Genomic DNA, 60,948 nt, shown 5'->3' with positions numbered 1-60,948 from the left:
ATAGCTCATAACTCAGCCATGCATCCTTAAGTGATCCTGTGTTTTTCAATCGCCCTCTTAACGGGGGAATATAAAAATATTATTATTTTAAATTGCAAAGTTTAAATTCCTTTTGAGAAGAATTTTAGGTTAAGAAACATGCTACCTCTCCAAATCCAGAAACTGAACTGTTTGGAGAAGACACCATGAAGATGCCTCCAGACCACAAGCTGTATGAGAAGGTCAAGAATGAACTCTGGGTGTGGTTGATTGAACATTTATTTGTATGTATACTTTCATGCCAAAGAGGACTGATCCCTAACTAGCTTTTTGTCAATGAATCTAGCAATTATTAGTTTTGTTCTTTTTTCCCTCTTATCCTCAAATTATTGTAATGTTTAAGTTGATTATGTTTTCATGATCTTTTTTGGGGGAAACTCCCCAATAACGATCATATGGGAATGTAAAAATGGAAATTTGAACCCTGGACTTCAATTCCCAGAAGTCCTTGGTAGCTCCCAGAATTCCCTATAATCCCACCTGAATTCCCACCTGGGCTGAGAACAGAAATTGTATTTAAGCTGACTCTTCGCCTACTTTGGGTCTCTCTATTTCCGCTTCTAAGCACATACAGCTCTCTACCTAGCCGGCAAGATGTAGGTTGCATGTGCTTTCTTATTTTGTATTTTCTTTATTTCTTAATATTTAATAAACCTCTAAAAATATAATACTTTTAGTAGAGAAACTAATTTTAACTGTTACATTGGAAATACTCAAATCCTACAAATCAGAGTGTGCTTTATTATTTATTGATTATTGTCTTAAGAAAGTAATGGTTAAAATGTCAATAATCCAAATTAAATGTAAGTGCCATGCATACATTCCCCTCCCCCCCCCAAGCCAATTGTTAAGCATTCTCTAGCACATCACACCTAAATGCACCAGCGTGTAGGTAATGGGAACAGAAAAGGAAAGGGAATAAAGAATATAGGAGATGTTTCAAAGGAAAAAATAATTAGAACTTGGTGACAAAATATAGGGATAGAGGAGATAGGAGCCATATACATAATGATTACTAAGAAAATATTTGTTGAATCAATGAAGATGAAAGATGACATCAAGGTTTTGGGTCTTTTGAGCCAGGAGATGAAAGGCAAAGGAGCTATTGGGCTAAGCACTCTGAAAATATTTGAGAAGGGAGAGATAATGACAATAGGAGGTCTTAGGGGATGCTCCAGGTATGCACCTGAAATGAGCCAAGATGGAAGAAAAGCCAAGATACATCCAAATGAGATGAGAAGGAGTGCATTCTAGGCATGAAGGATGGCATATATGTTACATGGCACATTGGTAAGAAATAGAATGATAGGGAACAGTTATTAATTCTGTTTACTTAGAACACAGAGTTTGTGAAGGGGTAAGAGTAAGGAACTGGGGCACAGTGTGACTAGCTATGATACAATAGTTATAGATGCCTTTATTTTGTTATTGACATTATGTTTATTATACTAGATGTTTATTTCTTGATTTTATAATTTTAATTATATGGATGAATTGTTTTAGAACTTTTGTTTGGGAATATATTTTCTATTCATATTTTTTTTGTCTGTTTTCCCAAGAAATTTTTTCAAAGTGGTTTGATGTCTTTTTTTTCCAAGAAATTTTTAACAGTAAACAATGTGACCCCATCCTCTTCTTGACAGACTTCTTTTAAAACAAGTTTAAAGTGGCCCGACTTAGATTCCTTCTCACAAGCCAGAAAACATTTCTGGTACAATGAAGACTCAAACTGCATCTTCTCATGGCCTTTAACCTTTTTTTGGTAGAATATGAGATCACTCACATCAGAATCAATACAAGGTGGAAAAGTACCTTTCTATGGAGAAAGAAAGAAAAAAAAAGTTACATACTACTAGGCCCCAGATAGCCCGAGTCTATATAATTTATATAGAAACACAATACTGGTTCAAAGCTAAGGCAGGATGTCTACTGTAGAGAAAAACCGTTTCTGGACATGGAAATTCTGATCTAAGAGGTCCCCTTACCAATTTATTCTTCAAATAGTTGCCAAATGGATACTCTTCAAGAATAGACGCTACCACAACATTTCCCTCCTCAAAAGATTTCAGTGATTTCTCTTCCTCTAAATGCAAATTTCTCTGGCTTTTAAAACCCTTTACAATTTGGATTCAGTCTGTCTTTCCAGACCTATTTCACAGTAATCTCCTTCATATACTTGATGTTCTAGCTAAACTGGCTGGTTTGCTGTTTCCTATTTGTGACATTCTCTCTCCTGTCTCCATGCCTTTGTATAGGATTTCCCCCTCTCCTGGGAAATACTCCCTCTGAATCTCCATTGAATCTCTGGCTTCCTTTGAAACTCAGCTCAAGGCTAGAGGAAACATTTCTCCTCATCCTAGTTGCTAGAGCTCTTCCCTAGGGAAATTACATTTGTATCACTCTCCCTTTCCTGTGTATGCATGTGTGTTGTTTCCTTATTAGAATGTAAGCTGCTCGAGGAGAGGGAGCATTTCATGTTTGTCTTTTAATCTGTAGCCCTAAGTACAGTGCCTAGCATTTGGCTGTGCTTACTCAATGTTTATTGAATGAATGGACTTCTTTCCAACTCACGTTCAAGTCTACATCTCTTCTGTCCTGCATGGGATGCCTTTGAAAGTCCCTAGTCTCCAACTCTACCTTGATTTACGCTGAGAACATTCTCAAAGCTAGCTAAATTCACCTCTTCTCTGGCTCCCAGCTGAATCCACATCAGCCTTTGGGACAGAGTGCCTAGGCTAAGCTTACACATGGCAATGTCAGTCCCTCTCAGAAGCAGCTGGGTGACCTTGGAGGTATTCCTTCACTATTTTTCCCCTGCCTCCATCTTTATGACATGGCATCTTAGCTAGAAGCAAATATAATTGCCAGTATACAGCAGAATACAAGAGATATCTTTCATTCTCTGTCCATTTGTTTGAAAGCCCCAGGAAGTTTGGAAAGGAATGTTGTTAAGAGTAGTCTATAATTACAATTTACTGTTGTTTGGTTAGGGGACAGGAGAAGTAGGGAGAATAACAGAAAATTATTTAGGCTTAATTCCAAGATATATTATATGATTGTTTATGGCAGATTTCTCTTGCTAACTATAGCTTCCTTAACTTAACATTAAAATGAATAAATGCATGCCAACTAAAACCTAGGAAGATTACTTAGAAGAAGTTTGGTGGCAATAAGATACTTTGGAGGTTTATGTGCTATTATGGATAACTGACAAAGTAGATCATTCCCTTAGGAAGATAATAAGAGATGTACTGGTAAATGTTTTAACAACCAGCTCTCAACATAAAATGTACAGACTAAAGATTTAAAAATAACTCCCATTATGAATATTTTCTCCATTACTGTGCTGTCAAGAATACATCACAAATACATCAAGTTGTAATTTGTAGCATTTGCTGATTTATAAAGTGTAAATGCACACATTCAGAATTTAACAATTGGTTCTCATGAACTGGTTCAAGTTGGCTCCAGTGCACCCCTGGAAATAATTAAGACTTGACCATATACAGAACAGACTTCCTTCCTGGAAAAGCCATATTTCAGCCTTAGAGCAACATGGTAGTTCAGTATGTGCTTCGAACATGACATATAGCAAAGGTATCATGCATACACCAGACTACATTGATGTCCGCAACACTCCTAAATGCTTCTTGAACCAGCTTAAAATGTAACTGGGAAATATTTAACAAAATACATAAAAATAGAAATATAATATAGATAATGTTAATATGTAATTTCTTTCTTTGTTTCTGTCTTTTTCTTTCTTGTTTGTTTGTTTGTTTCTTCCTTCCTTTCTGTCTCCCTTCCTCCCTTCCTCCCTCCCTCCCTTCCTCCCTCCCTCCCTTCCTCTCTCTCTCTCTCTCTCTCTCTCTCTCTCTCTCTCTCTCTCTCTTTCTTTCTTTCTTTCTTTCTTTCTTTCTTTCTTTCTTTCTTTCTTTCTTTCTTTCTTTCTTTCTTTCTTTCTTTCTTTCTTTCTTTCTTTCTTTCTTTCTTTCTTTCTTTCTTTCTTTCTTTCTTTCTTTCTTTCTTTCTTTCTTTCTTTCTTTCTTCTCTTACCTTCCATCCTGGAATCAATGCTGTGTATTGGTTCCAAGGGAGAAGAGTGATAAGGGCTAGGCAATGGGGGTCAAGTGACTTGCCCAGGGTCACACAGCTGGGAAGTGTCTGAGGCTAGATTTGAATCTAGGACCGCCCATCTCTAGGCCTGACTCTCAATCCACTGAACTACCCAGCTGCCCCCAATATGTAATTTTCTAAATCAATATGCAGGTCATAGGAATCTTTATGTATGATTTAGTGGTCCTATTTCTGTTTGATACTAATACCACCGAAATACAATACTTTAGATGCAGCCACAATGGGCTTGTTAGGCATAGTGACCTCTTGTTTTATAGAGGAAGAAACTGAGAGCAAGAGAAATCAAATGACTTGCCCAAGGTCACATAGGGAGTAAGTAGTAGAGTTGGGAGTTAATTCCAGGTTTACTGACTCAAAATTCAATTCTCTTCCCTCCATACTACGCTAACTCTCCACCAAAGTGTGCTGGAGCCAGCTCTAACCAGCTATACTATTTGTGAAATTATCAGTGTGAGCAATTACATCTTGGAAATCAGCAAATTCTACAAATCTGGACTCAATTTATTGTTCTGCTAATTGTCTAAAGTTTAAAAAATAATGCATAAAATATTAATAATGCATATTAAATCTAAAAGTATGTGTGCATATGCTTTTTCCCCCCCAGAGAGTCTGGTTATTAAACATTTATCCACATACCTTTGTATTGCTCTAAAAGTATTGCCTGAGCTCATCAAAAGTGCAGCATTCAGGGAATAAAGTCATCACCAGATTGGAGGCCTGATGACGGTAGTATAAATATAATAATAACACTATGAATAATAACTGGCATTTATATTGCACTTTAAGGTTTACATAGTGCTTTACATCCATCCATCATCTTATTTAAGTCTCATGACACCTTTGTTCTTCACTATCATGGCTCTCTGCCTCCTATTATTCCTTTTATTGGTAGTGGTTTTTGACTCTTTTTAGTCTTAAAATGTTTTTTTTTATTTAATTAATTAATTTAGAATATTTCCCCATGGTTCCATGATTCATGTTCTTTCTCTCCCTTTCTCCCACTCCCCCCTCCCATATTCCATTGGGTTTTACATGTGTCATTGATCAAGACCTATTTCCATATTATTAATATTTGCATTAGGGTGATCAATTAGAGTCTATATCCCTGATCATATCCCCATCAACCTGTGTGATCTGGGTTTGGACTCTTAAACCAACTTATTTGTTAATTATTTCTAACAACAACACACAGATAAAACAAGTATAAGAGGTTCAGTCTTACCTGAAATTTAAGAGCTTTGCCCTGGCAGGACAGAATATAAGTCTCATTTTTGTTCCTCACCATGATAGCTACTGCATAACCTCTGGGGGTGCTCTCTTTATAAGTTTGTATCACAAATTTAGTTTGGGGTGCATTTCCTGAGGACAAATATCCATAAATTATAATCACAATTAGAAGAATTTGTTTTTAATTACATACTTAAGGGAAATTTTTACAAAGACCCTTTACCAATCTTATACTATGTTTTTCCAGTAACCAGTATTCTGTAAGTAGTTGTGCTTTGCTATATACCTGCAGTAACTACTTCTGTGAAAGATAGCCCCCAACTTGAGGAATCTTCAGTTGGCTCAAGGCTTCAGTTCCAAACCCAGAGCTACTCTTCAGGGCTCAGTGTTACTTAGTTCTGGAGTCCTGAGGGACAAACTAGGCATAACTTGGGAGCAGTCATTACATCCATCCCCTCTCCCTGATAGTCCCAGGTTTGGGATCTGATGAGTGGAAAACATAGGAAGCTTACTTCATTTAATAAGGCAAATTAAGTTCTGGTTAAAAGTAAAACCATCTGAAATGTTGCTATACTTCTCTTTGATTTTGTTTTGCAGTCAATGTAGAAAATATCATGAGAAGGCACACCTGGGAAAATCCTACTGTAGTGTGCACTGTCCTTGGTGCTAGCCTTTTTTTCTGCAGCAGCTGCATGGTGGATTAGTTCTTTGTACCATATTTCTTCTATATGATACCCAAAGAAGTTATCAGGCATGCAGAAATAGTGCCAATGTATGGCACAGAAAAATATGACCCCATTCACATAATGATGGGCCTCTATATGGATGCTCTAAATATCTTCATTTGAGTAGCCACTAAGCTAGCAACTGGGAGCAACAAGAAGAAATGAACTGATTTGTTCTGAACCATCTAAAACTCATCAAATACTCTTGCTCATGTTCTCAGTGTGTATACTTATTAGGTTATTCTTGAACAAGCAGCTCTGGTTGAAGTCAGAAAGAGCCATAATCATGGTTACAATATTCTTCAAGTTCTACCTTTCTTTATTTTTATTTTTTATTAAAAACCCTTACCTTCTGTCTTGGAGTCAATACTGTGAATTGGCTCCAAGGCAGAAGAGTGGTAAGGGCTAGGCAATGGGGGTCAAGTGACTTGCCCAGGGTCACACAACTGGGAAGTGTTTGAGGCCACATTTGAACCTAGAACCTCCCATCTCTAGGCCTAGCTCTCCATTCACTGAACCACCCAGCTGCTCCCTAGTTCTACCTTTCTTGAGAATAAATTTAGCACTTCTCTTGCAAACAAGCACATGGTCTTTCCAGTTTTCATGTTTGAGTAATTGTTCATGGAAAAGTATCAAATTTGCAGCATTACCACTTTATTTCAACATTCTGTTGGTTTTACATTTAAAATTGTTAGGTAAAAACTACCATATTTTTTACTTGTTTTAGAGTGTTATTTATTTATTTGTTTGTTTTAAGCCTTTACCTTCTGTCTTAGAATCAATACTCTGTAATGGTTCCAAGGCAAAAGAATGATAAGGGCTAGGCAATGGGGATTGAGTGACTTGTCCAGGGTCTCATAGCTAGGAAGTATCTGAGGTCAGATTTGAACTCAGGACCTCCTGTTTCTAGGCCTGGCTCTCAATTCACTAAGCCAACTATCTGTCTCCTATAATATTATTTAATAAAGATTTTTTTTGCCATCCCAAAAAGGAGTCAAGTGTGTATAAGAAGACCTAGGTCTGATACAGAGTTAGAGATTCAGCTAGAAGAGTGTTAAGAGATTACCACTTGCTAAATGGCAATGTATTTATCAGATCTAGTTATTGGTGAACAGCTGTCTTTAATACAATTAGCACCCATATGATATTTTCAGGTGAAACATCTACCCCAAAACAGCAAAGTGCCAATTGTGATAGTAGCTTTAGAATATCAATATAATACTCCAAATCAAGTATAAGGAAGGTACTTAAGCAGTCTATCCAGTCTCAATGTTAACCTCTGCTAAGTATCCCTATTATTTTGCATCATCTAGAACTAATTTTCCAATACTTATTTTCCTTTAAATTTTAAACTTCAAAAGTATCAAATAAGTTGCCTATTCCAACCTTGCTATAGTAAATGTATTGATTCAAATAGATATGTCTTTTTCAATGTAGGTCAACAAATGTAACATGTTAGTTTCTTTTAATCACTAACTTATTCCTCAGACTCTTTGTCTTAAAAAAAAAATAACCTGTTTGTCATTTAGGATGTGGAGATCAATGTTATTTCATCACTCTCCACTAAATTCTAAAGTTAGAGGCCAAATTAATTCTGTCTTCATAAAATATTGTATTAATGTTAATTCAAAAGTGAAATGTGTTATAAATAGCATTATAAAGTCTCAACATGGCAAAAAGAGGGCTTAATAATAGCAATTTTTTGAGAGTTCCCAGCTAAACTCTATAATAGGTAGGTAAGGACTAAGTGAGGCATATCAGATTTTGACATGAAGACTCAGCAGTTTGCTCTAGCCAGTGAAACTTGACCACAACCAAAACATGAATTTCTGGAGAAGTTTGTTAGCATTACATGTGACTTATACTTTTAGAGAGAAAAGCTTAAATAGTGAAATAGAGCAGGAAGAACCAAGGCAGTCATTTTACTAGAGTTAATCAGAAAAATAATACCTTCAATCTCTACTTGGGTCATGGTCTCAAACACAGCTGTGTCCTCACTTGTCATCATGAGAACTTGGTGCTTCTGGTTTCTTAAGACTGAATCTTTGGAGTCTTCACACTTAGTGAACACATCTGATTCCAGGTCATCTACAACATTCAGTGAATAATAATTCATCAAAAAATGTGAGCTTTTCCTAATGAAAAGTTAACAGCCTCTCATAACAGAATCATCAGTGATGATGCCTCCCATTGCTTTTAAATGCCCTAAACAAGAGATCTAAAGATACAGAAAGGAACACAATCTTTAAGAAATGCCAAGGGCTATGACATAAATATAACAGGAGAAAATTGTCTTATAGATTGTGATTTATCCAAGGTAGAGTAGGGAGTGTGAGCTAAAGGGAAGTAGGACACTGTCTCTGAAACATGATGAGACACTTCAAATCAGCTGGATTAAAGCACTACTCATTGAGCTGGGCATGCACTCTGGCTTCTTTCTATGAGGAATTGTCCTCTTGCTGGAAGTCCAAGGGAGAAGAATCAATGGACCCATCCTAAACAAGAAGACAGAAGCTATTTTTTTCTTATATGCCATAGAGTAGATGGATGATTCCATCTGACTCAGTTGCCAATCATCTTTGATACAACCAATATTGCTTGGTAACCAATTGATAACCAATCAGGAATTGCTTCATCATTCCAAAAAAAAGGGCTGGCATACATTTTATAGAAATGGATCAAAGCTTTTGCCTTATGCTATGAGAGGTAACCCAGTGCCAGAAATTGGAGGGTTTCCCTGATCACCCATGTCAAATTATTTTAAGAAAGAGGAATCTGAAAAATCAGTGTTTAGTTGAGAGTTGGGGTATCTTCTTTCATATGCCATAGATATCCATATTCTTTGGTGTCCTGCCCCAGTTCTCAAAAGCAGTCCTACTATTCCTTGCTCCATTTTCTTGTGTTCTCCAGTAGGAATAAGCACTGCTTAATAGCATACATTCTTGTTACATGGTGCTTTTTTTTTAAGTTGCAGAATTTCTAAAGCATCAGAGGACTGTTAAGTCTTCTCTCTTTGGTAGCATGCTCCTTTTCACTTTATAGGAGAAATACTAAACCCAAAGAGCCTACACTCATATTGGAAAGAATGTTGACTTCCCAAACCAAATCTTAACTATTCCAGTCTCTTTCCATGCTTTCCATGCAACTCCCAGTAGATGCGATCCAAAGCAAAGAAACAATCATACTTTACCATCATCTTCCGCTTAGGGAAAAAGAAAGAGAGAAGTGAGAGAGAGTGAGAGAGAGAGAGAGAGAGAGAGAGAGAGAGAGAGAGAGAGAGAGAGAGAGAGAGAGAGAGAAACATATCATTACATTTTGCTTCAAAGGAAAAAAACATTTTGACTTTCAGCTGGAATTTACTTAGTCTGTTCATTTCATATCTTCTTCTTTCCCTCATTGTCCATTTCCAGTTACCACCCTGACTATTTCAGCTTGAGTATGAAATGTAGATAGCTCCAAATATCATACCAAATGAAATATTTTGGAGTTGGCATCTTAAAAAACTGAGAGCTTAAAATTTAAAAATAGGTTTTGTAAATTAAAAAGCTCAGATTTCTCAAAGCCACATGGCAAATCAATAAAATAATTGTGTTTATTCTTAAGGTAAAGACATTTTTGTTGGGCACAGGGAATTAAAGGTTTCCTATAAAGCTTGTCATAAAAAATTATACTTATAAGAACATCTCTTCACAAATACATGTATTGTTCCCTTCACTGAAATTACAAAAATAAAAACATAAGGGATTCATGCTATATGTTACAATCTTGCTTTAAAGAAAAACATTCTGAAAACGTAAGAAATATGGGGTTCTACAGGTCTGTCATTTTACCCAGCTTAGATGCTATTTTCTCTAAGAAGCCTTCCCCAAATTTCCTCCTACCTTTCACCAACCTGCTAGAAGTGATCTCTCCAACCTCTGAATTTCACTAGCCCTTTGTAGATTTCTTACTATTCAGATGATAAGTTTTTATCTTAATTACTTTTGCACTTACCTTATCTTTCCTTTGGGGTTTAAGCTCCTTAACGGAAATGACTGTAGCTTATTTAAATAACTTGGACAGTGCATTTTATATTGTTTTTCACTTGATTCAGTCATATCTGACTTCCTAACCCCATTTGGGGTTTTCTTGTCAAAGATTCTTAAGTGTTTTACCTTTTCCTTTTTCAATTCATTTTACTGGAAACTGAGGCAAATAGTAATTTGTCAAAGGTCATACAGCTAGTAAGTGTCTGAGGTCAGATTTGAACTCAGAAAGATGAGTCTTCCTGATTCCAAACCCAAAGCTCTATCAACTGCACTCCCTAGTTGTCCATTTCACACTGTAGGTAGTCAGTAAATGTTTGGAATGAATGGAACTTCACATCATATATTCTTATACTATCTATATTAGGGCAAATCCAAAGGATCAACTTTTTTTTTTAATTAAAAAAATTAAAAAATTTTTTTTATTAAAACCCTTACCTTCTGTCGTGGAGTCAATATTGTGTACTGGCTCCAAGGCAGAAGAGTGGTAAGGGCTGGGCAATGGGGGTCAAGTGACTTGCCCAGGGTCACATAGCTGGGAAGTGTTTGAGGCCACATTTGAACCCCAGACCTCCCATCTCTAGGCCTGGCTCTCAACCCACTGAGCTACCCAGCTACCCCCAACTTTTTTTTTTTTAATGGAGTAAACATTCCCAAATATTAGAATGAAAGTCAAAGAGAAAATGAAATTTACTAACTGGGACACCTCACTGCAGCTTTTTTTGAATGAGCACATGTTGAACCTTATACTATAGATTTCCATTTTTTTTAAAAACTCTTACCTCCTGTCTTAGAATTGATACTAAGTATTAGTTCCAAGGCAGAAGAGTGGTAAGGGCTAAACAATTGGGATTAAGTGACTTGCCCAGGGTCACACAGCTAGGAAGTATCTGGGGCCACATTTGAATACAGGACCTCCCTTCTCTGGGCCTGACTCTCAATCTCCTGAGCCATCTAGTTGTCCCTGTAGAGTTACCTTTGAAATAAAGTGTGCCCTCTCGAAGCTCCACTGCTATAAGGTTGATAGCATTGTCATCTCGATCACAGTGTCTTTCAAGAGCCATTTTTCTATTTACTGAAAGTATAGAACAGATTGTTGATGCAGAAGAATTTAGGAAAATTGAAAGGAAGAAAGAAAACAAGCAATTGGGCCTTTGAGAAGAGATTACAAAGAACCGGGATCTTTTTAAAATTATTATTCCGAGAAGAGAGTGGAGATTAATATTAGACCTTATCAGTCATTTTTTTTTTTATTTGGACCAGAACAATGATTTCATTTTCATGGAGAATTCCTGGTGAAGAATCCTACAGCCAATGTAGATCTGCATCTTATAGTGTTAAGGGACTTGCCTACAATCATACTGCTGCGTGTCAGGACTGGGCCCTGAATCGAGGTCTTTCTGACTTTGAGGCCAACTTTCTCTCTAATATGCCATGAAGCTTCTCAATGATAACTAGCCATTGCTACCCTAAAAAGCTTGTTGTTCAGCCGTTTCAGTTCTATCTGACTCTTTGTGACCCCATTTGGTGTTTTCTTGGCAAGGAAACTGGAGTGGTTTGCTGTTTCCCGTCATTTCCAGTTCATTTTACAGATGAGGAAAGTGAGATAAACAGGGTCACCCAGCTAGTAAGTATCTGAGGTTGGGTTTGCTTTTAGGTCTTCCTGACTCCAGCCCCAGACTCAAAGGATGTGGTTCAAATCCCAGTTCCATCTGTGTGTCCTTGGACAAGCTAATTAGCCTCTCTAGGCCTGGTTCTTCAGCTATATGATGAGAGGCTTAGAATTCAGGTTAGATCTAAGGTTACATTTAATTCCATATCAAACTTATTTCTGAATCCAAGTGTAAGGCTTTCTATTTATTTCTGTTAAATTTGTGAAATGTATGCTATAATTGGGAAATTAGCCTTAATGTGTGTGTGCGTGTGTATACAGAAAAAAAAATTTTTTCAAGGTTTTTTTGGTGGGAATATAGACAGTGGTATTCTAGAAAATATCTCAACAACAGGCTATCTGAGGAAAAATGTACTCATGATACACTTTAAAATTTAATCTGTATTATTTTTCCCCATTATTGTCTATAATTAAAAACAAAAAACAAATCAAGCCCTGATTTGTAGTTTGTAGTCTCCTGAAGTGTAAATGCTCACAATGAAATTTTAACAACCATTGGGTTAAAACTGTGCCAGAACTTGGATATAGGCCAAGAGAGTAAGAAATACTACCTAAATTTCACCCAGGTCCTTCATGTCATGAGTAAATCTCTGACACAAGTGTGGTAGTTTGGTCATATTTCAATATGGCCTTCGTGCCTCATTTACTAACATGGAAGATGGACTTGCACTGTAGTGAGGGCATGACTCATTGTCTATTATGAAAATTAATATATTCTCAAAGGATATGGATCTAAAGAGAGTTGTAAGCAGTAGAATTTAGCTCCTTAAGGGGAGGAACTCTTTCATTTTTTACTTTTTAATCTGTGGCATTTAGCATAGTGCCCAAGACATTATATTCAAACATGTTTGCTGTTGCTGGCACACTTAAAAGAAATATGATTTGTAGGCAATTACAACATTAGTAAAAATGGAAACCTACTCCATAATACTGACACAAAAACTACATTTTGCTAAGACTTTTATTATCAAATTTATGGCCATAAAACAGTGTTGAGTGTCCAAAAAGGTTAATAGCATTTTCCTCTGAAGTTAAATTTTTTTTAACCTTATTTGGAGGCCAGTATTAATTAGTATAAGAAATCACATTTACATGTAGGGTATGTATATGAGAGATGTTTTGGGGAAAAAACCCAAGATTTAGCTAAATCTTTTATAACTCACAGTTGATATTATCCTCTATATTCCCCTCCTTTGTTCCAAGCTCTGATGAAGTGGCCCTTTGACTTACCAAGGCCAACTTTTCTACAGTATCCTTGGTTCTATCATACCCTTCCATTTACTTTGGCGATTGCCTCACCGTTGTTCCTCTTCTTCTTCCCAAGCTTCAATGCTCCCTTTTTTACTGGCTCTATCACTGCTACCCTTAAACATTTTGGAATCTCTTCTGTCAAAAACGTCCTTGCCCACATCACTTGCCCCTACCATCCCTTCTACTTATCTTCCTTATTACTCTCTTCCTGTGTACTGCCAAACTCCTAGGAAAAACTCTTTTCACATTTCTTCTATTTTATCTCCTCTTAAATACTTACCAAATCTTGCTCCCTCTTTAGTTGACACCATCCCCTTCAAAGCTAACAATGATCTGTTAATTGCCTTTTCTCAAACATCCTTCTTGATCTCTTTGCAGCACTTGACACTATTGACCACTGTCTCCTCCTGGATACGCTTTCCTTTCTGAATTTTCTTGCTATTATTCTTAGTTATTTTCTTGTTTTTCTGATTCTTTCTTATTCTCCTTTGCTGAAACATCTAAGGTATACCTCACTCTAAATATGGATGGATCCTAAAGTTCAGTACTGTGTCTTCTCTTCTCATCTTTTTTTTTTTGTATGTGTATGTGTGAATTCTTTGACACCTCTGGGATTACTTATCATCTCTATATGCATAACTTCCAAATCAATGTATCCATCCATAGTTTCTCCCTTGAGTTCTAGTCATGAATAACAAATTGTCTGCTGGACATTTTAAATTGGGCGATCCATAGGTAGCTTAAATTCAACATGCCTAAAACAGAACTCATCATCTTTCTCCCTTTCCCATTTCTATCTCAAGTACCACCCACCTACCAGTCACACAGGTTCACAACCTTAGAGTCTTCCTAGATTACTCACTCTTCCTTGCCCCTTGGTAGTGAGCCCCTTTTGACATCTCAAATTTGGTGTCCCATGGACATATCAAACTCCATATATCCTCCTGCAGAATGTCAGCTTGTTGTAGTCAGAGACTGCTTCAGTTTTGTTTTTGTACCTCAGCATGTAATACAGTTTGGCACAAAGAAGGTAATTTAGAAAGGCTTGTTGAGTGAAGGAGTTTACAATTTTGTCTTCAGGATATAAAAGAGAGGTGAGGTAAAGAGGACTCAGGTTAGGAGGAACTCATATTAGCCTATCACTAGAGGGTGAAGTAGAATTTCTTTCTTAATATATTTTACTCTTCAGTCCCAAAATATTTTCCTTAATGATAATTGAAATTCCATTTTTCTTCTGTGCTAACAATTGCCCTATCGTGTCCCCTTTAAAATACAAATGTTCCTATCTGGAATAACAAATGAAATAAATGAAGTCCCATATATTTGCCTTTCATACATTGTCTCTGGTACATTAAATCAAATATGTTTTGCTAAGGGGGCAGCTGTGTAGCTCAGTGGATTGAGAGCCAGGCCTAGAGATGGGAGGTCCTGGGTTCAAATTTGACCTCAGACACTTCCCAGCTGTGAGACCTTGGGCAAGTCACTTGACCCCCATTGCCCAGTCCTTAATACTCTTCTGCCTTGGAACCAATACCTAGTATTGATTCTAAGGTGGAAGGTAAGGTTTAAAAAAACCAAAAACAAATATGTTTTGCTAAAATCAGTTTGTCAGAGATTTTTCTTAGAAAGGATTAACAAGTTTAAGAAAATTGGCAGTCTGGGAGGGAAAGAATATGGGGGCTAATAAAGGAGACAGGCATTAAGGCTGTCTCATAATTTTCCCTAAAGTTGTTCAGCTTTTTTTTTTTTTTAAAGCTTTTACCTTCTGTCCTAGTATCAATTCTAGGATAGAAAAGTGGTAGGGGGTGGGCAGTTGAGGTTAAGTGATTTGCCCAGCTTGGAAGTATCTAAGGGAATATTCAAACCCAATTCTAGGCCTGGTGCTCTATCTACTGTACTACCTAGCCACTTGGGTTGCTTAACTTCCTGTCAGAAGCAGTTTATTCACCTTATCACTTTAGTTTTGTTACTCAATACCTGAGGTAAAGTAGAAAAATTGTGTCCACTAGCATTTTCTTGGTCCTATTTGATTTTATTACCATCAACAAAGATAATTTATTAAGCAACTTTGTGGGCAAAGCACTGTGTTGGATGCTGGGTGAGATACCAGTTAAGACATTTCCTCTGACCTCATGAACTTTAAATTCTTTAAACTGATTAGCAAGTATAGCTCTTGTGAAGGAGTCAAACTCAGTTCATTTATTTACAAATTATTTTTAATTTAAATTTTAAATTTTTATTTAAATCTATTTAAATTTATTATTACTATTAAATTTATTTAAATCTATTTAAAAATCTAATCATCATCTCTGTTACCAGGACTATTGCAATAGCCTCCCAACTGGTCTAGTGTCTCTCTCCTCTCCTGTCCATCTTCTACTCTGTGCCAAAATGATTTTCCTAACCTAAAAGTCTGATCCTGTCACCCCAACTCAATAAACTCCACAGCCTCCTTATTACTTATATGGCCCATAACAAAGTTCTCTTTCCAGTGTTTAAAAGTCTTCATACCCTGAACCCTTCCTACTTTTCTAGTCTTACAGTTTCCTGCCTTCCATGAACTGCATGATTGAGCCACATTGCCCTACTTGTTCTTGGGACACCACACTCTGTCTCCTGCCTCCAGGTCTTTTCATTGGCTGTTTCTCATGGCTGAGATGCTCTGCCTCCTCCCTTAGGCCACTTGGTTTCCCTGACTTCCTTCAAAACTCAGCTCGCAGCCCATCTTCTGTGTGGCTTCCTAATGCCTCTAGCAGCTGGTGCTTTCTTTCTCTGTGAGATTACCACTCACCCATTTTGCAAATATCATTTAAGTACCCATTTATGTATCCATTAGAATATGCTTTTTTAAGAGCAAGGATTTTAAAAAAACAACCTTTTTCTTTGTATCTTTAACACTTAGTTAAGTGTCTGGCACAGCATAAATTTGTGATAAATGCTTGTTGCCTGATGAATAAATCATCAGGGAAGTCATTGGCTGTAATTCAGAGGTAGGAATATAAGAATATTAATCATTTAAAATGCAAGAGGAAGGGGAAATCCCTCATTCAATGTAAAACATCTGAAGGAAACTTAAGATGCAGGAAAAGAAAAACCCTGTTATTCATTGAATCAAATCAGCATTCTTAGACCTGAATGGATAGAAAGAATAACTATGATCTTCACTGCCCAAATCTTTGTGGAATCTTCTTTAACAGTCATAAAAGCTCAAAATCAGTCAAGCACACTGTCCTTTTTAAATTGGCTAGAAAATACTACTACTACTACTGGCTAATAGTTATGAAGCTCTTTAAGGCTGGCATTTATATAGCACTTACTATATGCCAGGCACTATGCTAAGTGCTTTACAACGATCATTTCATTTGATCTTCATAACAACCCTGGGAACTAGGTGCTATTATCTCCAATTTACAGATGAGGAAACTGAGGCAAAGGTTAAGTGATTTGTCCAGGATCACACAGCTAGTATCTGAATCTGGATTTGAACTCAGGTTTTCCTGACTGGAGGACCAACACTCTATCCACTACAACCCTTAACCTGGCCCAAGTGATCTAATTTGAACCCCACAACCATCCTATGAGAGAGGGATGTGCTATTATTATTCCCCTTTACAGAAGGAGAGAGAAGTCAAGTGACTTGGCCAGGGTCACAGCAGGGGTAATAAGTGTCTTACAACAGCAAAGAACTCAGACTTCCTGACTCCAGTTCTTGAGCTCTAACCAATATTCCATCTATGTAGCTGTAGGAATAGCACTGGCTGCACGATCAAAACCACAAGGTGAGAGTATATAAAACAGGTTTTGGTAGTTATTCTAATGTCACTGGGCTGGAGAAGTCTTGCTTCTTATGGGCTAAGTCTGTTGTAAGCTGTCCGGAGACCTCTAAGGACTTCAATGGCATTTTCCTTGTAAAGGGATGTAAGACAAACCTAGAACCAGAATCTGCTGCCTCCTATTTCTGCTCCATGAAAGCTTGCACTTATTTCTACCCCCGTAAAAACGTTATAGTTCTGACTGACAGGAGAAAAGGTTAATAATGACTGTCAATAAAGTGGATCTCTTTAATACAGGCGTTCTCAGTTGTATGTCCATGCAGACATACGTTTCAGCCCTAGGGAGTCTCCGAGTCAGAGTGGGATTTCCTGGGTAGATCCAAGGTGAGTTGGGTAAGTCAAGGAGGGTAAGAAAGAGGAACTTAGCGAAGACAAGAGAGTCTGCAAGCCCCGTCCCGGTTCAGGCTGCTCTGGCTGCTCAGGCTGCTCAAGCAAGTAAGTAGCAGGCTTGGAGGAAGCTTTTCCTGTTCTAGGACCTAGGAGACAGCTCCCGGCGCAGGCCAGGGAAACCCATCCCACCGAAATCCCCACAGAAAGAAGTGGCTCCTACCTTCCTCCCGACCGGCCGGCTCTCAAATGCAGTCTTAAAAAACTAGCCTTTTCCTAAAATTCCGAAATTGGAGGGCGGGGAGGAGAGAGAAGGGGGAGGAGAATAAAGTGTTAAGGAAATGACTGACTCATCATAACCTCCTTAACTAGTCCAATCCTTTTCAGAGTTCAGTTAGAGTAAACTCTGAGGAGATGGAAATATCTATTGAATTTCTCTTTGTGCCGAACCACCATTTTAAAGATGTCTTGGGCAAGAAGTTTCTTCCCCTCAAATCTCACACATTCCTAGAAATTCATCTTTATACAGATCAGAATTAACTCATGAGTTCGTTGGTTCATTCATTCCAGAAAGATTTTTAAGTTATTATTTTTTTTGATCAGTAGGTACAACAGGTTTTTGTTTAATTTGCTGGAATTTCCTACACATTTTCAGATATCCCTATTGAGCCAGCTACATTGGGTTGGAACTTAAAAACAAATACAGTTATCCCTTCCATATGGGTGTTAGAAGCATAACATTTCTCGATCTGGAAAATCCATGTACATTTTTTTGCCTCTCTGTTCTAGGGAAATCTGAATTTTTTTCTTTTCCTTTTATGGGGTGTTTACAGTACCTTATTATGGATTTTGGATTAAGTATGCATTTCTAAGTTTCTAAACTTTTTCTGTGTCATCTGTTGGCCTTCCCAGATTGTCTGTGGCTGCTGCAAAACTCCCCCCAAATTCCTATTTAATTTAAATTTAATTTATTTAATTAATTCTAATTTAGGTCCTGATGTGAAACTATCTTAAGGTTCTTAAGCAGCAATGCTAAAGAATAAGTACACAGTCTGTAATGGAGCAATAAGCATATAAGCACTAAAAATTTCCTTATTTTTTAAAGTAGTAACTTTCATCTTTTAACCTCTCTGTAGCTCTCCAATGTTGCTTTTCAGATATCTTGACCGGTATGCCCAGTAGATATCTTAAATTCAACATGACTATTATCAAACTCATTTTTCCCCAACTCCCCACTGCCTCTTCTCATTTTCCAAACCTAGATGTCATCTTTGATTCCTCACTATCTCTTTCCCCTGCCATATATACAATCTGCTGCCAAAACCTGATTTCTCCTTAGCAACATAAGGAGATCTCAAATCCACTTTCTTCTTTCATCTAATGACTCATGTCTGAACAACTGCAATAGCTTGTTGGTGGGTCTTTCTGCCTCAAGTCTCTCCACACTTCATTCAGCCACAGACCAAAATGATTTTCCTGAAGTGCAGGCCAGAAGTGTCATCTCCCTCCTCCTTCACTCTACTCCAGTCTTTGTCTGTTGCCTATAGGATTAAATACCAAATCTTCTGTTTGGTGTTCAAAGTCCTTCATAACCTAGCTCCTTCCTTTCTACCTTTCCAGGCTTTATACTTTCTTACACTTAAACTACCTACCCAGTGTAGTTTTTTTTATCAGTGCTTCTAGCCTCTTTGATCATCTTCCATGAGCAAGATACTCCTTCCTTCAGCTTTGGGCATTTTCTCTGGTTGTCTTCCATTCTGGAATGCTTCCTCTCCTTATCTTCCATTTTTGACTTCCCTTGAACAACTAAAATTCCACCTTCTACAGGAAGCCTTTTTCCAAGCTTTCTTAATTCTAGTGTCTTCTCTCAATTATTTCCTATTTATCCTGTAAGTAGCTTGTTTATACATATTGTTTACTTGTCTCCCCCATTAAATTATGAGCTCCTTGAGGGCAGATACTGTCTTTTGCTTCTTTTGATAGACTGGCTTTCCCCTCATTATTCAACCTATTCTAAAGAGATTGAAGAAAAATCAACATTTTTTTACCCCTCTCATTTTTGTTCCTTGGCCATTGACTTGATTAATGTAGTGATATCTTACATTTAATATATAGCACTTTTCTTGAGACTCTGTGAGGTAGTTAGTACAAATATTGTTGGTCAAGGAGGTTGTGATGTCCAAGATAATATGGCTAGTAAGTGGTAGTCAGGACTAGAAGTACAATATTCTAACTTAAAGCCAGGGCAGTATCTGCTATACCCTATTGGCTTCTTATAGCACAAAGAATTCTTTCAGTGAGAAATCTTTTAGAATAGGCTTAATTTTCACTATATACCTATTTGTTTAGGGCGATACAGATGTCACACTCTGAAACTCAGATTATTGTAATCGATGTCTAGCATTTTATATGGTGCTGTGGAAAAAAAATAAGTGAGATCTGGAACAGACGCCTGGGGTTTGAATTCCTAACTCTACTACTTGGTGGTTGTTTTTTAGGTTTCTGACTGGTCTTTGAATTCCTTCACACAAAAGAAAAGCTTAATACAAAAGGCACAAAAAACTTAAAAATAGGACACACTGAAGTACTTATAACCACTTTTAAACACGTCACATTAAAGAAACTTAATACTATCTGTATGGAATGAAATTGTATATTATCCCCCATCAACCCCAGAATTCCACTCCACACACTAAGTATGAAGCAGTTTTGGGAACTGCTAACCAGGCATTTTACATTTTTCCTCTTAGTTCCTCACTGTTTCCTTCAGTCTTTATTTTCTGTCAAGTCAGGGCTTCTTTCAGAGCCCTGGGGAAGTTCCAACTCAGCTACTGGGGGGGGGGGGGGGGTGTTAAATCAACAAACTTTCAAGTGCCTGCTGGGTGTGAGAAACTATAAAGAATTTAAAATAATTGGATCATCTCTGTCCTAAAGGAACTAACATTCTATCCGTGGGATAGATGTGTGAAGAAAAGTATTGTTGAAGAAAAAACATATTAATACTGTATTCTGTGATTTAGACCCAAGTCTGTCAGAAAGAATTTTATTTAATTTATAAAAGGGAAATGTCCAAAAAAAGATTATTTTGTTGTGTCTGACTGACTCTTCATGACCCTATTTGGGGTTTTCCTAGCACAAACACTAACAGTAGTTTGCCTTTTCTTTCTCCGGCTTTACAGATATGGAACTGAGGCCACTAGGGTTGTGACTTGGGCAGGGTTGCCACGGTTAGAAGCGTCAGAGGTCGAAATTGAACCCAGGTCTTCCTGATTCCTGGGCCAGTACGTTATAAACCGTGTTACCTAGCAGTCCTAGTAAACTAGGGATGCAAAATATAAAAGAACTACTTCGTGGGAAGAGGGTGTGGTTAGAAAGTAGAGTTAGGGCGGAGTTAGTGAGCGCTTTTCAGTCACGTGGACACGCTTGATGCTACGTAGAAGCGCGTTGGGCGCCCTCGGGCGGTGACCGTTAGGAACGCGACACATCCCGACTCCCAGCGATCAGCCACCACGGTGACGTAACGCAAGCGTTTGCACACGGCTCGCCGTCCTTCCTGGGCCCGCCCTGCCTCGTGCCAGAGCGCGGGCAGGAGCTGACTGAAGGAAGAGGTCCGGAGAGCACGAGACACACTGGAGGCCAAAGTGGGCGTGGGTGTCGGGGGAGGGAGGGTCGCCACTGAAGAGAGGGGGCTGAGGTCGCTTTGATGGGGTTGAGGGTGAAGGAGAAAAGGAGGAGCGTATGGTTTGTGGTAATTTAAAATGTGGTGGTAGCCCAAGTCTCCGGGCACCCAACTGAGATTTGGGGAAAGGAGGTGCGGGGTGGGGGAGGGGCCGTACTAGGTAGGGGGTAGGGAGAGTGAGAGTGAGAGAAGGACCCGGACTAGGTAAGGGCGGGGGAGCGGGGCAGAGGCGGGAGTGGGAGGGGCTACGGTGGAGGGAGACTGGGGGAAGGGTTTAAAGGGAGGGTTTGGGATAGGAAATAGATTAAGACGAGTTTCTGGTCTCGAATCTAGTTTAAGTTAGGTAAATGTTAGTTGTTTAGTCTCTTTTCAGTTGTCTCTGACTTTTATTGACACCTTTTGGGGTTTTCTTGGTAAAGGTACCAGAGTGGTTTCATATTTCCTCCTTCAGCGCATTTTACAGATGAGGAAACTGAGGCAAACAGGTTTAAGTGACTTGCCCTGGATCACACAGAGTTGAGATCAATGGCCTGCTGTGTTGGTCGGTCACAGTAGTTGAAAAAGAGGATTTAAACCATTTTATTCATGCTCAGCCCAGTGCCCTCTCCTTTTATAAATTAATTTTTATTAATTGCTTGTCAACATACAAGCAATTAAACATATAAAATGATAAAAAAAAAAAAAAACTTTGCTCCAAAATCCTAGGGAGAACCAAAAGAATTCCCAAGCCACATTGAAAAGATTGGTTTGGTTATGTTTTTCCTTAAAACCTGTCTGAAGCTCTACCACTTTTGGGATCTGTTTTCCTATGTTTCCCCCCCTTTTAAAAACTGTGTTTTATATGTGGTTCTGATTCAGCTATTTTCATCCCATCCCATCTCTATAGATGATACAATCATACATCTTTTAAAAAGTTCATTTTCCCCTTTTTTGATGGCAGTGATCTTTTTACTGCACCACTTTTCCTACTGAGGAAGGGAAGAGAGAGCAAATATGGGAAATGAGAGAAGACATGGGCTGTTTAGAGAAAGAAAAATAAACCCCAACATTGTTGAACTTAGACCCAGTGACTTTGTTTCCTTCACCCCCATTTTATTTATTTTAAAATTTTTGTTTAAAATTTTTTTCCATGTTTTCATGATTCATTTTCTTTCCCTCCTTTCTTCCTTCCCCCCTCCCAGAGTCGACAAGCAATTACACTGAATTGTACAAAGGTTACCTATTTCCATATTATTCATTTTTGCTATAAAGTGATTTTTTAAAGCCTAACCCCCAAATCACATACCCATAATATATGTGATAAGTGATGTCATATTTTTCTTTTGCATTTCTACTCCCATAGTTCTTTCTCTTAATGTGGTTAGCATTTTTTCCCATAAGTCCTTCAGGAGTATCCTAGCTTGTTTCATTGCTACTAGTAGCAAAGTCCATTACATTGGATTGTTAAACAATGTTTTACTTTCTGTTCATTTCACTCTGCAGTTCATTGAGGTTCTCCAAGTTCGTATAGAAATCCTCCAGACCATCATTCCTTGCAGCACAATAGTATTCAATCATGGTCATATACCACAATTTGTTCAACCATTCCCCAGCTGAGGGACAACTCTTCATTTTCCAGTTTTTTTGCCTCCACAAAGAGCATGGCTATGAATATTTTTGTACAAGTATTTTCCCTTATCTCTTTGGGGTACAAACCTAGTAGTGGTATTGCTGGATCAAAGGATATGCATTCTTTTAAAACTCTTTGCAGCATAATTCCAAATTGCCTTCCAGTGACTTTATTTCCTGACACAAAATGTCTTGATTATCCCAAAGGCAAATATCATTTGAATCTTAGTTTCCCTTCCAGGGTAGCTGCTGCTTAATTTTTAAAAAATTTCAGAACAATGAAACAAGTAATGTTCAAAGGAATAAACAATAAATGAGTGCTATACTGAATGTGTTAACATCTGTTTTTTGTATTTGTATGTTATGTATTTGTATGTTATGTATTTATTTTTATATTTAAGAATATTTGATATAACTAACAATTTAGCCTAATTTATTTAAGAATAGAGAAACTCAACAAATTTTGAGATTCGTTGTCTCAGATTTGAGATGTGCTATATTACTGCAGGTAGGGTCTGGAATCTAGGAATATGAACTCTTGTTATTTATTTCTTATGTGACCTTGGGCAAATCATTTCATCTCTGTACCTCAGTTTTCTCATTGGTTAAATATGGGAACTGGATTAATTGTTCTTTAAGGCTCCTTTGGGCTCTAAAGCTAAGGTCCTGTGATCTCCCAATAAGTTGGTACCTAAACTGAGGGCATTGTTATCTGTAAATAAATTACCAAAAGAAATAAATTAATTCTCTGTATGCAGATAAGTCTCCAGAATTATAGGAGAAAAGTAGTTTTTATTTTAAAAAAAGCAAATTCTGTGAAGGTAGTTGTGGAAATAGAATTGGGTTAGAAAGTTAAGGAGACTTGTTTTTTCATTTTAGCTGTGTCACTGTGCTAACTTTTCAGTCTTGACCAGATCTTTTAACTTCAGTTTCTTCATCTAAAATTGAGGAGGTTGGAGTAGATCATCCCTAAGAGTCTTTTCAAGATTTTATGATTCTTGGAAGATAGGAGATTTGTATGAGCCACTATTGAATGAAGACAAAAAATATTTTTTAAACATCAGGATTGTGACTACAGATTTCTTACAAGAATATTTTAGTACCATGCATGTGCCTAGTCCTTTGTTTGCTATAGATTTTTTTTTAAACCCTCACTTTTCTGTCTTAGTAACAACTCTACAGACTGACTGCCAGGCAGAGTTAAGTGACTTGCCCTAGGTCACAGTGCTAGGAAGTATCTAAAGTCTGATTTGAATCCAGGGCTTCCTGACTCTGTCTACTGTGCCACCTAGCTGCCTCTGCTGTATTTTTTATAAAGTGTACAAACCATTTTTGTGAATGAATTGAAACTAGTGCATCACAGACTCTGGAAAATCTTTCTATTTTCAGATGTTTTTCAGTAAGGACCTTCATATATCAAGGACCTGTGCTTTGATTTAATGTACAGCTGAATTAGACATTACTTTTGACTTTGCAGAAATTGTGTAAAAGATACCATGGCAAGTCACCTTGTGAAATCTGCAGAAAATAAAAGTTGTAAGCGACCAAGAGAGATGGAGGTGAGTTGGGAAACCATTTTTCACATTATATTTACTTAGATTTCTTCTTGTAAAGAAGTTTAAATCGATAGTTAGATTTAAATAACTTTTTATTCTCAAACCAAGCACCCGTGGGGATTTTTTTTTTAACCATTAGAGTACTGGACTTGGAAGTTAGGAAGACCTTAGTTCAAATCCTGTCCCAGACACTAGTAGTGTTACCCTTTGCAATCTACTTAGCCACATTTCTGAACCATAGTTTCTTCATCTGTAAAATGAGGATGTTGAAACTTGTGGCCTCTAAGATTCTTTTCAGTTCTAAATTTATGTTCCCACAAACACTACAATTTCTTATGTAAATTTAGTTGTTTTCTAAGCACCAGTATGAACCTAAGCCACAGTTCAGTTCTTGTGTTAGAACAGGGATGTTATCTATGTGGGAACTCCTTGAATCTATAACCCATCCAATATTAATATTAATTAATATTAAGGTTGTCCAATCTAATGTTCCTTATTCTTGTAACATTTCTTGCCTACATCTTTTTCCACTCACATTTATTGTGATATTCTTTATGCCATTTCCTGTGCACAGATCATTGCTGGTATTTTGAAAAAGCCTACTTAAGACCAAAACATACTCCTTCATCACCCTTTGTAGTTATCTGTAGTTTTGATTATTATATTTCCATTTTCAGTTGTAAACTGTTGCAAAACATTATGGGAAAATGATGTGAAAAATTTAGCTTTTTGTGGCAGGGAGCAACTTAGCATCTTTGAAAGCATGGTTCAGTTTAGCAAATGCAGTCCAACCGTTATTCTTTCACTTTTTTGATGCTGGGCCTGTTGGTAATTTCTTTCCCAGATATGTACTGATGGCCAGTCAATCACATCATAGTTTCATTAATAGGCTTTTCTCATTTGTTTTTATTTTATTTTGTTAAGTTGAATACTTATTTTTAAACAATTATGGTTTTTTAGGCTTTGCAATATTTTGAGGTTTGATATGATCAGCAATTTCATCTGGAAACAATGAAGATATTATCTTAATGACATTTGTGATTAGACACAGAATAGAATCAGTGTCTGAAGACCTTTTTGAATATGAGCTCTGGGACATTAACTTACTTGGATAATAATTTTAAACTAAGCAGACATGTTGATAATATTAGTATCAGGTGTTTTTGAGAATAATTTTTGGGAAACTTTTTGCCATTGTAAAAAAAAATTGTAGAATATCTATTACAGTAGTGTTTACAAATGATGGTTGGCATCATTGACAGTGTCAAATTGTCAATTGTCAAGTTGGTATCAAAGACAATGTTGTGTAACTAATCAAAACTTCTATTTACTTGAGAAGTACATAAAGCCATAATTGCCAGATACCAAAAACTAAACAAAGATGAATATGTCGAGCAAAATTCTCCTGTTATCTAAACTTTTCCTTGGTTTTAATTAGGGAGTTTTCATGATACTAAAATAAGGGGAGAGGGTTACATTAAGCTTTAATCTACCAAACCTGATAGAATAGTACTGTATTCCAGAAAAAAATTGCTATCTTCTATTATTTTCCTATAGCTTTTTAATTTGTATGGAGAGTAGTTATAGGAATCTTAATCTATATCCCTATTTCCTCTGTTACTTTTAATAGAATGAAACTTCAGTGAACTCACAGCTATCTTCTCTTGAAAAACCAGATTTTGTCTTTTCTGAAAATGCTGTGCCATCATTTTACAAAGCTGAAGTCCTGGAGAAAGTTTTAAATGGTGATGTACAAATACATATATTTCTCAAAAAATAGAATGAAAGAGCAATTCATTTCATAATAACAATGTCATTTCAAAATTCTACCTTTTTAATTAGCAGATATGAGCAAGGAGATTAATCTACTGTTGACTAAATATGCACAGATTTTAAGGCAAGTATATGTATTATATCTTAAATTCATAGAGTAGAAAAGCCTTGTCTTAGAATGCATATTGATTTAATAGCTAAGTTGATGTCTTACTTTGGAAAATTAATAGCAAAGACTTAGGCATATCAGTTAAAAATTTATTACTTAAAGAAGATTTTTGAGATTTTAGGTTCACCACAGCTTTTCTTTGTGGGGAAGTTAGTGATGTTCAGGCTGTTTGTCTTGTTTTTAGGGGATGGGTGGATTGTGGAGGGAGACACATTCTTTTCAGCTAGTGAATTGTTACCTATACCTTTTTTCCTTAGTGTCCTGACTAGCCTTGGAGGGCACAGGTTTGAATTGTGGGAGCAACCAGATGAAAACCACAATGTAGTAGTTAGCTTGGGTTTCCAATGTTGGGAAGTGAGGATCTCATAAAGATCCTCCTAAATGGCTTCTGTAGGGGAACCTTCCAGCATCATTGACTCAGTCTAAATTGAGACTTCCACAGGCTTAGGATGGTCCTTTTTGTGCAAACCAGTGTAATCTGAAGTCATCTAGGTCTAGGCAATTGCTAGATAAGGGAATTAATATGTTCAAGTCACTCCTTGTTGTCCCTAGGGTAAATTTCTTAATTTAGCATTTAAAGTTCTTTATAATCTGGCTCCAGCTATTTCACATTACTCCCCTTCTTACGCTATATATTTTTGTCATATTGGCCTACTTATTGTTTCCAGAACTTGATGTTCCATCAACCCCTCCCCCCCATCTCTAGGTTTTTACAGACATTTCTGTATGCCTGAAAATACACTTCTTCCTCACCTCCATTTCTTAACCTTTCTTCAAGATTCTACTTCGAAAGTGCTTTATATGCAAAACTGTTCTTAATAACCATGGTTGTTAGTGTTCACTCCCTTCTCAAATTATTATAGAGTTAACTTTTTAATGTTTTGTATACCTTTAGAATGTAACATTTTCAAAGGCAGGTATTTTTTTTTTGTCTTTGTATCTTCAGTGGGAAATGCAATGGATAGAGATAGTCTTATAGTCAGTAATTTCTGAATTGCTGGGGTTTTGTGACCCTTGGCAAGCCACTTAACCTTTCTTTTGCCTCAGTTTCCTCATCTGTAAAATGGGAATAATAATAAAACTACTTCAGAGGATTGTTTTAAGAATCAAATAAGTTAATAATATATAAAAACTCAGATTCAACTTTTATGAAAACCTTTAAGTACTACATAATAGTAATAACTGTTATTAGTACTACATAGTAAATGCTTAATAAATGCCTGTTGATTGATAAGGCAGGCTGTCAGCATCAATATAGCTACAGGGGATTCTGTATGGAAAATGTTGTTTTTTTTTTCAGGGGAAACTGTCCTTATCAACCAGTAGATGAGCTCTTTGAATCCTCCCTAGGTGTCCAAATTTTTACTGATTGCAGGAAGCCTCATTCATTCTGATGCCTGTTCTTTGTTTCCAGTTAATCCTATATATAGCTGTTTATACATAGTTAATTGGATGTTTTCTCTCCTGTTAGATTGTGAACTCAAGAGCAAGGACTCTTAACTCTATCCTCAGGGTTTAGCACAGTGTGTCTGGCACATAGTATGCTTATTGATTGACTAGAGACTGTAGCATTCAGCCTGGTCCATTCACAGACTTAGAATTAGATCTGGAAGTAGGTCTGATTATACTGAGTATACTGTAGAAATGGTAGTGGTTTACCAAAGAAATGCTGAGACTGTCCAGCTAATGATGATAAAGATCTCATAGGATGCTCTTGGGGGTATTGGATAAAGTGTAAGGAGAATATGCCTATTGGAATTTATATAGTGTATATTTTTTATGAAACCCCAACATGTACTTTTAAGTATTATATTTTTGCATATGATCTCTATATTTCATCTATTGTATGCAGTAATAATTAAGGGATAGAGACCTGGCCTGTTAATCAAGAAGACCAGGGTTCAAGTCCTTTGACAAATATTAACTGTGGGATCCTGACCAAATCACTGAACTGCTGAGTTACCCAGGCAACCCTCTAAGACTACAAATTGCCAAAGAGTTGCTGATTTGAATGATATGTCCTACAGGAATGGCCCAGAACATTCTCTTTTACCATATATTCTGTTATATGTTTGGTCTACTGCATGCAACACTAATTGAATGTTATATACTCTGTATCTGCATGTGATCCCCATGCATTTGGGATAATTGCCTGAGATTATCTGAATTAATGGATGTTTTATGATAATGAGAGGCAGTATGGTACAGTAGATTTGGAACTAGAGGATTTGCATTTGAATCTCAACTCTGCTACTATTTAACCTTGGGCAAATTTCCTAACCTGTTTGGACTATAGAATTATTACCTGTAAAGTGAGTTAATTGGAACAGATGAGCTGAGTTCTCTTCCCACTCTAAATCTGTGATCCTTGTGTACCTATATTTATAAGTAAGCATTCAGAGTGATTTGCAGAGACCAAATTTTTCACATTTTAGGGACAGTGACTAAATTTCAATTGTCTTTTTCTCAAACCTCATCTTCTTATTCTATCTGTAGCATTTAACACTGGTGACCACCCTTCTCCTTCTGGATAGTCTTCCCATTCAGAGTTTTCATGATTTAAGTCTCTTTAAACTATCCAATCTACCCTACTATTTCTGTTCAAATTCCTTTGCTGAATCATCATTCATGTCACATCCTAGAGCCATGTTGGCAAAGATGTGGCATGTGTGCCCCAGTGTGCTGGAGGGTATGCTCCCCTCCCCCCCCACTGTGCCCGAGGACATTTTTTACATGCTCTGCCCCTCTGTCCAGCAGCCTATGCTACCATTTCCTCCCTCCACTGTCTGCGGTAATGTAGGAGGCTTACAGGTGACTTGAAGGTACAGTTTGGGCACACAATCTCTAAAATGTTCATCAGTGCTGTCCTAGAAGATGTATCTCAATACTTTTTCCTGGACCTCTTTTTTCTTTATATACTTTCTTGTTTGGAGACCTCATTAGCTCCCATGGTTTAAGTTAATCTCTACACAGATGACTCCTGGCTCTATATGCATTCTTGGTGCTCTCCTGAATTCCAGCCTTACATTGCCTGCTACTTATTGGGATATCCTGAGTGATATCTTATAGGCATTAAAAAAAACCCTTCCAGTACCTTTTTTTTCTGTCTTAAAATTGTAGGAGTAAAAATGAATTAATACTCCTAGTATTTAAAAGTATAGGATTTTAATAATCAAAAGAGAAGGAAAAGAAAAAGGGTCTTTTAGTCAAGTGAGCCTCTATAGCAGCGGTTCTCAACCTGTGGTTTGTAGCAATGAGAATACATAATGCATATCAGGTACTTACATTCCGAATCATAACTGTAGCAAAATTACAGCTTTGAAGTGGCCACCAAAATACTTTTTTGGTTTGGGGTCACCGCAACATAAGGAACTGAATTGCAGGGTCACGGCATTAGAAAGGTTGAGAACCACTGCTCTATAGCAAAGAGAGCCAGAGACTCACACCTGTAGCACTTTACCAAAAGCTCCCAAAAAGAGCCCTGCAGCTGGGTCTCAGCCAAATTGATCTCCCAAGCCTCCCTACATAAAATGAGTAACTTAAAAGGATGCTGGGAATGTATCTCAGGTGTGTTTTCCACCTGCACATCACCCTGCTGTGATCCTTTGCGAGACCAGTCTCCCCAATGGTTCATTTTAAACATAATTAACTAAGGTACATACAATTTTACACAGGGAAAATAGAACAACTTGGGCATGAGGAAACAAAAAAAGAGAGTCATGAACAAAATCAATTAGGGGGCAATCCCCTTTGATATAACAAAGTATATATAAACAAATGTATTCAATCCCCCAAAGTTCAATTCTGTACATTCGGTTTTCTTCAGGAACTCCTAGAGCAGCATGTGGTTTCCGTGGCATCTTCTGCAAAGGAGTTCAGTCTCTGGATTCCAGGAGGCAGCAAATTTCTTTTCTTTTTTTTTTAAATAATATTTTATTTGATCATTTCTAAACATTATTCATTAAAGACAAAGATAATTTTCTTTTCCTCCCCACCACCCCCATAGCTGACCGTGATTCCACTGGGATCACATGTGTTCTTGATTCGAACCCATTGTCATGTTGTTAGTATTTGCATTAGAGTGTTCGTTTAGAGTCTCTCCTTTGACATGTCCCCTCAACCCCTGTAGTCAAGCAGTTGCTTTTCCTCGGTGTTTCTACTCCCACAGTTTGTCCTCTGCTTATGAATAGTGTTTTTTCTCCTAGATCCCTGCAGATTGTTCAGGGACATTACACCGCTACTAATGGAGAAGTCCATTACGTTCGATTATACCACAGTGTATTAATCTTTGTGTACAATGTTCTCCTGGTTCTGCTCCTCTCGCTCTGCATCCTTCCTGGAGGTCATTCCAGTCTCCATGGAATTCCTCCACTTTATTATTCCTTTTTGCACAATAGTATTCCATCACCAACATATACCACAATTTGTTCAGCCATTCCCCAATTGAAGGGCATCCCCTCGTTTTCCAATTTTTGGCCACCACAAAGAGTGCAGCTATGAAAATTTTTGTTCAAGTCTTTTTGTCCATTATCTCTTTGGGGTACAAACCCAGCAGTGCTATGGCTGGATCAAAGGGCAGACAGTCTTTTATCTCCCTTTGGGCATAGTTCCAAATTGCCCTCCAGAATGATTGGATTAATTCACAACTCCACCAGCAATGCATTAATGTCCCAATTTTGCTACATCCCCTCCAGCATTCATTACTTTCCTTTGCTATCATGTTAGCCAATCTGCTAGGTGTGAGGTGATACCTCAGAGTTGTTTTGATTTGCATCTCTCTGATTATAAGAGATTTAGAACACTTCTTCATGTGCTTATTAATAGTTTTGATTAACTGAAAATTGTCTATTCATGTCCCTTGCCCATTTATCAATTGGAGAATGGCTTGGATTTTTGTACAATTGATTTAGCTCTTTATAAATTTGAGTAATTAAACCTTTGTCAGAAGTTTCTATGAAGATTTTTCCCCAATTTGTTTTTTCCCTTCTGATTTTAGTTACATTGGTTTTGTTTGTACAAAAGCTTTTTAATTTGATGTAGTCGAAATTATTTATTTTACATTTTGTGACTCTTTCTATGTCTTAGTTTTAAAGTCTTTCCCCTCTCAAAGGTCTGACATGAATACTATTCTGTGTTTACCCAATTTACTTATGGTTTCCTTCTTTATGTTTAAGTCATTCACCCATTTTGAATTTATCATGGTGTAGGGTGTGAGGTGTTGATCAATTCCTAATCTCTCCCACACTGTCTTCCAATTTTCCCAGCAGTTTTTATCGAATAGTGGATTTTTGTCCCAAAAGCTGGGATCTTTGAGTTTATCGTATACTGTCTTGCTGAGGTCTCTTGCCCCCAGTCTATTCCACTGATCCTCCTTTCTGTCTCTTATCCAGTACCAAATTGTTTTGATGACTGCTGCTTTGTAATATAGTTTAAGGTCTGGGACTGCAAGGCCCCCATCATTTGTGTTTTTTTTTTTCATTATTTCCCTGGATATCCTTGATCTTTTCTTATTCCAAATGAACTTTGTTATGGTTTTTTCTAAATCAGTAAAGAAATATTTTGGGAGTACCATGGGTATGGCACTAAATAGATAAATAAGTTTGGGTAGGATGGTCATTTTTATTATATTGGCTCATCCTATCCATGAGCAGTTAATGCTTTTCCAATTGCTCAAGTCTAGTTTTAGTTGTGTGGAGAGTGTTTTGTAGTTGTGTTCATATAGTTCCTGTGTTTGTCTCGGGAGATAGATTCCTAGGTATTTTATTTTATCTAAGGTGATTTTGAATGGGATTTCTCTTTCTAGTTTTTGCTGCTGAGCTATGTTGGAGATATATAGAAATGCTGATGACTTATGTGGGTTTATTTTGTATCCTGCAACTTTGCTAAAGTTGTTGATTATTTCAATTAGCTTTTTGGATGAATCTCTTGGATTCTTTAAGTAGACCATCATGTCATCTGAAAAGAGTGATAACTTGGTCTCCTCCTTGCCTATTTTGATGCCTTCAATTTCTTTTTCTTCTCTAATTGCTACTGCTAGTGTTTCTAGTACAATGACAAATAGTAGAGGTGATAATGGGCATCCTTGTTTCACTCCTGATCTTATTGGGAATGCATCTAATTTATCCCCATTGCAGATGATATTAGCTGATGGTTTTAGATATATACTGTTTATTATTTTTAGGAACGACCATTCTATTCCTATGCTTTATAGTGTTTTTAATAGGAATGGGTGTTGTATTTTATCAAAGGCTTTTTCTGCGTCTATTGAGATAATCATGTGATTCTTGTTGGTTTGCTTGTTGATGTGGTTAATTATGTGGATGGTTTTCCTAATATTGAACCAGCCCTACATCCCTGGTATAAATCCTACTTGATCATGGTGGATGACCCTTCTGATCACTTGCTGGAGTCTTTTTGCTAGTATCCTATTTAAGATTTTGGCATCTATATTCATTAGGGAGATTGGTCTATAGTTTTCTTTCTCTGTTTTTGACCTGCCTGGTTTTGGATTGAGTACCATGTTTGTGTCATAAAAGGAGTTTGGTAGAACTCCCTCTTTGCTTATTATGTCAAATAGTTTGTATAGTATTGGGATTAACTGTTCTCTGAATGTTTGATAGAATTCACTGGTAAATCCATCGGGCCCTGGGGATTTTTTCTTAGGAAGTTCTTTGATGGCCTGTTGGATTTCATTTTCTGATATGGGATTATTTAAGAATTCTATTTCTTCTTCTGTTAGTCTAGGCAGTTTGTATTTTTGTATATATTCATCCATATCACCTAAATTGGTGTATTTATTGCTATATAATTGGGCAAAGTAATTTTTAATGATTTCCTTAATTTCCTCTTCATTGGAGGTGATGTCCCCCTTTTCGTCTTTGATGCTGTTAATTTGCTTTTCTTCTTTCCTTTTTTTAATTAGATTGACCAGTACTATGTCTATTTTGTTTGTTTTTTCAAAGTACCAGCTTCTTGTCTTATTTATTAAATCAATAGTTCTATCACTTTCAATTTTATTAATTTCTCCCTTAATTTTTAGGATTTCTAGTTTGGTTTTATGCTGGGGGATTTTAACTTGATCGCTTTCAAGTTTTTTTATTTGCATTTCCAATTGATTGATCTCTGCTCTCCCTAGTTTGTTAATATATGCACTCAGGGATATGAATTTACCTCTGATTACCGCTTTGGCTGCATCCCAAAAGGTTTGAAAGGATGTCTCGCCATTGTCATTTGCTTCGGTGAAATTATTAATTGTTTCTATGATTTCTTCTCTAAACGATTTTGGAGTATCATATTGTTTAATTTCCAATTAGTTTTTGATTTGGTTTTCCATGTACCATTACTGATCATTATTTTTAATGCCTTGTGATCTGAAAAGGCTGCATTTATTATTTCTGCTTTTCTGCATTTGTGTGCCATGTTTCTGTGACCTAGTGTATGGTCAATTTTTGTGAATGTGCCATGTGGTGCTGAGAAGAAGGTGTATTCCTTTTTATCCCTATTTATTTTTCTCCATATGTCTATTAATTCTAATTTTTCTAAGATTTCATTCACTTCTTTTACCTCTTTCTTATTTATTTTTTGATTTGATTTATCTAAATTTGATAATGGTTGGTTTAAGTCTCCCACTAATATGGTTTTACTGTCTATTTCTTCCTTCAATTCTCCTAGTTTCTCCATTAAAAATTTGGGTGCTATATTATTTGGTGCATACATGTTGATTAGTGATATTTCCTCATTATCTAAAGTCCCTTTTAACAAAATATAATTACCTTCCCTATCCCTTTTGATCAGGTCTATTTTTGCTTTGGCTTTATCAGATATCATGATTGCAACTCCTGCCTTCTTTCTGTCAGTTGAGGCCCAGAAGGTCTTACTCCATCCTTTAATTCTGACCTTGTTGGGTGTCTACCCGCCTCATGTGTGTTTCTTGAAGACAACATATGGTAGCGTTTTGGATTCTAATCCATTCTGCTATTTGTCTATGTTTTATGGGTAAGTTCATCCCATTCATGTTCAAAGTTATGACTGTCACTGGTGGACTCCCTGGCATTTTGATATCCTTCCCTAATTCTAAGCTTTCTTCTTCAGCTCTACCTTTTAGTCCAGTGATTTACTTTAAATCAGTCCCTCTTGTCCCCTCCCTTGATATGTTTCCCTTTCTAGTCCCTCTCTTTTTGTTCCCTCCCCCTCCCCCCTTCTTCCCTCCCTTTTTTGTGTTCCCTCCCCCCTCCCCCTTTGGTTTTTCCCTTCTCCCTTCCCTTGTTGGGTAAGATAGAATTCACGATCCCAATGGATCTGGATGTACTTCCCTCTCAGAGTTGATTTCCCTGAGAGAGTTTTAAGTAAAAACTCTCTTCCTCTCCTTCTTATAGGAGTTTTCTTCCCCTCCCCTTCCCGTGTGAATCTTTGTGTGAGAACGATTATTCTATTTGGTCTTTCTTTACCCCCTATTTATACATTACATTTTCCCCACATGTTAGTATACATAGATTGATATAAATGTAGTCCTTATAGAAGAGAGTTTGGGTAAAAGAAAAAGATAACATTTTTCTCCTTTTCCCTTTCCTTCATATTTACCTTTCAGGTATTCCATGCTCTTTGTTTTTCGATATCGAACTTTCCATAGAGCTCTGGTCTTTTCTTTGCAAAAAGTTGGAAATCTTCTATTTTGTTGAATGCCCATACTTTCCCTTGGAAGTATATAGTCAGTTTTGCTGGATAGCTGATTCTTGGTTGAAGACCCAGCTCTCTTGCCTTTCTGAAAATCATGTTCCATGCCTTACGATCATTCAGAGTGGAACTTGCAAGGTCTTGTGTGACCCTGATTGGCATTCCTTTATATCTAAATTGTCTTTCTCTGGCTTCTTGTAGGATTTTTTCTTTTGTTTGAAAGCTTTGGAATTTGGCAATTACATTCCTGGGAGTTGTCTTTTGGGGATTTAGTGTAGAGGGTGTTGTGTGAGCTCTGTCAGTGGCTGTATTGCCCCCTTGTTCTAGAATCTCTGGGCAATTTTCTTTGATTATATCTTGTATTAGGATGTCGAGTTTGCTGTTTATTTCTGACTTTTCTGGAAGTCCAATTATTCTTAATTATCTCTTCTTCCTCTATTTTCCAAGTCTGTCACCTTGTTAGTGAGATATTTTATGTTCTCTTCTAATTTCTTGATCTTTTGGATTTGCTTTATTGATTATTGCTCTTTTACCTGCTCGTTGTATTCGAGTTGCCTAATTCTGACCTTTAAAGCCTGGTTTTCCTTTTCAGTTTGGTCAAACTGGTTTTGTAGATGTGTGAATTTCTTTTGCATTATTTCCCACTTTTCCTCCCAGAAGGCTTCCATCTTTTTGATCCTTTCCGATTCAAATTCTTCATGGGTTTGTGGAGAGTTTCCATTTCCTTTGGAAGGTTTCGGAGCATTTGCTTGTGTTTCCTCTTCTATCTCCTCTGTATTTTGTATTTTTGCTCCATAAAATGTGTCTAAAGTCATCCCCTTCTTCTTGTTTTTCTTGGAATTTTGGGGCTTTTGTGCTTCTGTGGAGTTTGCCATCTCTGTCTGAGTGGGGAGGACTAGCTTTTCTTATCTCTGTCTGATGTTCAGAGGTTTTAGCCCTAGGCAGATTGTCCGTTCTATGCAGTTGTTGTTCTGTCTTCCCGGGGAAGCCAGGAATTGTTGGTGTTTCCCTGTTACTGCCCTCCTCAGTTCCCTCCCGATGCTTCTCTGTTGCCTTACTTCCATGCTCAGGCAGCAAATTTCTTAACCTTAAAAACATTTCTCAAAAGGAACTTAAAACTTTTCAATACAAAATAAAAACACATTCTACCCCCCTCCCCCCAGGAGGATACAGGGATACACATAGGAATCACACAAGGATACATGGTCAAGTCATAAGGCATATGAATCAATTATGAAAACCATCAAAGAATCCAAAGAAATTAAGAAATAAACTGAGTGAAATATAGAATATCAAAAATGTGAAAAAATTCTAGGAAAAAGGAAAAAAAAATCACAAATCACAAAAAGATCCATGTCTCATAAGTCTACACCGACAATCACTCACTAACCCAATTTAGCAGTCTGGAATACAGTAAGTTGTCACATCATGAAAGAAAATAGAAAAAAAAAAGACTAGGTTTCAAAACAAATGGGAAATAGCATTCCCTGGTTTGGCTCTTTCCCCCCCTGCTTTTAAGGATGATGGAGCCAGAACAATCGATGTTATATACATGATAAAGGGTGTGGTACAAGGAAGTGCTGCATTTAACACATGTTGAATAGCCACAACCTTGAGTCTCACATATGATCAAATCTTTGCACTCTTTGCGCAGAATGTCATCAATCCCCATAGGATTAGTTTGGTCTTTTACCTTTTGTGCTTGTGTGTCACTTTGTAGGTCAACTTCTGTGCTCCTTTGTGGTCTGTTTTTCCTTGATTAAGACATATTCATTGAGCAAAAGTCTCATGATATAAGTTAGTGGCAAGTTGCAACAGTCCAAAGCTTTTTGGATACACATCTGTATGCTAGGCAAATGGACGTCTTAGCTTATTCTGTTGCAAAAAAGTAAAATAGTTAAAAAAATCTTTTCAGTATTGGTGACATGTGCTTTAAATATAAAAAAATGAGAGAAAAACTCAAATACTGTATCACACATGTAGGAAGAAAAGCAATAATTAAAAAAATATCAAAATTGTATATATTTCACAATTATAGAGGTAAAATATAGGGGCTACTTGCTGAAAAATAAGATTCATTTCCTCTTTAATTTGCCATGATCTGCAGTGTGAGTGCAAATGACGTAGATAAAGCACTGGAGGTTTAGCAGCAATAATACATTCAAAAGAAAAAACTTATGGAAGGCACAAAATGTTATAAAAGGTACATAGGTCAATATAGGTCACCAATATAGTTGTTGTTGTTTTTGAGATAATATATCTATTGTCCTATAAGGGCAATTTGTTCCAAGTAGAAGGATCAAATACAATGCAACAAAATAATATAGATCCAGCAATAGAAAAATCTTATCATTATCAGTAGTCAAATCAGTACAGGCAATTCATTCATTATCAACAGAAGGTACAATCAGTCACATAAGTTGTTGTATGACAAATATATGCTACAAGTTCTTCTACATCTAGGAAATCTTGCAACCTTGGAGGAGATAGGTTTCAACAAATTCAAAACATAAACCTTTGTACTGCTGATAAAAGTACTCTTTTGGTCCAAAATATCATCCAGAATTCAATAGACTTCATGGGAAATGCTCCATCCAGGGGTATTATGTTCCCTAGGAATACTTTTGCATCGCCTATGTCTCATCCATTACATTTCTACAAAAGCAGAGGTGGTGAAAAAAAATATTGCTACAGCATTTTACTTCAGTTTCTAAATGAATCCGTATATCTTATTACACACAAATCAAAAGCAAGCAGTCAGAGGTAGTGGGGCTATGAAAAACCTTTTAAATCAATGTGACAAGTAGGATGGTACAAATAAAGATAGTAAGAGGGTAGAGAGGCACTGTATTCAAAACCTGTTTCTTCGGTACTATTTGGAGGGGAGACAAAACTGGAAAGGGTTAACATCAACAAAAACAAAGTCTAAGGGACACCACCTTCTGTCCCACATGGAGGGGCAGTAGCACCCTGAGTATTTTGTGGACGAGCTCCACTCATGATATACTATTGTGGGATAAGTTGGTTTGAGTTATCAGTTGCCCTATTTATATCCCTAGGATTGTTATCAATTCTAAATTTTTGATTCCTGAAATCATTTTTGTAATTATTATTTCTATAATTGTTTCTGTATTATTCCATTGAATATTATTTCTAATTGCTTGGAAGAAATTCCTACAGTTCATCATTATGTGGCCCTTCTTTCCACAGAGGTGGCAGATTGATAATTAGGTTCTTGGAGAAGAGCAAGTGCCATTAGTTGAGTATCGTGTCCTTTTTCTTGTTTATCAGTTCTTTCAGTTAAGGATTTTAATTCTTTGTAAATCTTTTCTAGTAGATCATTAGTTTGATTGTTTTTCTTTATTGCCTTTAAAGACATAAGCAGCAATTTGCCTCAACTCATCAGTATCCATTTCAGGCCACTTTTGGCAATGCGTTTTAAAATAATCCTGGATTACTCTGGAACAGTGGTTTACAAAATGTCATTTTATATGTCTAATGTCTCTTTCTGTAGAAAGGTCAAGGTCTAGGTATCTACCTCCTAATTCAGTGAGCCTATCCATAAATTGGGAGGGTGTCTCATCATTGGATTGTTTAAGGCATTCAAATTTAGTCCAAGTATCTGGTCTTTTGGAGCATTCTCGCATTGCTTTTAGAATGTCATCCCTAGCACGATATAGTTGCATATGTTCATCGTGATCGTTATAGTCCTAATGAGGATCTACAGGTGCCCATTGTGATGCATTGCACCCTTGGCTTTATTAACATGAGAGATGATCTTATCTCTCTCATGTTCTGTTAGAAAGGCATGGAGCAATTGCTCAACTTCAACTTAAAAGAAGGATCGAAATGAAAGAATATATTGGCCATCTTTTTTGTTACCAGGATAGGTTCATCTTCTTAACTAGGAACATCTCATTTAAATTCCTTAATATCCTGATTGAAGAAATTTGGGCACAGACAGAAGAAATGACATGCAAAGCAAAGAGAGCAAAGATGCATTGAACACAGATCATCGGGGGAGGAGAGAGAGAGTAGAGGGTAAAAATTCCATGGAAGCTTGAAGTTGTCAGACCCCAGCTATCCTGGTTTCATTCTTCATCTATGGAGAGTGGTCTGAAAACACCATTTCACCTTCTCTCTGTGCATTACCTTTTCTACCTCTAATTGGAGCTGAAAAAGATAGTCTTACCCATTATCTTCCCTGAGGGGAAGATATTTTGTCCTTTTGAAGAGACTTATTTCAAAGCCTTCAACCAGTATTACAACTTAGAATTAGGGAAACCCTTTCCCTCTTTCCCAGCCTCATCCTTATTTACTTCTCCCCAAAAGAATAAAAGATCCTTTAACTAAAGAAATTATTTTGAAGGATTTTGTTATTAGAGGGAGGAATTTGACTTACCATCTGTGAGGAAAACCTCTGTTAAGTTGTTTGGTGAGAAAGAACAGGAAGTGTGTATGTGTGTGGCTCAGGATTCAGCTTCTTTCATTCAACTACTTCCTGGTGTGACATCTTTTGATTTCTCCAATTGTAGCTCACTAATTCCCTTCTCTAGTATAATAGGTTCATCTTCATAACTAGGAACATCTCGTTTAAATTCCTTAATATCCTGGGGTGTGAGAGGCCTATGTTGTTTTAATATTAAGATAGGCCCATTTGATGCTAATGTGGACTCTTCCCTTAAGGGAAAAAGAAATTCATAGGAATTGGTTAGTGGTTGTGGTTTTCTAGGAGGTGTTTGTGTGGATACTGAGGTAGTACAGGTAGGAACCTGTATAATAAGAGGATAAGGGTTTCTTGGAGCTGGGGTTGGTCATGGAGTGGGAGAAGGGACAGGGTAGGATGGGGCATCTGGAGAAGGAGTAGGGGAGGGAGGTTTAGGCAAGAGTGCTCAATTTGAGAGAGGATGTTTTCCATCTGAGACATAGAGGCGTCTTTTGTCTCTATTTCAGGAGAAATAGGATTTTCCTCTCTCAGTAGTTCAGGAACAGGTTTGGAAAAATCAGATATATTTTGGATGGAATCTTCCTTGGACCATTTAAGGAATGTTTAAAATTGTCCAGTTAAAATTGAATGTCAGCTTGCATTTTAGCTTGCATTTTGTGTATCATAATCTTTTGTGCCTTGTTTTTTAATTTAATTTTAATTTTAATTTAATTTAAGAATTGATAAAGAAAATTTCCTAACAACATAAGAAGGAGGCATTCTGAAAACTTAAAGGTTCCTAATTGAAATAAAGCCAAAAAGGTTTCTTGTAGAGTAGCATTCATTATTAGCAGTTCAAAAAAGATAAAACTGAGTGCTCAATACTAGCCTCTAGTGGCAGGGGTGAAGAGGTTTAAGTCAAGGAGTATGAGCTGGTTTTAGGGGTGAGGACTCCTCTTAGCTGGAGTGGAAAGAGGTTTTTTTTTAGCTAAGAGGGAGAATAGAAAGCTGGGTGGGGTGTTTTGGAAAAGGACTTAGGACCAGTACCCCCTAAAAAGGGAAAAAGGATTCTCCTCCGTTGAGCTGGGGTTTAGGTCAGGGAGTTTAAAGCTTACCAGTGGCAGTAACAGCAAGCAGAAGTAACAACAAAAGGAGTTAGCAGGAACAGCTTCTGTGAGGGAGAGACCCAGCTACCTGGCTCTCTTGGTGGGTAGGTGTAGGCAGTGAGCTAGAGAAAGCTTTGAAGGGTTTCCCTAAAGAAGAGGGAAGAAGGGAGAGGGAAAACCATGGCAGGAGAAGAAATCTGGTTCCTCTAGTTCTGAGGTCCCTTTGTAGTCGCCAAAATTGTAGGAGTAAAAATGAATAAATACTCCTACTATTTAAAAATACATAGGATTTTAATAATGATCAAAAGAGAAGAAAAAGAAAAAGGGTTCTTTCAGTCAAGTGAGCAGTGCAAAGAGAGCCAGAGACTCATACCTACAGCACTTTACCAAAAGCATAAGCTCCCAAAAAAGAGCCCTTCAGCTGGGTCTCAGCCAAATGTATCTCCCAAGCCTCCGTACATAAAATGAGGACAGGCTGTAACTTAAAGGGATGCTGGAAATGTAGCTCAGGTGTGACAAATTTTCCACCTGCACAGAATCAATACTAATTTAATTTATTTATTAAAATCCTTCCCTTCCATCTTAGAATCAATATGGTGTATTGATTTCAAGGCAGAAGGATGGTAAGGGCTAGCAATGGGGGTTAAGTGACTTGCCCAGGGTCACATAGCTAGGAAGTGTCTGAGGCTAGATTTGAACCCAGGACCTCTTGTCTGCAGACCTGGCTCTTTATCCACTCTGTTACCTAGCTTCTCCTACAACCTACATGCATTTTAAATTTATTAACCAAGATAGAGCTCATTATCTTTTCCCCAAAATCCATGTCACTAAACTTGACGATTGTTGTTGAGGGCACCACTATCTTACCAGGAACCAAGACTCAGTCAGTGCTGTCCTTGATTCCTCACTCTCATCCTACATATCTAGTAAATTGCCACATCTTGTCCTTTTGTATCCAAGTATATTTTGCACATATTTCTTCTCTACACTGTATTAGGTGGTTATTTTCTTAGGTGGTTTATGGTAATAGGAGATTGCTGAGGAAGCACACTGAGTAATAAGGTAGGCATTCTTATTCTCTTACAATCTTTTACACAACTCCCACAGCCCAGACCTTGAGTTCAGGCCCTCAACACCTCTATTTTTGTTGTTTATTTGTGTCTGACTCTTCATTGCTCCATTTGGTATTTTCTTGGCAAAGATACTGGAGTGGTTTGCCAATTCCTTCTCCAGCTCATTTTTCCAGAGGAGGAAACTGAGACAAACAGGGCTAAGTGACTAACCCGGGGTCACACAGCTAATAAATGTTTGAGGCCATATTTTACCTCAACAAGATGAGTCTTCCTGATTCCACTGTGCCCTTTAGATCCTCAATAGACTATTTTAATAACTTCCTAATTAGACTATCTGCCTTATGCCTCCCTCCCCTGTGATCTGTTTTCCTCATACTTGCCAAAGTGATTTTCCTAAATTGTAGATCTGACCTTTTCACCATTCTATTTAGTAAACGTCAGTGGCTTATTACCTCTAAGTGCAAATACATTCTTTTTTGGCATTTAAAGTTTTTTTTTATAACCTAGCACCTCCCAACCTCTTCATTTTTCCTTATATGTTACTCCCCTCCACACACAATGTAGTCCAGCTATACTGGCTTCCTTTCTGTTGTTCACACATGACACCATCTTCTGTCTTCATGCTTTTGAGCAGGCTGTGTGCCATATCTGGCATGCTTTCACTCCTCTCTTCTGCCCTTTGGAGTCCCTGGTTTCCATCAAAATTCAGTTCAAGTGCCACCCTCTATAGGAGGCTGGTCCTGTTCTCATCACCTGGTGCCTTCCCATTCAAGGTTACCTTGTTTGCTTTTATTTGTTAGAATGTAAGTTTCTTGAAGGTAGAGTCTGCTTCATTTTTTTTTGTCTTTGTATACAATGTCAGTAAATGAGCATCATATTGATTATGGGGTCAGGTCCTATACTAAGTGCTAAGGATACACATAAAGGCAAAAATATTACCCCTGCCTAGCACTGAGGCACATACTTAATAAATACATACAGTAGTCTCTCTCCCCTTATTGGAGATTTCATTTTCAGCAGTTTCAGTTCAGTAGCACACTACTGTTTCACTTTAACTTTTTTAGGATTTTTTGGGCGAGTGAAATAGGGTGGAATAGCCTATACAAAGCAGAGGGGCAGGAGTAGAGAGAGAGAGAGAGAGAGAGAGCACATAAATATGGTCAAACAGGTATTTGCCTGTATTTGCTGGAGGTCTTTAGAACATATCCCTGGCAGATACTGGCACCCTACTGTACTTGATTGATGGAAGATTTGGACCTTGAGAATCTTGATTTTAAGTTCCTGGGACTTTAGTTCCTAAGAAACTGTGTGTCTAGGGCTCACAATGATTGCATTAGAACAGCAGCCTTAGTCTTTGTGGGAAGAAATTGTTGTTACCTGGGTCAGGAAGGGGAAGGATATAGAGTACAGCCTTTTTGCCAGCCTCCATAAAGTTAAGGAGTACTGAATGAGAGGGATGAATCTTTGCTATACTGGGGAATGTGGAGAACTGCAGATGATTTGTGATTGAGCTACTAGGTGAGTGGATCTTTCCAAAAGCCTTTAATATAGCTTTGCCAGAGAATGACATTAAAGAGATTATTTTTTTTTCATTGTTTATTTGGGCATGATACCCTAGTCCCCCACCTGTGTGCTCTGACATTTTCTTTCTTAATTAATTAATTGTTTTAGTGCCAGTTAAATGATTTTTAAAATGTCTGTTTTTTTTTTTCCAAATTCACATTCTTATCTGAGTTGTTATCATAGTAAAGACTGAGTTATGTATTATTATGTATTAGAGGGTTTTAGCTAAGCTGAGACTGAGGGTGGCTTGACCAAATGTTATCTACAACAACACCAATTTGAATCTAGTAATCCAAGTGAATTCAGTTTTGAGTGGCCTTTAGTTTATACATCATTTGGTGCCATTGTCAGCAATTCTACTCAACTGAATTCTTGAGATTATAGGTCATATAGGTTGGGCCCCATAGTTTACTACTGAGAAAATACAGGTTAAGTGACTTTCCCAAGGCCACATATTTAATAATTGTGGAACTGGAATTTTGATCCTTCTTGACCTAATTTAGTGCTAATTTTTTTGTTTTGTTATCCATTTTAAAAATGATTCTTAATTGTGATGAGACATTTACAGTTTTTAAAATTTTAAATCTTTAAATATACATGCAGAAAAATTGAGTGCTTTAATACCTGGCAGTAATATAAACTACCATATAGATTATTTAAGTCTTTGCTTATGTAGATGTATAAAACAAATATGAAAATTATAGTTACAAATTTAGAATTTTTGCCTATTAAGAGTGTTATAAGACTTTACATTGTCAGAAAATAATTTAAAGTATTTTAATTTTTATGAAAAAATCTTCATCACAGATAGATGTTTGAAAGAAATGTCCAAGCAATGTCAAATTAAACAATACTGAACAAAATTGATTATGATTCGATTTTATAGTGTTTTAATTTTAGATTTGTTTTTCTTAATAGTGAGAGAGCTGCAGTGGATGCTTCTTACATTGAAGAGTTTGATGCAATCTTCAAAGAAGCCAGTACTTTAGAAAACCTCCTGAAACAAAAAAGAGAAAGTCTGAGGCAAAGATTCACAATGATTGCAAATACTCTGCAAAGCTAAAATGAAATATAAATGCAAAATAATAGGAGAAACCAAACTGTTTGTTATACCATTTCTGTTGTGTATTTAAAAATGCTAATATGTGCTTTGAAAATACAATATTCATCACCTGTCTTTAGTAGCTATAGAAAATGTACAGAATTCATTTATAAAAGGAAATATTCAAGATTTTTTGTTGGATTTGATAGAATTTCTAAGACATCAGTTTTAAATATTTGCTTTTTATCTTGAAGTTTTATAACTGACATAAAAATGTAAAATTTTGTTAGTCTAATCACATGTGGGTAATTTTCTTTTTGTCTTAAAACTCCTTGCATTTTAAAGAGGACTTCCTGGGATAAATGAATAGAAACCAGTTTGAAAGTGAATCTGATAATATTTCTCATCTTATTGGTGTTGTTCTTTCAATATGTATATCTTTTTTTTTACATTTTCTTGGGACAATTTAAAAGATATTTCACGATTTGTTTTTTCTTTAATCACTGCTTGATTAGAAAGTTGATATAAAGTACACATTAAATTGAATTCTATATGTTATTTAGGATAATTATTTCATTAGTAGTTGGTGCACATGACTTAGCAAAAATGCTTTTAAGTTAATTAATGTGTTTTACTGAAATAGTTCTTATAAAATTATAGACTTCTAAGTGGAAGGAACCTTAGAGATCATCAAGTATAGTTTCTGCTGCAGTATTCCTGATACATGATTGGTTACCCAGTTTCTGCTTGAAATACTCCATTAACAGTGAATACAGTATTTCTGAGGAAATTCATTCCATTTGTGGACAGATCTTTATACATTCATCCATAGTGGAAAGAATTGGTTTAAGTTTTGGTTATGACCTAGGCTGTGTGATCCTTGGTACATCATTTGGGATCTGAACAAAAGTTTTCCTCTCTACTGCACCATGTTGCCTCTGTAGTATAGAGGAGACACACACACAAAAATCTTTTTAACATATGCCTATATAGCAATAAAAAGAGGAAGTAATTTAAGCCAACTTAGATCTTTTGTTGGCTATGCCAGAAAACTTAGCTTTGTAAGAATTTTAGAAAAAGGATGGGTAGAATGGATTTATTTAGCTTTCTATGTCTTCTGCCAAAGTCCTGGAGCTATTTGCCAAGAAGAAGAGCAAGAAGTTGAAACTCTGTCATTATTACAAAACCTTTAAGGCGAATCATCACTATGACCAATATCCCTTACTATTGATCCTCCAGCTTCCAGGGTCACTTATATTTACCACGTAGACTTCTGGGGATTAATGTAGATGCATAATTTTGATCTGTATGTAAGGTGATGAATAGAAAATAGCTTCCTAGGCCTTAGGTTTGTATAATATCCTTGTAGATTTTCAGAAGTTAATGAACTTTTTTTTTCTGAATCTGTTGGACCCAAGAGAGGGTAGCTAATTATGAGGATATTCTCATTTATTCCTTATACTTTGGCCAAAATACTCTAATAACTGTTTTTTCTAGGACTATACCTTATTGACTGAACAGCTTTTAGTCTGGAGGTATAAGAAATGTTGTACTCACAGTTGTACTTTCAGATAAGATTACTTGTAAGAATATCTAGTAGCAGGAAATAACCACATTAGCCTGGGCTCCATATTCTACCACTCTATCAGCACAAATTTCCAAGACTTTTCTTCATCAGATACTGTCTTTCTGTTCTATCAGTATAATCTTTCCAAATAAATATATATGATGGTCACATAGGGAAGGAATTTTGTCTATACAGGACTCTTACCTTGTGGAGGGACATTGATAGGGGTTGCAGCAATCTTATTTGTCCATAAAGTAATTAGTCTTGGTATATATCTCAAAGGACTTTGGTATACCATCCAAGATGATAGTGTTGGGGGTTTTTTGAATAGGGTTATCTAGATTCACCACTAGGCTATTATGGCAAAGGTGGGATATTTTCCATTGAACTTTCCTGGGAGAAAGCATACAGGTAAGAATGGAGGTATAATGGAACCCATCAGATACTGATTTTCCTTCCAAGTGTGCCTTCATTGACTTGTTGCAAGATACGGGTTTTAGTATAGGCACTTTTTATCTTTTGCTGGTGCATCAAGTCAAATAGGCCTAGTTGAGATTGAATGATGACAGAATTTAGTTTGTAGGTTGACTGACTAATCCATTAAGTTGATGATTTTGAAGACAGCAGCCTTCCAATTTTGGTATTTTGGAATATAGGCAAGGGTGAAGTTAAACCTATTGAAAATAATGCTTGGTATGCTAAGCATTATTTTTACTAGTAATGCTCTGGAAGTGTTCCAAGTTTTTGTGACTGAGATGCATGATAATGTGTTGTATGATTCTTCAAGAATGTGTATCCATACCATACATGAGGCTTTTTCTCTAAGTAACCCTTCTGAGTTTCCTTTCTGATGAGCCCTTTCCACCAGTCTGCTTAGATCAGCTTGTAAGAGAGGTAGGTACACCAAGGAACAGGAAGATTGGGATGGACTTTTGAGATTTCAGTCTTCATGGTAACATTGGCTGCATGGACCTGTATTGTTTACTGTTTGTTTAGGGGTTGATAGAATAAGATGGAGATTAAAATAAACTAGATCTTGAAATTGGGTGTACTTTTCATCTCCACAGGTCTTCTACAGGCCTTCCACAGGTCACTGAGAGGTACAGCCAAAGGGGAAAGTTTAGAGATGACATAGTGGAAGTATCACAAAACTGAAGGATTGTTAAAAAGATTTTGCTAATGTAGTGGTTCTCATATATTAAGACCTCTAGACATTAAGTGAATCATGAATCTTCCCTTGTGCTATTATTATATATCCACTAAATCCCCTTTGTCTCATTTTGCACTTCATGGCTTCTGGGTAGCTAGAAAGGAAACAAATATTTAAGTGCATACTATGTGTCACATACTGTTAAACTCTGGGGATATAAATACAAGCAAAAAGGGAGATGCCCTATTTTCTTGTGAGCTTATATTCTAATTGGGGGGGACAATATGAGAAAAGGAGGTGAAAAGCAGGGGGGGGATAGAAGAGTAGGGAGATGAAGGTACTTGGTGTAGAGAAATGTTCTTGAAGGCTGGAAGTAACTGGATGGGGAAGGGAATTAGGAACAGGAAATGGTCTGGGCCCCTTCAGAAAGAGGTCCCCAATAGGAGAAGGGGAGCTGGCTTTGGGGAATGGTCTTGCAGGTTGAGGAGACTGTAGAGGGGGTTGGATGTTCCAAGCATTAAGCAAAGTTTCAGGATGAGACAGGAGTGGAAATGTATTTTTGGAGTCTGGAAGTTAGGAGGGCCCAGCACTGTGCCATAAGCACTTTTACAAGTATATCTGTCATTTGATCCTCACAACAATACCATAGGGTAGGTACTATTGTTATCCTCATTTTATAGTTGAGAATACTGAAGCAAATAGAGCTTAAGTGACTTGCCTGGGGGTCATAGAGCTAGTAAATGTCTGAGGCTGGATTTTAATTCAGGTCTTCCTGACTTCAGTTCCAGATCTAGCTGCTGCATCAAGTAGTTGCCCAATACATAGTAAGTATTTGATAATTATCGATTAACTGATTTAATGGTACATTTCCAGCATCCTGAGCACCACACTTGTCAGGGCCCTGATCTTAATAGTTGCCTGATGGAGATAATGCTTCAGCCTTTTATATTAGATGAAGATATTTGTCCTGATTATCCTGATGAGACTGAAAAGAAGATTGGTTTCCAAGTATTGATTATTATTTTTTTTGGTCATGGCATCTGATGAAGACTATCTCTTTAACATGTGAGGGAGACCCCCCTTACTGATGAAAAAATTATTTAAAAATACTAAAGACCAGAATCATAATTCATTTGAGAAATGTTTTTATCTTTTCTAATGCAAGACACTGTATTAAGTACCATGAAGGAAGTACAAAGATATATGACATTCCCCATTCTCAAACAGTTTCTAAGCTAGCAAAGGGATAGGACATATGAAATGATTGGCCATAGACCATAAAATAATAAATACCTCCTTAATGATTATAAGATAAAGCCATCTCTGCAGCTTAGTACTCAGCTCCTTACATAATTAGTGCCTAACTGGACTCCCCAGTTTTATTACCTGTAACTGCCATAAATAGTCATAAAAATGCATATGTAAGTGCCAAATACAGATATGGACAATATTTTAGAGAAAGTAATCACTTTGGGTTGGGGTGGTCAAGGTGGATTTTCTGGAATAGGATAAGAATTAGCCTTGAAAGATGAATGGAATTTTGAAAGGTATAGAGTAGGAAAACACATTCTGATGAGAGAATGAAATAAAAAATACTGAGATAATGAAATTTCAGGATGTTTTACAAATGGTGGGTACAATAGGGAAAGGAGTAATCAGGTTGGAGAGCTAGGTTGGCCCTTGAGTGTGGAAGGCTTTGAATACCAAGTTAAGAAATTTGAATTTTATTTTGTAGGGAGTGGAGCACAGCAGGAGATTTTTAAGCAGAAGAGTTGATGTAATGAATATTTTGTTTTAAGTAATCAATTTAATAAAATTCCATGAACAGAAATAGGAAAATCAGGAGTAAATAGATTTGGGAAAAGTGAATTCAATTTTAGACATACTGAGTTAGAGATTTACAACAGACAAGGGAAGTAGAAAAGTCCAACAGACAGCTGGAAATGTGGGACCGAAATTGAGAAGAATAAGATTAAGAGATCTATATTTAGGAATTATCTACATTGAGAAGGGTTGAGCTTGAAAGTCAAGTCAACAAGCAATTATCAAGTTTGTCTACGTGGCAGATGCTGTGCTGAGTATTGGTGATGCAAAGAAGAAAGGCAAAAAACCAATTCCTGCTCTTAAAGTAAAAAGAGCTTAAAAACTATGATACTGAGTCTTAGGAGATAGCATGGGGCAGTGGAAAGATAACTGACTGGAGTCAGAGTACTTCAGTACAAATCTTACCTATGATGCCTAGTTAACCATCGAAGAAATCTTAGACCTGGTTGGGGTTGAAAAATAGTAGAGAAACAATTAGGTAAGGTTCAGTGAAGGGTATAACATATCAGTTGTTGGGACTCAATTATGTATAGATTGGACTAGATTGCCACTGAAGTCCTAACTCTCAACTTCTATCATTCTATAAGAAATAAAAGCAGAGTTGTCATCTTGAGAACACAGATCACTCAGACAGGAGGAGAAAATATATGAGGAATTTAGGAAACATCATTAACTTCATTTAACTCATGATGTGATAGTGATGGGGGACTTGAATTATCTATTGAATTATCTACTTAAACAAAAGCAGAGCCCTGCCAAGTTCTTGACTTGCCAGAATGACTATTTTGTTCTTCCAAAGGTGGAGGAAGTGAAAATGGGAACTGCTTTGTTCTTCACTTTGACTAACAAGGAGAAACTGGTTGCTGAAATGGAAATGTTAGCAACCTTGGAGGGAAGTGGTTACTATATCTTAGAATTCATAATGATGGAAAAATTGAACATAGTCTGAAATATGCCCTAGATTTTGGGAGAATAGATACCAGAGGATTCAAAAGAAAGGATGAGGATTCTGCATGCTAAAATTATATAGGAAGTCAGCCCACAATTCTTATGGGAAAAGGAGGAGCTAAGTAAAGAGATGAACTTGCATGCACAGAGAACTCATTCACCAATTTAGGACAATGGAGTGATAGCTACCTCATTAGTGTCTGGTTGATGAAACCAACTATAGGACCAACACTGTGAAGAAAGGGCAGTGAGGCCAGAGCACAGATGGTAACCTGGAAAAAGAGGAAGAGGAGCTGACGCTAAAGGACGTAGTGCATAAGAATCTCAAGGGGGATGAAACAAAAGGACACAGAGAGGAAGCTATGATGGGACAAGAATTTTGGAGTTCTGGGTCATGGGGATAGGGTAGTAGTGAATGGCTGTCCAAAGGAATCATGTGGTGGCTGAGTTGAAATGAAGATGGAAATCCTGGGAGTTTAGGAGGTTGATGAATTGGGAGGCTAGAGAGCTGAGCAGACATTCTACTGGAGGACATGGTGGGTAGCCAAGGTAGCTTTAGACCCTGAGGTCCCTCATGCCTGCTTCCCATGTCCATGGATGCCAGCAAGATGCTGACTGTGAAAGTAGAATGTGGGACTGGTCTTTCCTAAAAGATGACTTGCGTGATCTGAGAATACCCAGTTGAAGAATGGGGAGAGAGGACACTTTCAGATTTGTCATTGAACTCGCAATGACTAGGAATAAGAACAATATTCTTTAAATTCCAATTTCAGTCATTTGTCTTCTAGACTACAATGTGAATGTGTATTTTTGTTTCAGGTCACTGGTTTTGGGAAGTGAGAAGATGCTACATCATGCAATGAATAGAGCCCTGGACTTTGAGTCAGGAAAACCTTAGTGCAAAGCTGACCTCAGACACTGTGTGACCTGGGGAGAGTCACTTAACCTATGTTTGCCTCCATTTCCTCATCTGTAAAATGAAAATAGTAATAGCATTTACTTCCTGGGCTTATTGTGAGGGTCAAATGAAATAATAATTGTAAAGTGCTTAGCACAGTGCCTGATACATAGCAGTAATTAAATGTTAGCTATCATCACCACTATAGAGTCTGATATATAATAGGTTTAATAAATGCTTGTTAAGAAAAAGAATCAGTGAGAAATAGAGAAATAGAGCCAATTTTGATAAACCAATGAGATATTGTATGATGATGATCTTGCCTCTTAAACTCTAGATTGTGTAGTTAGAAGCAGGCCAAGGCAGTAGGAGGCAGGAATTGAAATGGACTCTGGTGCTCAGCCACTTGTGTGTCCTCTTCCAGTGCATACTGGGAATAGGTACATTAGTACAGCAGAAAATGTACCCTATCTATTCTTACACTTGCTCATGCCTGATACCTTCTTCCTCACGATACTTTAAAAAACAACACAATTGCTACCATTTTCATTGTCTTGATATGTTTCTAGTTGCCATATTCATTTTTCTTTGGGAATCTGCTTTTCTTTTTTAAAAATTCTGTATCAGATGTGTTTTCTCTTGTATTTCTTTGAATTCTTACCTTAAGGCACAACAATATTTCACTATTTGTAATTCACAATGCTATAATCTCATATTTATTTTTGAATTTAGAGCTGAAAATGACCCTGTGGTTTAAATCTATAAAAATGGTCCTTCCTTTCTCAGATGATTCAAGTACATTTGGATGTTGTTTTTATGTATGCTAAGGATGACTACATCCTGGATTTATAAAAATGCTGTAAGGCTCTAAGGGCTTATGTTAAGTTCTGCTCCAGTTCCTATTTTCTTTAGCAGTGATACAGGCATCGAATGAGCCTGCCTTTCTTCCACCATTTCCACATAGAGGTAATAGAGAGATGGAGGAGGGAAGGTACACAGAGGCAACAGAATGTGTACAAGTTAGCTTAGTAGTCCAGTTTCAGCATTTATTTATTTATTTTTCCATTTGAATAAGTTTATTTAGTCAATTTAGAACATTATTCCTTGGTTACAATAATCACATTATTTCCCTCCTTCCCCTCCACCCACCCTTCCCGCACCCGACGTGCAATTTTTTTGGGTATTACTTGGGTCCTTGATCGGAACCCATTTCCATGTTGTTGATGTTTGCACTAGGATATTCATTTAGAGTCTACATCCCCAACCATATCCCTTTGACCCATGTATTCAAGCAGTTGTTTTTCTTCAGTGTTTTTACTCCCACTGTGTTTCCTCTGGATGTGGATAGTGGTTTTTCTCATAGGTTCCTCTGAGTTGTTCAGGGTCATTGCGTTGCCACTAATGGAGAAGGCCATTACATTTGATTGTACCACAGTGCATCAGTCTCTGAGTACAATATTTTCCTGGTTCTGCTCCTCTCACTCTGCATCAATTCCTGGAGGTTGTTCCAGTTCCCATGGAATTCCTCCACTTTATTATTCCTTTGAGCACAATAGTATTCCATCACCAACATATACCACAATTTGTTCAGCCATTCCTCAATTGAAGGGCATTCCCTCATTTTCCAATTTTTTGCCACCACAAAGAGCACAGCTATGAATATTCTTGTATATGTCTTTTTCCTTATTATCTCTGGGGTACAAACCCAGCAATGCTATAGCTGGATCAAAGGGCAGACAGTCTTTTATCTCCCTTTGGGCATAGTTCCAAATTGCCCTCCAGAATGGTTGGATCAATTCACAACTCCACCAGCAATGCATTAATGTCCCAACTTTGCCACATCCCCTCCAACATTCATTACTTCCTTTGCTGTCATGTTAGCCAATCTGCTAGGTGTGAGGTGATACCTCAGAGTTGTTTTGATTTGCATCTCTCTGATTATAAGAGATTTAGAACACTTTTTTCATGTGCTTATTAATAGTTTTGATTAACTGAAAATTGCCTATTCATGTCCCTTGTCCATTTATCAATTGGAGAATGGCTTGATTTTTTTGTACAACTGGTTTAGTTCTTTATAAATTTGAGTAATTGGACCTTTGTCAGAGGTTTTTGTAATGAAGATTGTTTCCCAATTTGTTGCTTCCCTTCTAATTTTGGATGCATTAGTTTTGTTTGTACAAACCCTTTTTAATTTGATGTAATCAAAATTATTGAATTTATATTTTGTGATTTTTTTTCTAGCTCTTGCTTGGTTTTAAAGTCTTTCCTTTCCCAAAGATCTGACAAGTATACTATTCTGTGTTCACCTAATTTGCTTATAGTTTCCTTCTTTGTATTCAGGTCATTCACCCATTCTGAATTTATCTTGGTGTAGGGTGTGAGGTGTTGATCCAAACCTAATCTCTCCCATGCTGTCTTCTAATTTTCTCAGCAGTTTTTATCAAAAAGTGCGTTTTGGTCCCCAAAACTGGGATCTTTGGGTTTATCATAGACTTCTGCTGAAGTCATTTACCCCAAGTCTATTCCACTGAACCTCCTTTCTGTCTCTTAGCCAGTACCAAATTATTTTGATAACCACTACTTTATAGTATAGTTTGAGATCTAGGACTGCAAGTCCTCCTTCCTTTGCATTTTTTTCATGATTTCCCTGGATATCCTTGATCTTTTGTTCTTCCAAATGAACTTTGTTATGGTTTTTTCTAATTCCATAAAGAAGTTTTTTGATACTTCAATGGGTATGGCACTAAATAAGTAAATTAATTTGGGTAGGATTGTCATTTTTATTATGTTAGCTCATCCCATCCATGAGCAATCAATGTTTTTCCAATTGTTTAGATCTAGTTTTAATTGTGTGGAGAGTGTTTTGTAGTTGTGTTCATATAGTTCCTGTGTTTGTCTCAGCAGATAGATTCCTAAGTATTTTATATTGTCTAGAGTGATTTTTAAATGGTATTTCTCTTTCTAATTCTTGCTGCTGAGATGGATTGGAGATATATAGAAATGTTGATGACTTATGCAGGCTTATTTTGTATCATGCAACTTTGCTAAAGTTGTTGATTATTTCGACTAGCTTTTTGGGTCATTCTCTAGGATTCTTTAAGTATACCATCATATCATCCGCAAAGAGTGATAGCTTGGTCTCCTCATTGTCAATTTTAATACCTTCAATTTCTTTTCCTTTTCTAATTGCTACTGCTAGTGTTTCTAGTACAATGTTAAATAATAGGGGTGATAATGAGCATCCTTGTTTCACTCCTGATCTTATTGGGAAGGCTTCTAGTTTATCCCCATTGCAGATGGTATTTGCTGATGGTTTTAGATATATAGTGTTTATTATTTTTAGGAAAGGCCCTTCTATTCCTATACTTTCTAGTGTTTTCAATAGGAATGGGTGTTATATTTTATCAAAGGCTTTTTCTGCATCTATTGAGATAATCATGTGATTTTTGTCAGTTTGCTTGTTAATATGGTCAATTATGTGGATAGTTTTCCTAATGTTGAACCATCCTTGCATTCCTGGTATGAATTCTACCTGATCATTGTGACCGCGAAAATATGGGTTCAAGACTTAATTGCCAAAACTATAAAGATAATTTTTAGTGTCTTGATTTGTTTAATCAAAAATAAGTGATCACCATGGGAAAAATTCCCAAATATGAAATACCCAAATCAGCTGAGTTTTATGGAGATTTAATTAATACAAATTAAGGAATTAAGGAAAGGGCAAGAGTGAGAGGCAGAAGAAATAGTAGGAAAGGGCCTAGGCCTGAGCTTTAAGAGAGACTAGTCAGTCCTTAATCACTCACCACAGGATTGTTCCAAGCAAGCTCTAGTGTTCAGAGAGACCCTCCAGTTTAGCTCAGGAAGCTGAACTATTCCGAACTCCCCTTGAACTGGTTCAGACAGCTCCTTTTAAAGAGAAATTTCTCTTGTGTCACCTCCCCTAAGTTTTCATGTCTACCAATCACAGTAGACATTTTCCAAAGGACTGACCATTCTTAATTCACATCTTATCACCTTCTTAATTCACATCTTGTTATCACCTTCTCTGGATAGACTAAAACTTCTGAGTATTTCACATCTCTTTGCTAAGCTTGCCCTTTTAGTGATTAATTTGACCTTCACAGTTACTTAGCACCCTTTTGTATTAGATCTAAAAACAGACCTAGCTTAAGGGCTTGACCTCACTATAAGTATGGTTTGGGGACTTTTTCATTGTTCAGTAAGTTTATCTTCCCCTAAGGTATGCCTAAGTATGGGTGGAGTAATTTTAAAATTTCCAATACATTCCTGATCAAGTACCTTCATTGTTTAAATGGGGGATAACCTTAACCAAATGTTTTAAGGTAGAGTTTGAGCAGTCTTAAGATTCACATCATAGTAAATAACCCTTGTGATGACTTGCTGGAGTCTTTTTGCTAGGATCCTATTTAAGATTTTTGCATCTATATTCATTAGGGAGATTGGTCTATAGTTTTCTTTCTCTGTTTTTGACCTGCCTGGCTTTGGGATCAGTACCATGTTTGTGTCATAAAATGAATTTGGTAGAACTCCTTCTTTGCTTATTCTGTCCAATACTTTATATAATGTTGGGATTAGTTGTTCTTTGAATGTTTGATAGAATTCATTTGTGAATCCATCTGGACCTGGGGATTTTTTCTTAGGGAGTTCTTTGATGGCTTGTTCAATTTCTTTTTCTGATATGGGGTTGTTTAGGTAGTTTATTTCTTCCTCTGTTAGTCTAGGCAATTTATTTTTGTAAGTATTCATCCATTTCACCTAGACTGCCATATTTGTTGCCATATAATTGGGCGTAGTAGTTTTTAATGATTGCTTTAATTTCCTCTTCATTAGAGGTGAGGTCTCCCTTTTCATCTTGGATACTGTCAATTTGGTTTTCTTCTTTCCTTTTTAAAATTAGACTGACTAGTACTTTGTCTATTTTATTTGTTTTTTCAAAGTACCAGCTTCTAGTCTTATTCATTAAATCTATAGTTCTTTGACTTTCAATTTTATTAATTTCTCCTTTGATTTTTAGGATCTCTAATTTAGTCTTCATCTGAGGATTTTTAATTTGTTTGCTTTCTAGTTTTTTAATTTGCACGCCCAATTCATTGACCTCTTCCCTTCTTAATTTGTTAATATATGAACTCAAGGATATAAATTTCTTCCTGACTACTGCTTTGGCTGCATCCCATAGGTTTTGAAAGGATGTCTCATCATTGTCATTTTCTTCAATGAAGTTACTCTTTCTTTGATTTGTTCTTTAACTGGTTTTGGAGAATCGTATTTTTTAATTTCCAATTAATATTTGATTTACCTCTCCATGTGCCTTTACTAATTATTATTTTCATTGCATTATGATCTGAGAAGGTTGCATTTATTATTTCTGCTCTTTTGCACTCATTTGCAATGTTTTTATGTCCTAATACATGGTCAATTTTTGTGAATGTACCATGTGCTGCTGAAAAGAAGGTATATTCCTCTTTGTCCCTTTTTATTTTTCTCCACATGTCTACTAACTCTAATTTTTCTAAATTTCATTAACTTCTCTTACCTCTTTCTTATTTATTTTTTGGTTTGATTTATCTAGTTCAGATAGAGGAAGGTTCAGGTCTCCCACTAGTATAGTCTTTCTGTCTATTTTATCCTTGAGCTCCTCTAGTTTCTCCTTTAGAAATTTGGATGCTATGCCATTTGGTGCATACATGTTGAGTACAGATATTTCCTCATTGTCTATACTGCCTTTTATCAGGATGTAATTACCTTCCCTATCTCTTTTAACTAGATTTATTTTTACTTTGGCTTTGTCAGATATCATGACTGTGACTCCTGCCTTCTTTTTATCAGTTGATGCCCAGTAGATTTGGCTCCATCCTTTTACTTTCACCCTATGTGTATCTACCTTTTTCATGTGTGTTTCTTGTAAACATCATATGGTAGGGTTTTGGATTCTAATCCACTCTGCTATTCGTTTGCGTTTTATGGGTGAGTTCATTCCATTCACATTCAGAGTTATGATTACTAGCTGTGTATTTCCCAGCATTTTGATTTCTATTCCTGTTCCTGCCTTTTCTTCTTTCACTATTTCCTTCTACACCAATGTTTGTTTATAATCAGTCCCCCTAGTTCCCACCCTTATTTTACTTCCCTTTTTACCCCCCCTTTCTTCTTATTCCCCCCCTTATTTTCCCTGTAGTCTAAAATTGCCCCCCCTCCCTCCCTTGTACTGCTTCCCTCCCCACCAGTCAGTTTGTTATCCTTCTACTCCCCTATAGGGTGCAAATCTATTCTCTGCCTCAATGGATTGGATTGTTCTTCCCTGTTTGGGTCAGTTTCAAAGCACATAAGAGTTGAGTATTTCCTATCTCCAACCTCTTTACCATTTCATTGTATTGATGTTCTCCCCCCCTCCTGCCATGAGCTTCTTTGTGACATATAAATTTACCCCCATTTGTTTCTTTTCCCATTTCTTTTAGTATTAACCTCTTTTTTTAGCTCAAGTTGTATATATATATTGTGAACCTTAAAAATTCTCAGACCCTACTTCATAAGGTTGGATTGTGAACCTTAACAATTCCCCATTGGGACCATTTTCACCATTTGGGCAGTGAAAGTAACTTAGATCAGGAATGTGAGAACTCTACTTAGATCAGGAATGTGAGACCACTACTCCACCCCTACTTAAGTCTGCCCTAGGGGAAGATAAAGTTGTAAACTCTTTGCTGAACAATGAAAAGTACTTAAACCCATACTTATAGTAAGACAAAAAGTTCTTTAAGCCATGCCTATTTTTGGATATAATACAAAAGGGTGCTAAGTACCTAAAAAGGTCAGGCAACTTGTGAACTTACAAGGAGCAAAGAGGTGAAAACTTACTCCTAGATCCTAGTCTACTCAGGTGTGAATTACTCAAAAGAGGAGTCTATTCAGGTGTGAACTAAGAATGGTCTGTCCTTTGAAAAACGTCTACTGTGATTGGTAGATATAAGGACTTAGGGGAGGTGACATAGGAGAAAATTCCCTATATAAGGAGATGACAGTCTCCTAAGAAAAAACATTCTCTAAGGAGGCTGTTGGGAGAGAGCTCTGGAAACAGGCTCTTGGGACAGTCTCTGGCTGGAACTCCCTTTGAGGAGGACTCTGGCTGGAACTCCCTCTATGGAGACTCTGTCTCTCCCGGATCTCTCTCGGGACAGTCAGCTGGGAAGTCTGAATTGCAGCTGGTGCCTCTCTGATCACTAGAATCCTTGCTTGGACAGATCTTGTGGTGAGTGATTAAAGACTGACTGATCTCTCTCTTAAGACTCAGGTCTAGGCCATGTTGGCTAAGGCCCTTCATACTTATTCCTCTTTTATTCTCTCTCTCCTTCTTTAATTCCTCATTGTATTAATTAATTAAAATCTCTATAAAACCCAGTTGACTTGGGTATATTTCATAATTGGGAATATTTCCCTGGCGACCACTTTATTTTCAATATAAAAATATATATTTCTGAGGTCACAATTTACTCATCCACTCTTTATCTACTACAATTTAAGTCTTCCACTATTTTAACTGCCAAAGTTTATGGCCTCAACTATTTTAATTATTATAATATACATGCACACATGTATATGTATTTATGAATGCATATATCTGTATACCTATTTATGTCTTGTCCTTTCATCCTATACAGTTTGTCACTGTTCCCTCTAAGTGTAATTCTTCTAGCTGCCCAGGTGATAGCAACAGTTTTTAAGAGTTACCAATGACCTCTTTTCTTATGGGGATACAAATCAGTTTAACTTACTGAGTCTCTTAAATTTTTTTGTTGTTATTTTGTTTTTCTTTTCCCCCACTTTTTAAATTACCTTTTGATGATTCTCTTGAGTTCTGTCCTTGGACATCACATTTTCTGTTCAGGTCTGGTCTTTTCTTTACAAATGCTTGGAATTCTTCTATTGTGTTGAATGACCATACTTTCCCCTGTAAGAATATAGTCAGTTTTGCTGGGTAGTTGATTTTTGATTGTAGACCTAGTTCCCTTGCTTTCCAGAATATCATGTCCTATGCCTTTTGGTCCTTCAATGTGGATGCAGGCAGATCCTACGTTATCCTCAATGTGGTTCTGTAGTATCTGAATGACTTCTTGGAAACTTGTAATATCTTTTCTTTGTTTTGATAGTTCTTGAATTTGGCTATTACATTCCTGGGTATTGTCATTTGGGGATTAAATACAGGAGGTGATCTGTGGATTCTTTCAATCTCCACTTTTCCCTCTTGTTCTAGGATATCGGGGCAGTTTTCCTGAATAATTTCCTGTAGTATTATGTCCAGGCTTTTTCTTTTGTCATGGCCTTCTGGTAGACCAATGATTCTTAAATTGTCTCTTCTTGAACAATTTTCTAAATCATCTGTTTTGTGAATGAGATACTTCATATTTTCCTCAATTTTTTCTTTCTTTTGGTTTTGTTTTATAGTGTCCTGCTGCCTTGTGAGGTCACTTAATTCCAGTTGTTGTATTCTGGTTCTTAAAGACTGGATTTCATCCCTGGCTTTTTGGTCATCCTTTTCCTTCTGGTCTGATTTTCTTTGAAGGTCATCTTTCATCCTCTTTACCTCATCTTTCATCTCCTTTTCTCATCTTTCATCTTTTTCACCTCATCTTTCATCCCCTTTGTCTCATCTTTCATCTTCTTCACCTCATCTTTCATCTCCTTTGCCTCATATTCCAGCTGGTTAATTTTGGCTTCCAAGACACTATTTTCTCAGTTCAAGTGCCTCTGTTTCCAGATGACTCATCTTAGTTTTTAAGTTCTTTCCCCAATTGTATTCAGCCTCTCTTAATTGTGTTTTGAGTTCTTCCACAATCTGCATCCAATTCGCTGGGATTTCTGATTTATCGTTTGCTGATCTCTCCCCCTCTGTTTCATTTGCTGAGTAGAAACTGTCTATTGTAATTTCTTTCTTCTTTTTCTGTTGTTTGTTCATATTCACCCCTTCTTTACTCCCCATGTTTGTCTGTGCTCTTGCTCCTCTCATTTTTTTTGGTGGGGGCTTCTGTGAGTCTCCCCTCTTGGAGCTTTAACAGAAGATCTCTCGGTGTAGTCTCTGGGGGAGGGTTGTTGGGGGTTTGAGATTCCCTGTCCTCTGGAGGCTTTTGATTGGATTATAGTCCAGCAGTCAATGAGGATGGGTGTGGAGCCTGGGCTTCCCTGAGTTCTGGAGACTTTTGATGGGATTAAGTTCAGCTTAGTTGGACTGAGTGTGCTCTTGAGTCCAAAACCTCCTGGAAGGCTGGAGCAAATATGGAGGATCTTCACAGCTCTGGCTAGGCTGCCAGGTCTATGCTTTCTCTCTAGCCGTCTGTGTTGGATGCTCTGAACTTGGCACAGCCCTGCCTGTAAGGTACACCCTCCAGACCAGCACCTTTGCCTGCCCAGAAGTTCCTGCTGCTAGAGTCTCAGTGCTCTCAGTGGGCAGGGGGAGGAGTCCTGTGACCTTCATTCTGCCTTCCCTTTAAACCTGAGTGTTTTCAGATTCTGGCTTTTGGTGCGGGGGCATACCTTTTTAATTGAGTCCAGCAGGAGGGTTCCTTAGCTCTGTCTTGTCGTTAAGTTTGATTTTCAGTCCTTTAGGAGGATTCAGTTTGTGATTGGTAAGGAAGGATATTCAGCGGTCTGAACTTCTGCTTCTTCTAGGTCACCATCTTGAAGTCTCTTTTCTAGTTTCAGCATTTAGTACAATACTTTGCCTGCAGTAGTATGGGGATTGGGACTGGGCTTATGATTCCATTAGGATAGGAAGCTCCCAGAGGAGTAAATTCTCTACCAGTGTATATTGGCAACTTCCTATGTAATTTAGAGCCTTAAATGCCTAAAATCTTAAGTGACTTGCCCAGTCATACAAACTAGTAAGTGGCAGAAGCTGGTCTTGAACCTAGATCTAATTGGCTTCAAAGTCAGCTCTCCTGTTCTCTGTGCCTATCTGCCTCTCCCCCACAACAGGCATTTAATAAATGTTTGTTGGGTTGAATTGAATTTTTGTGCTCTCTGATCCCTAAGAGTTAGTAATTCGCTCATTTTTCATATCTGTTTTTTTTTTTTTTAGTGTATGTTGTAACTATGGATGAGAATAGGGAAAATCTCCTTTTATCTGTTTCAGTTGGTAGAAAATAGGTTCAGGATTGATGGTTGAAACCACATGTTGGAGGGTTGATAACTCATGTTTTCAAAAACTCCTTGGTATCCACACAGACATAAAAGTACTCAATTTCTACCATAATATTTTCCACTCACAGATGTCCTATTTTGTTTCTGGGTGTGACTGCGAAAATGTAGGTTCAAGACATTGAATTGCCGAAACTGTAAAGATAATTTCTAGTGTCTTGATTTAGATAAAAAATAAGGGGTCGCCATGGGAAAATTCCCAAATATGAAATACCCAAGTCAGCTGGGTTTTATGGAGATTTTAATTAATACAAATAAAGGAATTAAAGAAAGGGAGAGAGACAGAGTAAGAGGAAATAATAGGAAAAGGCTAGGCCTTTCTCTTTAAGAGAGAAACTAAGTCAGTCTTTAATCACCCACCACAAGATTTTGTTTCAAGAGAGACCCTCCAGTTTAGCTCAGGAAGCTGAACTATTCCAAACTCCCCTGAACTGGTTCAGACAGC

The 60,948-nt window shown here is 37.1% G+C and overlaps 2 protein-coding genes across 13 annotated transcripts; one reads left to right on the top strand and one right to left on the bottom strand.

Moving 5' to 3' along the window:
* Positions 1-773: 773 nt before the first annotated feature.
* IL18 (interleukin 18) lies at positions 774-17,601 on the bottom strand. Its single transcript, XM_007494827.3, has 6 exons — positions 17,460-17,601; positions 11,130-11,228; positions 9,319-9,330; positions 8,079-8,216; positions 5,399-5,535; positions 774-1,855 (listed from the first exon to the last, which is right to left on the bottom strand). The coding sequence occupies exons 2-6, from the start codon at positions 11,215-11,217 to the stop codon at positions 1,607-1,609; spliced, it is 624 nt and encodes a 207-aa protein (XP_007494889.1). The 5' UTR covers positions 11,218-11,228; positions 17,460-17,601; the 3' UTR covers positions 774-1,606.
* A 3,083-nt stretch (positions 17,602-20,684) lies between these two features.
* On the top strand, positions 20,685-44,293 carry TEX12 (testis expressed 12). 12 transcript variants are annotated; one of them, XM_056794398.1, is made up of 5 exons: positions 20,685-20,844; positions 24,001-24,082; positions 25,710-25,824; positions 25,925-25,976; positions 43,781-44,293. In XM_056794398.1, the coding sequence occupies exons 2-5, from the start codon at positions 24,020-24,022 to the stop codon at positions 43,923-43,925; spliced, it is 375 nt and encodes a 124-aa protein (XP_056650376.1). In that variant the 5' UTR covers positions 20,685-20,844; positions 24,001-24,019; the 3' UTR covers positions 43,926-44,293. The 12 variants fall into 12 exon arrangements, with proteins under 12 accessions (XP_056650376.1, XP_056650375.1, XP_056650374.1 ...); XM_056794397.1 differs by having other exon boundaries at positions 20,725-20,877; XM_056794396.1 differs by having other exon boundaries at positions 20,736-20,877; positions 23,913-24,082.
* Positions 44,294-60,948: the final 16,655 nt, after the last annotated feature.

Source organism: Monodelphis domestica, chromosome 4 (genome assembly GCF_027887165.1).
Source record: "Monodelphis domestica isolate mMonDom1 chromosome 4, mMonDom1.pri, whole genome shotgun sequence".
Lineage (NCBI taxonomy): Eukaryota > Metazoa > Chordata > Mammalia > Didelphimorphia > Didelphidae > Monodelphis > Monodelphis domestica.
Note: the sequence above shows the minus strand (reverse complement) of the source record. Positions and strands in the feature narration are given on the sequence as shown.

What these genes read in the sequence shown, in the direction of transcription:
- TEX12 (XM_056794398.1), top strand. Translation starts at nt 24,020, where the DNA reads ATGGCAAGTCACCTTGTGAAATCTGCAGAAAATAAAAGTTGTAAGCGA. An exon ending in AGCGACCAAGAGAGATGGAG is followed by an intron (nt 24,083 to 25,709) that starts GTGAGTTGGGAA and finishes TACTTTTAATAG; the next exon opens with AATGAAACTTCAGTGAACTC. An exon ending in AAATATGCACAGATTTTAAG is followed by an intron (nt 25,977 to 43,780) that starts GCAAGTATATGT and finishes TTTTCTTAATAG; the next exon opens with TGAGAGAGCTGCAGTGGATG.
- IL18 (XM_007494827.3), bottom strand. Translation starts at nt 11,217, where the DNA reads ATGGCTCTTGAAAGACACTGTGATCGAGATGACAATGCTATCAACCTT. An exon ending in GACCCAAGTAGAGATTGAAG is followed by an intron (nt 5,536 to 8,078) that starts GTATTATTTTTC and finishes ATTTGTCCTCAG; the next exon opens with GAAATGCACCCCAAACTAAA. An exon ending in GCAAAGCTCTTAAATTTCAG is followed by an intron (nt 1,856 to 5,398) that starts GTAAGACTGAAC and finishes CTTTCTCCATAG; the next exon opens with AAAGGTACTTTTCCACCTTG.